Source organism: Lycorma delicatula, chromosome 6, assembly GCF_047948215.1.
Source record: "Lycorma delicatula isolate Av1 chromosome 6, ASM4794821v1, whole genome shotgun sequence".
In the NCBI taxonomy this organism is placed as follows: Eukaryota; Metazoa; Arthropoda; class Insecta; order Hemiptera; family Fulgoridae; genus Lycorma; species Lycorma delicatula.
The window spans coordinates 151,539,024-151,611,112 of NC_134460.1; the positions used below are offsets into that span (position 1 = coordinate 151,539,024).

Consider the following 72,089-nt stretch of genomic DNA (forward strand, 5'->3'; position numbering starts at 1 on the left):
ATAACTTTGTTTTGTTTATTCTTTTATAGTAGCAATTATTTTTTAACGTTCTTTTTTGATGTCATTAATAATGTTTTTTGTTCTGTATTTGTATTTTTTCATCGTTAACGTATTTGTACCGTATTCAACGATCACTTGCCGATTTTAGCTTAAAGCCTTGGCAAGACCTAAATATGTACATTGAGGAATAAAGTTTTTCCGTTTCATTAAAGCATTGTTTTACTGGATACCCTCGTTTCCATCCTGCTGAAGCTATTTACACTACCGAGGCATTTTCATCGACGGCATTCCAACGAAGCCAGGCTTATTACTATGAGATGTAAAAAGTCAGAGGGCGATAGACGACTCCCGTTAAAGCCCAACAGTGCTACCAAGGGGGGGGGGGGGGGCGACCGGAACGTCACTAGGCGGGTATCTTCCCCTACGGGGTTGGGATGAAGCTATTTACAAATCCACATTGTCATCTAATACCTTCCATTCTTCAAAACGCTCTTTTTGTGAATTTTTATTTATTTCACTGTTTATTAGTTGTCCTACAAATGGCCTTATTTTATGCGCAATCCAAACTCGAGACGCCATAATTTGTACATAATTAAGATGACGCGATCGACATAAAGCAGATGTATTATTTTACTTTTTGAATTACTAAATTATTCAATAATTCTTCCTATACGCAGAGGTTGACTCTTTAATAATTTGTGCGTATAGTTTTTTAAATACTGCAGTTCAGGCATCATTGGCTGTTAACTGATCTTTTTTTTTAAGTGTGATCGTTAACATTAAAATAAGAACTGTAAAATAAGATTGGTCTTTTTACATCATTTTACGTTTTCATTTTCCTCGGTAAAATTTGTTATGTTACAAGATGATTAGGTGTAAAAAAAAAAAAAAACATAAAAAATAAAGGCTTAACTAGAAATATTAAAGACGATCTAATTAAAAATTAATTATATAATTTATTTAAAAATATGAATATTGAAATAACATCAATTAATTAATTGTTTCAAATATATTTATTGCTGGTCCTCGTGGCGGAGCGGTAAAATTTCTGGCTTTTATTCGCAGATTCTGGATTCGAGACCCGGTCAGGATCCCTAGTTTTCATACGTTACAAAAATGTAATTTAATTATATAATTAAATTAACCACCGGCAACTGTTACAGGGTACCAGCCAAAAAACACAGAAGTGTCAAATCGCTGCTGTTAATTATGTACTAAATAATATAAAATAAAGATTTTTAACATAAAATCTTAACATATATATATTTATTTATGATTAAATTATTAACGTAAAATAAAAAATAATATTATGGGAATTGTTTTTTTTTTGTCTTGTCATTTGACTGGTTTGATGCAGTTCTCCAAGATTTCCTATCTAGTGCTAGTCATTTCATTTCGGTATACCCTCTACATCCTACATCCCTAACAATTTGTTTTACATATTCCAAACGTGGCCTGCCTACAAAATTTTTATCTTCTACCTGTCCTTCCAATATTAAAGCGACTATTCCAGGATGTCTTAATATGTGGCCTATAAGTCTGTCTCTTCTTTTAGCTATATTTTTCCAAATGCTTCTTTCTTCATTTATTTGCCGCAATACCTCTTCATTTGTCACTTTATCCAGCCATCTGATTTTTAACATTCTCCTACAGCACCGCATTTCAAAAGCTTCTAATCTTTTCTTGTCAGATACTCTGATTGTCCAAGTTTCACATCCATATAAAGCGACACTCCAAACATATACTTTCAAAAATCTTTTCCTGACATTTAAATTAATTTTTGATGTAAAAAAATTATATTTCTTACTGAAGGCTCGTTTCGCTCGTGCTATTCGGCATTTTATATCGCTCCTGCTTCGTCCATCTTTAGTAATTCTACTTCCCAAATAACAAAATTCTTCTACCTGCATAATCTTTTCTCCTCCTATTTTCACATTCAGTGGTCCATCATTGTTATTTCTACTACATTTCATTACTTTTGTTTTCTTCTTGTTTATTTTCATGCGATAGTTCTTGCGTAGGACTTCATCTATGCCGTTCATTGTTTCTTCTAAATCCTTTTTACTCTCGGCTAGAATTACTATATCATCAGCAAATCATAGCATCTTTATCTTTTTACCTTGTACTGTTACTCCGAATTGTTAAATTGTTCTTTAACATCATTGACTGCTAGTTCCATGTAAAGGTTAAAAAGTAATGGAGATAGGGAACATCCTTGTCGGACTCCCTTTCTTATTACGGCTTCTTTCTTATGTTCTTCAATTATTATTGTTGCTGTTTGGTTCCTGTAAATATTAGCAATCGTTCTTCTATCTCTGTATTTGAATCCTAATTTTTTTTAAATGCTGAACATTTTATTCCAGTCTACGTTATCGAATGCCTTTTCTAGGTCTATAAATGCCAAGTATGTTGGTTTGTTTTTCTTTAATCTTCCTTCTACTATTAATCTGAGGCCTAAAATTGCTTCCCTTATCCCTATACTTTTCCTGAAACCAAATTGGTCTTTTCCTAACATTTCTTCCACTCTCCTCTCAATTCTTCTGTATAGAATTCTAGTTAAGATTTTTTATGCATAACTCGTAGTTGAATGTAAACTGATGAAACTATCTACATATTTAACGGACCTTTCCTCCTCAGAAGCTATTCATTTGCTTATTTCAATTTCAATAAAATGAAAACTTTAAAAGAAAAACTAAATGCTTCTAGAAACAGGTAACAAAAATAATGACTTGAAAAAAATCTCATTCAGTAATTTCAAAGAAACGTCATATACAGATCTCTGCGCCCATTTGTCTGCAGGCTATACGTCTTAATGAATTAATTTTTCAGATGTGATATCTATTAAAAATAAATTACAGAGGAAATTTTTTTTATAATAGTTTTTCGGTTTATTACTTTCACTTCGCGATAACAATTTTTGGTTTTGTTAAAATTTGTTTAGTGTAATGAATTTTTTTTAGGGTTGGCCGAGGTGAGGTGAAAGAGTAAAAATAACCCAGTTGATAATTTAAAGGTAATTTAAATAAAATAAAAGAATAATAATAAAAAATAAATAAATAAAAACAAATATAAAAAACACATTATGTTAACTGAAAATAATCTCTAAAATGTTTTTATTAACGTCAAAATTTACAATTTAAACCGAAAAAATTAAACGAATAAAGCGGTCAGATTATTTTAAAACGGGAATGTCAACCTAGAAATCTACCTATACCAGTCTGTCAAGTATTAGACTAGACTAAACCTTCAACTCCTAATCCCGTTTGCGTAAATACAATTTTTTTTTTGTACTGAAGTATTTCTGTTTTAAATGAGTGAACAAGGTTATAAAAGAAATTAAGTAATTAACACGTGTTTAGAATATTTAACAATTTATTCATGCAATAACAACAGACCGAAGCCAAATTACATTTATTTTCTTGCGACGGATTGGAAATGAATTTTGAGAATGTGAAAGATGTCATCCTTGACTGGGATTCAACCTCGGAATCTTCTCAATATTAAATAGATTTCAAAATGTCTAATGATTTAGATTATTATTTACATACGTTTTTTCTGTTTTTTTATAAGTTAATTTTAAGAAAGTTTGAACAGCATTAGTTTAAATAAAGCGAAGTTTAGTTTATTTCGATTTCATGGCATTCAGTCTTTTGTGTTTGTGATGCGATTACGGAATTAGAAGTCGTTTTATAATTTTTATGAAATTTTGCCATACAGTCCCTTGCTTTCGACGGATTGACGTATATAAAATGTAAAGGATTTTTCATTAAATTTTGCCATTTGAAAATGGCAGTTGCTAATTTTCTGACAAGGAGTGATAGAAAGATGGGGAGGAAATGTCAGTTACCAAGACACTAACACTAAGCACTAAGTCTCTCCTCCAATTCTGAAGGGACCTTATAATGACATTATCCACAATTTCCAATTTGTATTTAACAGTTATACGTTATCTTTCACGTTTTACTCCTCATGTAATTCGCGGGTGGAAGTACTAGCGGCGATAACCGGCACGAAATAAACTAATGTAATTTCACAGCTTAAGTAGAACAAATTTCGCTTGTACGGTAGGCAGACTGGTGTAGTCGCGAGGCTTAACGCACCAGGCACCGAATCGACCGGACGATTGAGTTCGACACCCAGCCAGACCGAGTTACTTTTGTACACTTTAAATATTTTTCATTTATTTAATTCTACCGCTCACCTGTGACGTCACAACATAGCAGGCGACTACAACAGCATTTTTTAGAGTGGGAATGCGATTTTGAAAAAGGTTTTTTTGCAAATACTGTAATTTTTTAATTGTTAACAAATATGGTTAAGAAAAAGAGGACCTTAATTACGCAAAATCTCGAGATACTGAGAGTGACCTTGGTCAACAGCCTCACCCCCTTGATCTTTTAAGTTGAAAATTTAACAGCATTAATGCCCCTATATATAGACGTAATCTAACCGAGTTTGGTCAAAATCAGTCCAATAGTTCTGGAGATATAAGGTGATTTAGAGGCCAACACCGAACTCATACGAACCAACATACGAACATTAACATCCGGAAAATTTTCATCCGAATTTTTGAGTTCCTTAGGTGTCAAAACGTCAAGATCCGGTGAAAACCGCATATGCCCAAATTGGACCGATTATAAAACTTTCCCTTGTAAAGCTATAGCCCTACTATAATGCTATCTAGACAGGAAAGCTAAATTACCGAGAAATTTAGAGTACCTCCTTGAAGATATCTGTTACTGTAGTTTGATTTCATATCAACGTAAACTGTACTTACACGTTGTGGCTTTTACTGCAAGATTATATTTGGGAATAACTAAACCTTTTATCACCAGTTAATAGACAAATAATGTTTTTTACTTTATATTAATTTCCACTTTATATAATATAAGTATGCACGCACGTACTGCTTAATATAACGTGAGGGTTATGTTTACAAAATTTTGGGAAAAATTGATCCCTTAAAAGCCCGTTTTGAAGATGTTGACCACAAAATTTTACCAAAAGATTGCCCTATATACACGAGTCTCTGTATTAATTTCATAAAAAACCGTTTGTCCTGTCAAAAATTATTAAATATCCAGTACGCCTACATACGTACCAACGTACATTACCCGCTACTTCGTTTTGGGTTTCCTGAGTCATGAAATACAAACCGTACCCCATTTTTTGACCGATTATCATACTTTCCTTCTTGCAGCATAGCTCTAGGGTCTAGAGCTATATTGCCACGAAAGTAAAAATACTGCCGTAAATTTATGTGATCCTTCCGCATAAAAACTTAGTTGAATTTTTTTTGAATAATTTTTAATTAAATTTACAGTTAAATTTAGCGGATCTGAAAAAAAAGTTGCATGGCAATTGAAAGAGAAACTCGGAAATGACCTTGATTTTCTACAACAAGAATAACTTATTGCATTGGAATGTATAATTTACGTCATTATTATGTAACTAAAACCTAATAGATTTCGTAATGTATCATTTTTTTCTTAAAATAACTGTAACAATTCTATTCATATAAAGATTTTTAATTAAAAAAAAAATTAACATAATTATGTGACTTATATAGGGCATTGGCATTTATAAGCGAGTTTTAATGTTACGTTATACTTTTCCTTTCCTTTTACCATAAAAGCGGATTAAAATTCTTAACCTTGTTACTGGAATGTGCCAATGTATTATCTGTTACTAGTCGAGTGTAAACATCAGACTAGCATACTTAATGTGCAATAACCATTATTTAAAATAAAACTAACATAAATCAAACAAACGGTAGGATATAAAAGTACAAAGATGTCCTTTCTGGTCAATAAGTTAACATATATCTTTCAAGTAATTATAAACAAGTTTATCTAATATTAATTTATTATTTTTATATGGGTTTAATGGAGAAAAAATAGAATCAGGAAATTGATAACTTTAGCCTCAGATCATCACTAATCATAAGATGGCGTTATTGGAGTTTTATACACCGGTTTCGCATCAATCCAAAGAAAACTGTTCATAATGTAACCAGAGGTTACAGATTTTAAAATACAAGTCGCATAATAAAATTTTATACAAATATCTTTCTTTACAGAACTTCTGTCCTGTTTTTAATATACACATAAATTATAAATTACTGACTGCACTTAAGTACTGTATCGGGCAGACCGGACGAACGTTAATGTACTAATACAAGCAAAAAAACGAGTAAGCTAACACAGGAAACAAATTTAAATTATGCAGATTACTTCACAGAAATTGGACATATTACAAAATATATAACCAGCAAAATATATTTTACTCATAGCACTAAAACCCATGAACTCAAAACAAGTAAAAACTATAAAATTTATTGTCACACTGGATTAAAGGAATAAAAGAGAGCAGTAAAAACTGAAAAAAATATAAAACAGATACATCAAATACACTATTTGACCATTTCAAAATCAGTGCCATTAAAATCAAGTCGTTATAATCACAAATAATGAAGGAACTACACAATAATTCTGGAAACATATTTTCAAATATTTAAATAATTGGATGTGTTAAAAATAAACTTTTATATTTACAATGAGCCATAACCAAACAAGTTGTAAGCGATCTATCATAATACACAAGTATTTTCTGAAGTTTGATTTCCTATTTTTAAAATAATAAAAAGCATCTCATGCCGGAATTACTAAAGAAAAAAAAGAGGAGTGAAGTAGTATTCCTTGACCTTCTTCACCGAAACAAAGGTGTTGTTGCATATCGAGATGTCACGCCCAATTTGATCTAATTTACACGGCGACTCCCCTTTCTTGTGTTCATCATCAATCTCATCACCGTAGAACATGCTACACACCTCCCTTTCCTTTTGCCGTTTAGCCTCCAGTAACTACCGTTTAGATAATACTTCAGAGGATGAATGAGGATGATATGTATGAGTGTAAATGAAGTGTAGTCTTGTACATTCTCAGTTCGACCATTCTTGAGATGTACGGTTAATTGAAACCCAACCACCAAAGAACACCGGTATCCACGATCTAGTATTCAAATCTCTGTAAAAATAATAATTGGCTTTACTAGGACTTGAACGCTGTAACTCTCGATTTCCAAATCAGCTAATTTGGGAAGACGCGTTAACCACTAGACCAACCCGGTGGGTTATATTAAATTATTAATTAAACTACATCTAACGCATCAAAATTTAATGCGAGGGTTGTTTATTGGTACAAAGATTCTCAAATCTTGGGGGCATTATGGAGAGTGCCACTAGTAACTCTTTTTCGACTATTAACCTGGTTCGATCTTTGGTTTTCGTTGCAACCAGTACCAAAAAGCCCGTTTCACATAAATAAGACATTACAAACGGTAAAAGAACTTACATCGCATTTGTATATGCTTACATTGCAATACAAAGATTCATACTCTCCACTATGATTCATCCAAAACTGAATTACGGTTTCATTTTGAAACTTTTGTTTCAGTGAGCTATCGTATGATAATTCGATCGATTTTTTTTTCGATGGCTTTCGACAAAAATTCGTTTTCTTCATTGTCGATAAATGGATTCTGTATCCACAAAACCTTTGAGAAATTAAGATCTTTGAAACAATTTGAGAAATGCAGCACTAAACCGTCCAAGTGTTCGATAAAAAGATTTTTATTTGCTTCAATATTGGCTGTAGACCAAAAATTTTTTGAAAGTGAAAACATATCCAACTCGTTCTTTTGTAAATTTGATTTTCATAACTTCAGCTTTTCAATAAAAGTTTTTACTTTGTCTTTTTGGACAGGGAGTTGCATTTGTGGTCCCTGCATTGATTTCTTTAAACCGCTGAATTTTCAAAAAATTTCAACCAAATAGGCAAGTTCAATAATAAAATTATCGTTCGTCCACAAATGTGCCTCTTCTTGGTGGTTTTCTTCAAGAAAGGTTGCTATTTCTTCTTTGATCTCAAACGAAATAGCCAGCAAAATTTCACAATAATACAGAAGTGAGGTATGACTTCCATGTTAACACACAGCTTTGCAAACAGCCTAGCTCTCAAAGGAATTTTCTTAATGTAGTTTATAATTTTTATAACTTTCGTAAAAATGTTGTTCAGTTCCTCGCTTATATTTTTTGACACTAAAGCTGCTTTGAGAAGTATACAGTGCGTCCAGATGCTTTCTTTTTGACCGATCCTTGAAAACCTGCTTTATGTCCGGATATTGAGTGAACTCTGTCGGTGCACAGTCCGATGCAATTATTCTACGACGTTATGTCTGTTCCTTAAAAAAAAAATTGTTTATTATATTAAATATCTCGATGAATGTAGTTTTTCCAGGAATGGGTTTGCAAAATAATATATCTTCTAATATATTATTTTCCACAACATATCGAAAGCATGCAATTAAATGGACATCTTTAACTATATCAGCTGCCTCATCTACTTGAATTGAGAATTTCGAAGTACGCAGTCCAGAAACTAATTGATCGTAAATATATCTTCAGATATATCATCGATTATCTTTCCGACTGTACTATCTGCAAGCGGAATTTGTCGCAATTGTTTTGTATACGATTCGCCGTACATTATACGAATCATATTAATAGCTCTGGTAAAATTAGGGTTTCTCCTACTGTATATGGTTTCTTACATTTCGCGATTCGGTAAGAGACATGGTATGAAGCAAATAATGCATTTGGTATAACTGAAAGTATTTTTTTAAACGTTTGTTTCTGAATTTTTATCTCGTCCATTTTCTTTGAAAAAATTCTATGGGCTTTCCAACGTATTCAGAATGTACAGTTTCACGATGCTGTTTTAATTTCACTGGTTTCATACTATCTGAATCTAAAACTTTCGAACATAAAAAACAATTTTTTTTTTCCAAGCTATCTATAATAATACTTATGAATCCTAGCGATAAATACGATGAACTGTATTGTCTTTTCTTGGAAGTTTTACCTCCGTTTTTGCTTTTATTCCCATTTTTATCAGCATCAGTATCTTCGTTATTGTCGACGTTTCTCTTGTAACAACTAAGAAATTTATCCATTCGTCTAAAAAATATTTTATTAATATAATTTAAAATAAATAATAATTCATTATAATTATAAAAATTAACTAACGATTATTTTTAGAAAGAAATCACGATAAAAACTATACACTCTCCGCCAATAAGCTTCAGTTCACACTTTAGTGACATTTAAATTTGAGATTATTGTTTCATGCAACTAGCGGTCTTTTTTTGCATTACAGAAACAGAGCGTTTGCAAAGGCGCCATTTTTTTAATTTTCCGCTCCGGATATTTTTTTAATAAGAATTAAATTAATGCATAAAAATGTAAGAAAATTAAAATAAACATTACGTCACTGAATTTGTATTTTTACGTTACAATATGAAGTTTATTTATACATATTACGGTATGAAAATTAATTTTTATTAAACATTATGGCTCCTCCCCTGACAACAGTCCCCTGGCAGCCGCGTCACCCACGTTGGAAACCGCTGCCGTAGAGTGTATGTATGGCATAGTTGTTTATTCAAAGCGTTCGGGAAGTTTCTGTGCACTGGAATTATGGAAATAATAATAAAACTTTGTTAATTATTACTTTTGATTTATTTACTATGTAGAAACGGATATTATAATAACTGGAATAGTTTATAAAAGTTGTTGAAAATGACTTCTTCCAACATCAATATAACACTGCACACGTTTCAATTTGTTTTCAAAAACATTAACTAACTGATACTCTGGAACATTGCGTACGTATGCTGTTATTGTGGTGTTTATTTCCTCAGTCGTGCTTGGTTTGTTACGATATACTGCTTGTTTCGCTGTTCCCCGTAGAAAGTAATACTATTAAGTAGAAAGTAGAAAGGAATACTAATTCTGGAAAGTGCTAACTTACGCATCGACTTTGATGGACTTTCGGCCATAGCAACCGAAATATCAGGTCTGTTCGTTTAGTTTAGGTGGTCTTCCGCTTGATCAGTGTCTTTGAATCTGTTGCCCGAAATTGTTCGATAAGAGAGTTTGAATTGCATTGCGGGGAAAAACAGGAGTATTTGGAAACTACATAAAATTTGTGCTTCTCTAAACCCGTATATTTGTCACCTTTACGAAAGAAGTATTCAAGGAGAAATGCGTTCCTCTACCGAAAGAACCATTTCGTTTCTCGCAACCGTTGATTCCAATAAACGAAACAAAGCACGTTCAATCACAACTCAACAACTGAGGTCTTGATTTATTACTGAGCAACGCCCAACGAACACACAGTGCAACCAACCGAAAGAACAAAATGCACCTTTTTTTTTTTTTTTTTTTTCTCTCTCAGCTCCCCTGGGCCGGACCGACTTGTTGGTATTACGCCGCCCAGGGGAGTGTCTTTAAACTCAAATAGGCCTCCCCACCTACCGGCAAGGCAGGTCAGCCTACCGGTTAGCTCTTTTTGAGAGTTCTTTATTAATATTGCCTTATTGGACACCACGCCAGACCCAGTTCGCCGCGACGCGGCGCCGGGTCCCTTCAGTATTCAGTGTGCTGTTGCCTGACTGTTACCCGTGGAGTCCTTGGTGGCTCATCAGTGCCAACACACCGCAGCATGCTGGACCTCACCAGCAAGGCTGTCCTGATAAATCTCATAAATCTAATGCATTTTATACACTGTTTCCACTTCATAGTCGAGATTTCGGAGTTATTATCCCAAATAGAAAAATACGAGACAGACAGAGAGAGCGCACGCACGCACATATATATATATATATATATATATATATATATATATATATATATATATAAAATGGAATTATTCATTCCGACAAGAAGGTTAACAAGAAGACTAGAGAGGCAGACATGAAAACAAATATCCAAATCATCCCAAATCCATACTCCTACCGACTGAGATAACTCTGGGGCGCAACGCCTCAGAGCAATCCTTCCAATCACATTTTCATTAATTCAAACCAAATTAAATTGAATTGAATCAAAATAAATGATAAAGTGTAACCCCAAAAATCGCCTCCGACGTGCTTTCATTAAGAGAGGACGCCCCCTTAAATGAATGATTTCAGCCCCCTCTAGGCTGAAATGAGCGCGTCGTTCCATTTCGTCGTTCCAAGCTTATTAGCACATCGTTCCGTCGGGCCCCTACGGACAAACCCTCCATCGGATCGGAACGCAATCCAAACTTCACAAAACAAATAAACGTCAGCCACTATTAATAACCGTGAGTCCATTAGAATCACCCGGCAGCAAAGGACACGAGTCCGTATACTGCGAAACGTAGGAGGGTATTGCACCCTCCGACATCCTTGCGTTCCGTTCCGTTCATTCCGACCCCTGCATTTAATTTCTCGATGATTCCAGCGACCAAAAGAGTAAAATAGCGATTTTTGATGGCACAATATCTTCTCGTTTATTATATTACTCGTGTATACTATGCTAATGACTGACGGTAAAGTAAAAAAAAAAATTGAAATAAAAGTACACAGATTAAATATCTAATAATCAATCATTTCTCAATAGCCATCTTCCAATTCGGGCGTTTTCGTACGAACGGTTTACCAGTTATCCACCATTTTTTGGTAATATCTCTTTTCAGACTGAAATAATTATTTTTACTTATTTTACTTTAAACGATGTTCTTACAGATTGCTTCGCTACAGAATCCCTTCTCACCACGTTTTTCTGGGTCTACCCTCTTCCTTCTTGTCCAGAAAAATAATCTAACACCCTTTTCGGCCAACTCTCCTCATTAATCCGTTGAACACATCCATAAAAAATAATGTTTTTCTTTAATTCTTTTAATTGTGGAAGTTGTCCTTTTTACCCAGTTTTTAATTATCTCATATTTTATTCGGTCCAATTTTGAAAGTCAGCACGCTCTACGGAATACTTCCATTTCCAAAAGCTCCCTATTCCTTTTGCTCAGCTGCCAGCACTGAGCCATAAGTAACAGTAAGTTCAACTACCATATTAAACATCTGTTTAGTTCCAACTTTTATTTTTAATGACCAGAGTAAGTTATTAAATTTCCAAATTGCCCTTCTCCCTCGACCAATCCTAGCTTTATAAATAAGAAAAAAGCATCGCTAGATTCCTCTTGATAAGCTTTAATAAGAATATTTCCAATCTAAAATAATTAAAAATAACCATTACTTTTATATAAAGATGTAACGAAATATCTCGAACCTGTTTCGTAAATATATATTTAATTTACAAACCGTTCAGTTTATACTGCTTTTTCCGAAGGTGATACTGTTCTCTATAAAGTCAGTCCTTGTTGTTAACAGAAAGGCGATATCACAGTGTTGAATATAATCTCTTAATTCAATGGACTTGGAACAGTATTCGTATGCAAGATTAGATTCGGCTCGATGAAAAAAAGCAAACTGAAACAGATTCAATCTTCTTTTTTTAATGAGACATTTTTAATAGGATCGTTATCATTTTTTAACTTCCTTGTACGAAGTAAAAAAAGTATTGTGATCGCGAAAAATTTCTGTTTTTAGATTTCAACCGAAATATCCATTTTGATCAGTTTCGGGGTGACGTCTGTACATACGTATATGCCTCGCAAACTCAAAAACGATTAGTCGTAAGATGTTGATATTTTGGATGCAGCACTGGTGTTACGTCTAGTTGTGCACCTTCCCTTTTCATTGCAATCGACTGGAACAAAAGTGTTGTAAAAAGCCCAAAATCAATAACAAAATTGGATTTTGGACTTTTTCTAACTGCAGTAATAAGCGCTCATTAAGATCTTTTCAACAATATATCATAAGCGGTACTTATTTTCATTGGTTCCGGAGTTACAGCCAAATAACATTTCAATTAACGAAATATTTGGGATCTTACAAGGGGAAGGCACGTCGGAAAGATTTCATCTTTTAATTTTTTTTATAATTTAAATATATTGATTCATTAATAATTATTAACCTCTGATTGTAAAATAATTTTTACGATAAATAGTAATGCAATACTAAAAAAAAAAATAAAAATATGAAAAATATCAGAAGTTATTAATCAAATAAAATTTTATGTACTTTCATTTTTTTTTTTAAATGTGTATATGTAATTTAATAGACGTACAAGGAAGTCATGTGGTGACCACATCAGATATTTTTAAATGAATGCCATTTTTTTCGGGAGTAACAGGATCTTAACAGTAATGTTGTTATGGCTCCTGATCTAATCAGTAGGCGGCCTTAGACTTGAAAAATCTAAAAAAAAGTTGTTAAAAACGTAATTATTAATAAATAGATTATGTTATTACAATGATTTTATTTTTTAATTTATTTATGTATTTGTTTTTTTTTTACAGGAAAGATCCAAATCTTGATTCTGATTTTAAGGACGTAACAGAAAATTTCGAAAATGATTTAAATTTTAATTTACCTTTAGTCATTATTTTACACGGATTTATGGGATCACCTCACGCACAATCTACTCAATTAATAATTCAAGGTAAAATAACAAATTAATTAATTTTGTAATTTTTTCTATTTAAAGATGAATTAAAAATCAAGTTGACTTTAAAAGCGAGAATTTTCTACCAGAAATTTTTAGACAAATTTAATTTAACAGACAATCGAAAATTTCGACCAAATTTTTTTTCCTTGATATCGCCACATAAGCCTGAAGCTTGTGAGTGGTGATATGGAAATTGAATTTTGTAGCGTATGAAAAATGCCATGCCTGACCGGGATCAAACCCGGGACCTCCGGATGAAATGCCGAGAGGCTGCCACTCGCGCCACGGAGGTCTGTTAGTTTATTAATCTACCAAGCAGATTGTATTAAACTACTTATTTATTATCTCTTTGCAAAAAAAAATCAAAGTTAATGTTTCACTTCAATATCATTGTATTAAATTTTCCTTAGTCGTTAATTTTTTTTATAATAATACAATTATTATTAGAAATTGCGTAAAACAAAATTTCTATCTCACCCACCGGGTTAGTCTAGAGGTAAATTCGTCGTCGTAAATCAGCTGAGAATCATACGAGAAACAAACTAGTTTTCCAATAACGAAATTAAAATCTAAACAAAGAATATTTCAGAAGAAATTCAAAAGAGTCCAAACATTTTAACATTTAGGTGAAATAATTATCACAAATATTTTAGAAAAAGAAGGAATAAAAACCAGAACACAACAAATGGAAGTCGCTTATCATCCTACTAGAAACTTCAATAAAAAATCTTCTCCGAAAAAGCAAAATTAAGATATTATAAAATCGTAATTTTATCGGACGACCTCCAGAATTTCTCAGGAAAATCTAGTAAAATATTATGATGATAATATTATGATTTTTCTTATTATTTTAATTCTCATGGAAATGAGACAAGTAGTAGTAAATATTATATTTACTATAAAGCGGTATTATCCTATACTATCCCGCCTTATATATTTACTATAAATTCAAAGTTTTAAATTGACGAAAAATATTGAAATAACATTCATCGATTTAAATTTTAATTATTATCATTAAAATTTGTTTTTAACTTTTTTCTAATATTTTTCTATACGCGTACATATTTAAATATTTTAACGAATACAAGAACGGTAGATAAGATCAGCATCTAATAGATTACACCAAGTTGATTTTAAATGTTGCGAATTAACGACAGAATTATAAATATACAGACAGAAATATAATTATATGCGGACAGAATTATAAATATTTTTTAAATAGCTTACGAGTAAACTTGTTGAAAAAACTAAAGATTAGCTTTGAAAAAAAGGAATAAATTAATAAATACAAATATTTAAAGATTTATTGCTTAAAATGCAAAAAATATATAAAATAGTGTGTGTATGTGCGCGCGCGCGTGAAAATAAAAACGATGAAAAAATTTAAAATAAAATAGCTACATAAATAAAAAAAGCAAAGCCTAGCTAGAGTAATAAAATTATAGAAATGTATATACATATGTACATATTACATTAGTATAAAGAAATAATATCTTTGTATTATTGACAGTTTCAGTTTTATAAAAGCGAATAATAATTACTATATACCTTTTAAAGAATTTTAATGTTGCAGTAATAGATATATGACTTGTCAAAAACACTCGGTCTTTTCAATAAAATTCTCTCACAGATTATATAATAAAATATTATTTCCCAATAACTTAATTTCCGTTCTATTAAAAAGATCTTTTTTATTTATTTATTATTATTATTTTGTTCAGATCTTATTTTTAGAAAAATATTAAAACACAAGCTGTCCTAAATTGTTTATGATATCATTTGTTTATAATCTATTTTTTATGTATATAAAAGAACATGACCTGACTGATTCATCAACGCCCAGCAACAAAGCTGACAAATGTGGGTTGTTTCTGATGCACGGCTTATACACACTAAATTTAATTAAAAATATTTATCATTTTATTTAAATATAATATTTTTTCGTTTATTTAATTCAACGATTCTAAATAAAGCGCGTGCACATACCGTATTTAATTCGCACGAGTGTGGCGGTACTAGCGGCGATAGTCGGTACTAACTAAACTAATGTAATTTCAAAACTTGCATAGAACAAATTTCGCATGTACGGTCGGCAGACCCGTTTAGCCGCGAGGCTTAACGCACCAGGTACCGACTCAACCGGGCGATCGAGTTCGAGACCCGGCCAGACCGAGTTACTTTTTTAAACTTTAAATATTCATTTATTTAATTCCACCGCTCACCTGTGACGTCACAACATAGCCGTGGTCTACAGCATTTTTTTGGTGGGGGTGCGATTTTACAAAAAAGATTTTTTTGCAGATATTTTTATTTTTTAATCGTTAACGAATGTGTCTAAGAAAAATACTACTTTAATTTGGCAAAATCTCGAGATACTGAGGAAGAACTTGGAGCAAGTTCTTCAAGAGAGTTTCTTCAACTTCAAGTTTCTTCAAGAGAGTGTGGAGCACACTCTCTTGTCACCTTCTTGACCTTTTACGTTGAAAATTTAATGGGATCCATGCCCATTAAATCTGACCGAAGTAATTAGAAGTAATCTGATCGACTTTCGTCAAAATCGGTCCAGTAATTCTGAATATATAAGTGATTTATTAAATGACACCGAACATACATACGTACGTACGAACATTAAACATTCGGACAATTTCCATGATTTTTTGGGTTCCTTAGGTGTCAAAACGTCAAGATCCCATAAAAACAGCATTTACCCAAATTGTACCGATTACAATACTTTCCTTTTTAGAGTTATAGCTCTGCTATAACGCTATCTGGACGGGAAAGTGAAATACTGAAGATAAATTTTTGATATACGTGTTCTTCTTACGGTGTAAGAGCACACTGAGAAAGAATTTTTTGAAATGTTGAGTTAAAATTGATATTAAATTTTTTTTTTGAAACCCAGCTATTTTTATAATCTTTCGGTAGCAAAATATCGATTTGGTTTTTGGTTGTGTTATTTTCATGTGAATATCTACAAACTAATTTCTAGACTTTTCGAAATTCAACCTTGAAATGGGTGAAGAAACGTAAAAAAATTTGAAAAATGCTGGCAAATTTTCCGCATTTCCGATTATACTCGTACTAAGAGATATTGACTAGATCGGGGCTTTGGTTTTAGTTTACTAATTTGGTTTCTTGACATTTTTCCCGCCACCAACCCATTCAGTCGTCCTAAAGCATTGTGGCACAGAGCGAATGTCTGTGCCACAAACGGATACTGAGCCACGAAACAGTTCAGCGATCAGTGTCCTAAATAACTCCTAGAGCTTACCTAACAGCGTGAGCGGACTAAACGCGGTGCCATACACCACCGCCTTACGTGTCCCAACCGCTCACTTGTCATACATTTACTGAAATGGGTAGGTGCACCCCATCAACTACTAAAAATATATATGACATCCATAAATTAAAATTTACTTCGTCCAGACAGCAATTCGCTGCCAGATAGGGGCTTGAAAATACTCTTCAGATATATATATATATATAAAAACTATTTTCGATTTTTTTTTTTTACTTTACGTTAATTAACGAATTCGACGGTGTACGGCGCAGTGTATAAGTTAACAAACGACTGCGACTGTTATTGTATGTACAACCCGACTGGCTGCTTCCAATTACATAACTAAAATATATAAAATAAAAAAAAATTGACGATGATGGGAAACGCGAGTAACCATATAGCGCGGAGATGCCGCGATGAGGATGCGACTATATATAAATATAAGACATGTCAAGGGGATACGTCTGGGAATAGCACAAGATACCAAAACAACCATCAAATGCCTAGCATTTACAGATGATCTGGCAATACTCAGCAACAATAGACAAGAAGCACGAGAAACACTGGAACTCTTACACGAAATCACTTCCAAAACGGGGTTACAAATATCGTAAGAGAAAACACAATACATGAAAAGGCGAAACGACGACACAAAACATAAACATACGCACAAAATAGGGAAACATAAGGAGAATCGAAAAATTCAAATATCTAGAGGAATATATACAAATGGCAGGATCAAAAAAGGCATCCGACAGGGAAAGAACAGAAAAACTTCAGAAAGGATACAGACTCACATGGTCGCACTATACCAAGCGAAGTATATAGAACAAGGTGAAATTCAGACACTACAAGAAAATCGTGCTACCGGAGACACTGTACGCATCAAATAATCACACGATTACAGTATTAGGCGTAACATAAACAGAAAAAATATAAATAATTAGAAACATTTTTGGAGCAGTACATAGAGATTGCATATGGATGAAGAGACTGACCTGGGAATTATATGAAGGAACGGATACACTCACAAACATGATCGGAAATCGCAGACTTACATTCTACGGGTGCATACAGCGAATGAACAACAGACTCACGAGAGGATGTTTGATGTAATAAACAGCTCGATCAGGAAAACCAATCGGTATCACAAAATATCGACCTAAGACAAACAGGGATCAACTGGGAAATGATAAGAGAAAGAAGAAAAGTTAGAAAGAAAATTATGAACACGAAATTTGAAGTGAAAGAAAAGAGGAAAACGGGAGCAAATTGGACAGAACAAAGGAAACAGGAACGCAATCAAAGAATGAAGAGATTCTGGGAAGAAAAAAGTAAGGAGAAAACAACATAGGATCGCATAATCATGAAACATTCATGTTCAAACACTGCCCTTAAGAGCGAAAATGAATAATAAATAATAATACATAAAAAAATGCACGAAATATAATTTAGTAATTGCCAACACCCAATTTAAAAATCATAATAGAAGAATATACACTTGGAAAAAGCCAGGCGATACTGCAAGGTATCAGATAATATCATGGTTAAGCAAAGATTTAGAAATCAACTCGTTGACTGCAAAACATACCCTGGAGCAGACATTGATAGCGACCATAATTTGGTGATAATGAAATGTAGATTGGGGTTTAAAAACTTGAAGAAAAGATGTCAGATGAATTGGTGGAATTTAGAGAAGCTTGAGGAAGAGGAGGTAAAGAAGATTTTTGAGGAGGACATCGCAAGAGGTCTGAGTAAAAAAGATAAGGTAGAAAATGTAGAAGTAAAATGGGAGAATTTTACTTAATTTAATTTTAAAATGGGAGAAAAAGGAAATTCCTAAATCAGCAGAAGCGAACTTAGGTGGAATAAAGAGAACTGGTAGAAAACCTTGGGTTTCAGACGATATATTGCAGATGATGGATGAACGTAGTAAATATAAGAATGCTAGTGATGAAGAAAGTAAAAGGAACTATCGGCAATTAAGAAATGCTATAAACAGGAAGTGAAAACTGGCGAAAGAAGAGTGGATTAAAGAAAAGTGTTCAGAAGTGGAAAGAGAAAAGAACATTGGTAAAATAGACGGAGCATACAGGAAAGTTAAGGAAAATTTTGGGGTACATAAATTAAAATCTAATTATATGTGAAACAAAGATGGTACACCGATATATAATACGAAAGGTAAATTCCATAGATGGGTGGAATATATTGAAGAGTTATACCGTGGAAGTGAATTACAAAATGATGTTATAGAGGAAGAAGAGGAAGTTGAGGAGGATGAAATGGGAGAAACAATACTGAGATCTGAATTTAAGAGAGCATTAAAAGATTTAAATGGCAGAAAGGCTCCTGGAATAGATGGAATACCTGTAGAATTACTGCGCAGTGCAGGTGAGGAAGCGATTGATAGATTATACAAACTGGTGTGTAATATTTATGAGAAAAGGGAATTTTCATCAGATTTAAAAAAAAAGTGTTATAGTCATGATACCAAAGAAAGCAGGGGCCGATAAATGTGAAGAATACAGAACAATTAGTTTAACTAGTCACGCATCAAAATTCTTAACTAGAATTCTACACAGAAGAATTGAGAGGAGAGAGGAAGAAGTGTTAGGAGAAGACCAATTTGGTTTCAGGAAAAGTATAGGGACAAGGGAATTTGGTTAACTGGCATTTCTCCCACCACCACCCCATTCGGTCGCCCTAGAGCACAGACCAAATGTTCCGTGCCAAAAACGGCTACTGTGCCTCTAAATCGGTTTAGCGACCCAAATCCTATAAGCTCCTAGTGAGCTACCTAACGTGCGTGAGCGAATTAAGCAAGGTGCCGTACAGCACACGCTTAAGTGTCATAGGGACAAGGGAAGCAATTTTAGGCCTCAGATTAATAGTAGAAGGAAGATTAAAGAAAATCAAACCAACATACATGGCGTTTATAGACCTAGAAAAGGCATTCGATAACGTAGACTGGGATAAAATGTTCAGCATTTTAAAAAAATTAGGGTTCAAATATAGAGATAGAAGAACAATTGCTAACATTTACCGGAACCAAACAGCAACAGTAATAATTGAAGAACATAAGAAAAAAGCCGTATAAGAAAGGGAGTCCGACAAGGATCTTCCCTATCCCCGTTACTTTTTAATCTTTACATGGATCTAGCAGTTAATGATGTTAAAGAACAATTTAGATTCGGAGTAACAGTACAAGGTGAAAAGACAAAGATGCTACGATTTGCTGATGATATAGTAATTCTAGCCGAGAGTAAAAAGGATTTAGAAGAAACAATGAACGGCATAGATGAAGTCCTACGCAAGAACTATCGCATGAAAATAAACAAGAACAAAACAAAAGTAATGTGTGTGTGAAAATAGGAGGAGAAAAGATTATGGAGATAGAAGAATTTTGTTATTTGGGAAGTAGAATTACTAAAGATGGACGAAGCAGGAGCGATATAAAATGCCGAATAACACAAGCTAAACGAGCCTTCAGTAAGAAATATAAGTTGTTTACATCAAAAATTAATTTAAATGTCAGGAAAAGATTTTTGAAAGTGTATGTTTGGAGCGTCGCTTTATATGGAAGTAAAACTTGGACGATCAGAGTACCTGAGAAGAAAAGATTAGAAGCTTTTGAAATGCGGTGTTATAGTAGAATATTAAAAATCAGACGGCTGGATAAAGTGATAAATGAAGAGCAGTTGTAGCACAAATCGATGAAGAAAGAAGCATTTGGAAAAATATAGTTAAAAGAAGAGACAGACTTATAGGCCACATACTAAGGCATCCTGGAATAGTAGCTTTAATATTGGAAGGACAGGTAGAAGGAAAAAATTGTGTAGGCAGGCCACGTTTGGTATATGTAAAACAAATTGATAGGGATGTAGGATGTAGAGGGTATACTGAAATGAAACGACTAGCACTAGATAGGGAATCTTGGAGAGCTGCATCAAACCAGTCAAATGACTGAAGACAAAAAAAAATGAATTTAAACAGTTTATATAATAATACTTGTACTATTAAATATTTTTTTTATAAGCATTTAGTTTTTTGTTATATTTTTTAGTGCAAACACCTAAAAAGATTTGTTAATTCTTTCTCGTGAGAATAATGCAAGTTCATATTCATTTACAAATAAAATGACTAATAAAATAAAATAAAACATGATAAACTAATAAAATATGTTTTATCTTTGGTTAAAACTTATAATGGAATGTTATAAATCAGTTATTTGCTCTCGATATATTTAAAAACTTAATCAGCGTAATTGTACTGTTGACTTATTTTATAAGTATTTCTGACTAGAGAATTAATAAGTATCTTATAAACGTTATCTATCCTAGAAGTATGAAAATTTTTAACAAGTGTCCATATATTATAATTTGAAAAATAATCTTTTAATTATTTTCAATTTTGGATGGGAAACTTTAAATATACACATAAATAAAAAAGAAAGAAAGAAATATATCTTTTTTTTAGTAGTTTTTTCTTTATTATAACATCGTTAAACTAAATATATTTTATATTCAGAACAGAACATAATTATACATTATATAGATCACGTCAATATATTTGACGTTTAACAAAGAGAAATTGCTTCAGCATTCTCCTGGATTGAGTAGACAACTGTGAGAAGATTATAATAGTAGCGGCATTTGAATACAATACGTTAATATTTTCAAAAACAGAATCGGATATAGTTCATATTTCTATAGTAAAAATATATTAGACATTATATACAATGTATATGTGTATATGTAATGACAATGAATTAGACATAAGCGATAAAACTATGTTAATATAAAAAATAAATAAAACTGATAAAAAATGAAAAATAATTAAAGGTGTTAATTTTTTTTTTTTAAACCACTTGAGAAGCAACCGGTAACCGCCTAGAAGACGTTACTTCGGTCGGTTCCAACCGGCATGGCTGAAGACTAACCCCCCCCTCCCTAAATGCACCTTGAATCTGATCTCCCGACGGGATTTTTCTTGGATCATTGAGAAACAACATCCCTCCTGGTTGCCGTAGTGACTCTCCCCAAGAGTATTACGCTTCCCTTCCCTTTCACATAGTCATGGTCCGGTTATACAGCCCACGTATTCCCTCCCTGAATCGCGCGCTCGAGGGTCCTCAATGCGTCATCTTCCAGTCATCAAGATCCAGTCATCTTCCGGACTCGAATACCCTCAGCAAAGAGGCTGCCTCCCTGGCCCAGCACGTGTCCATGATTCGATCCCTGGCGACAGAATCTTTTTCGCCAGTCCCCCCGATATGTTTTTTTTTCAAATTCTCATTAGCGGAGTTTGACATCCACACAGTATAGTTTTTATAGCTTCAGTCAGTCGAAGATAAAGGTGTTAATTTAAAATTATTTAAATACCGGGTGATCATTTAAATAGTTACCCCATTCATTATTCAACAGCTGTCGGTCCCGTCGTATTTCTGTTTGCAGGTATGCATACCGTTCTCCAGGGAAACTTTTGTAAAGTTACTTTTAAAGGGGTGCAACCCACCCGCTCCTCTACACCATCACCAACTCAAAAATCTTAAATGGCAACGGTACCATTTAATTTCATTAATTGACAACCCGAAAAAAATAATGAATTTTGGTGAAAAGAAAATTAAAATCCGATCACCCCTTGGGCTCGATAGTGCAGAAAACCATTTGGATTAGTAATTTTTTAAATTTCAGTCCAAAAAAAAAATAACTATAAAATTACACGATATAACTTCTTAAACCGTCTGAAATAATTATAATCCTGGATTAAAACTGGAAAATTATTTTTAAAATTACCGACCCAAAATTTCTCCCTTGAAGTTTTTCAAAATATTCCAGTGCTGAATATTTTTTCAAAATATTTTCTTTTAAATCAAACGATATAGCTTGTGACCAAGGTTGCCAGTTTTACGAAATGACATATGGGGATTTCAGAAAAATAATCAAATTATTATTTTTTTATTTATTAAAATAATCAGTAATTCAATTCAAATTCTTTTTTTAATAATATAAAAAAACAACAAAAACAAAAACATAAATGAAAAAAAGAGCTTAAGATCTACTGAATTGAAGGCACATGGCACACGTACTGCGACATTTATCGTTAAACCTAACCTAACTATTATCGTAATGGTAGTTTAAGCGTTCCTAAGCTTCAATTCACAAATTTTTAATTTTTTTCTCGAAAAAACTACTTGGTGTGCGATTTGTAGACAATCGGAAACTTGTGATTACATATCGGGAATCGGGAATAGAGTTCAATATCGGGAAAACCCCGCCGAAATCGGGGCACCCGGTAACCGTGCTTGTGACACTTCATTGGAAGGCCCTTTGAATCGCAAGTAATTCGGTACAAATAAAATAAAAATTGGTTCATTAGTACCGAAGTTACGATTAAAAATTTAGTTTATTTTAGATTATGTTAGGATTTATTTTAGGTTATATCGGGTTACAGAGTTACCGACCCAAAGCATTATGTCCGAAATTGACCGTTCTTCTTAAAAAAATATGGGTTTTAGATTCTCCAGCATTGAAAAAATGTAACTAATAAACACAGCATTATAACATAGGTTAAACAAACGAAAAACCAATAATAAGGTACATATTTCTTTGCCGGTAACGTGTTGAAAATTGATTACCAGATAAACTTGATTAACTCTATATACAAATAAAAATGTAAATGTTCGTTTGTTCAAAGTCTCCGAAAGTTCTTCACCGATTGCTTTGAAAATTTGACACAATGTTGCATTCGAATACGCGCGTGTTTTTTATATACCTACTATTTATATACCTAAGATATCACACTTGTAACAAGTGAAAACATGCTTTTTTTTAAAAACAGCGTAATCTGTTGGACGTAAAAGCAACACACGCTACACTAAATTTTTTACGATTCCATTCCAATGTTTCCGAAATATGTGTCCGCTATAGACTAAAAAGCTACTGGACGGTTTACGCGCGGGGAAAAAGGGAGAAGGGAAAAATCTAAAAAGTTAAAAGGGCAAGAAGGGGGGGGGGAAACGGGGAAAAGGAAAAACAGAAATGGAAAGGGGAAATTTTCATATTTTCTTTTTATTATTATTGAATTATTGTTTATCGTAAAATATATATTATTTTACGATATTATATATATAATATCGTAAACAAATATTGTATTACGAATATATTATATATATATATATATATATATATATATATATATATATATATATATATCATTTTTGTTTTGCTAAGACTAGCTCCATTTTATTTGCTTTCATTTTTGAGTTTCATCTTTTTTTGGCGTTAGATAGTATACTATCTCCGAGATATTTAATTTTACCGTATTTAGTTTTTTAGAGATTAATAATGATAAAACTTATTTTATTACTACTATTTGTATTAAATATACATCAACGGTATTATAATAAAGATTTTTTTGTTCTGAAAACTCGTTCTTCGTTTTTTTAATATAGTTTTAATTTTACTTACATTAAAGAAAATAATTAGCAAAAGCCTGAAGCATTATATGTAAAATAGTTGACAAACTTCTGTTTGTTACGCAGTTATATTTCATTGTATTTTTATAAAGACATTTTCCCAAACAAAGTTAATTATAAAGGTCTTATTGAAGTAAATGAAATTAAAATTAGAACTTTAACTAGAATTTTTTATTTAAAATTTATATAATAATTTACTTTATTACTGGAATTATATGAAAATATTTAACAGAATCTAAATTTCCCTTCTTTTTTACTGGTTAGATATTGTTTTTGAAAGCGTGTTATTATAATAGGGATTCCCACCTTCACATCGAAACGGCACCGTCTCCGACTTTCATATAGAAGTTCGGGTTCAAAATTCTGGTCATTCTGGCCAGGAATGGAATTTTTTAAACTCCAAAAATTTCTACACCTTTATACTCATCAGTTTTTGTCATGTATACTCATCATATATGTCATGTACCTTTATACTCATCAATCATGTTATCAGGATTACAAGCAGGGTTACAAGCGAATATAAAAGTATTTGGAATAAATTTTAATACTTTTACTACCGATGTCTAGAATTGAAGGTCTTAGAATTTACTGGAAACATTATGAATCGTGAAAAAAATTTATTAAATTTTATAGAATATGAAAAGAAAAATTAAATTAATTATGAATACAAATTAAAAATTGATATTATAAAAAAACAAAAAAAATTGAAGAAAATTAAAAAATTACAATTGAAAACTTTTATACCAAGAAGAGAGAAAAAAACCAGATAAACAATCGGGAAAAATTACGAAATGATAATCAAGAGAATACAAGGAACAAAATAAAAAAATCCGTTAGGCGATACTAAATAACAAAACATTTGGCACAGAACGATTTTATAAGATTTGCCACTGAAAAAAATAATCAAGTATACCAACATTATTTTACAGTTCCTAATTTAAATTTTAATGTTAACAAAAATCTGTAAATTAATCAGTTAACCGCTACTGATGTCAGAATTATATCTTTTAAAATATTACATGCGCAAATCATAAAACAATCAGTCTGCGCGTACAGTAAGAATTACTGTGTGAATCTGTTTAATAATTCAAAACGTAAAATAACAAGTGCTTTACGTGATTTTTTTTTTTTACACGACTGCCCAAAAAAGAGCGTATTTAGGGTATACATATATGTTTATCCCGCCGTAACAGCTCAACGACTGAACCGATTTAGATGTATGACTACGCACTGGAATCCTTATGTTACTAGGAGTGTCATAGGCTGTATGAATATGTATATATATATATATATATATACAGGTGTCCCATATAAAACGCAACCCATCAATCGCTCATCCATGAAATTTCAAAGGTCAAGCTTACTCCCATACTCGTTACTGAAATGGACTCGTCCAACATCTGAACATCGCGGCGACGCAGTAGAACACTACCGATAGTAACAAAAATGCAATCATAACGTTCAGTGTATTGCTAGAGACAAGATGGTGTTTTCGCTAGATGAACGTGTTTACATTGTCGAGTCGTACTCCAGTACGAAATCAGCGGTTGCAGTGCAAGATTTGTTTGGCCATAAGTACCCAGATAAACCAGCTCCTAACAAATCATCAGTATTAAGGTTAGTCGCAAAATTTAGAGACTGGTTCTGTTAATAACAAGGAACACAAAAGATCTGCGTCAGTGTTGAATACAGATACAGTCGCTGAAATCAAAGACCGATTACTCGCTTCGCCAAATAAATCTATCAGACGATTGTCTGCTGAAATTAATTTGTCTAAATCAACCGTTCATCGGGCGACCAAACGATTACAAGTACGACCTTATCGCATCCAAACGGTTCATCGACTTCTTGAGTCCGACAAAGAAAAACGGCTACAATATTGTCAACGGTTCCGTCGATTTCTGCGCGAGGGAGTTAATGTTATGGATTCGTTATTTTTCACAGATGAAGCACGGTTTAATTTGGACGGCTACGTAAACAGCCAAAACAGTAGAATTTGGAGCGCTGAAATTTCCCACGTTTATTACGAAAAACAATTACATCCGCAGAAGTCAGGCGTGTGGTGCGCGATATCGCGGAAGAAAATAATCGGTCCTATGTTTTTCTAGTACACCATTAATGCAGAACGATATCAGGATATTTTATTTCAGTTCATCGCACTCTTGGAAGAGGAAGACAGACACTGCCGGCTACAACATTACGGTGCGACATCGCACTACGCAGGTTCAACTTCTGATTTCGTCGAGGAATTCTTCGGTAATCGTGTTATCGGTCGAGGCTTGTGGCCACCAAGATCTCCAGATTTGACTGCGGCGAATTTTTTTCTACGGGGTTACCTCAAAGAAAAAGCCTACAGCGACAAACCACGAACACTTGAACAACTGAAAGTCAATATTGAACAAGCTGTATTAAATATCCAGCCACAAATTTTGAAAAAAGTTGCAAGAAACGCTGTAAAAAGTATTGAAGCTTGTATTCAAGAAGATGGCGGCCACTTCCAACATTTACTCTAAATGTAAGGTAATGGATGGTAATAATAAAAATTACATTTACATTTACACATGCCTTTTTATTATTTCAATACCTATCAATGTAAGGTTGGGTTGCGTTTTATATGGGACACGCTGTATATGTACAGGCAATTTGGGAAATAATCTGGAAATTGATTCTGGAGCTTGAAATAAGAAAAAAATCATACAAACATACGTCCGAAAACACTTTGTTATCGAGCTATGGCTAGCGAAAGATTTTGCGCAGATTTCAGTTCTTCCCCCGGTTAAAATTCAGTTTATGAACGATAAATAATTTGATGGTTTGGAATGTTTTTTAATCTGAAAAAATCGAATAAAAAACAGTTCCCAGAACTGTATTTCCCGTATTTTTCATGTTATTCAACGCAAAACAAAGATTCGGTGATGAAAAACATTTTTTTTAGGTTTGAAGTAGAATAACTTTGTTAAATGATTAATAAATGCGTAAATTTTATTATAAAAACGTGTAGAAAATTTTATTCTGAGAAAACTGATTTAATAAAGCGTATGAAAAAGAAAAACATTAAACTTTTATTAACAAAAAAATCGTACGATTATGTAAAAATGAAAAAACAGCTAGCTGTTTTTAGTACAATAAATTAAGACCTTTGAAAAATTCAAAATTTTTAATTTACTTTTATGAAGTACTCACTGTGATTTATACTCTAATATAATTTATCAGACGACTGTCTAAAAAAGGAGTGTAATATATTTAGCGTGTATGTAAGTTTGCTCCACCGTAGCAGCTCAACACGATTTCGATGTATGACTCCACGTTGGAATCCTTACATTACCAGGAGTGTCATAGGCTACATAAATATGTGTATAATATATATATATATATATATATATATATATATATATATATGTTTAAATAAATTTTAAAACTGCTGAAAACAAAATGTTACTGCATTCAAATACTATATACAAAATTGTCACCCGCAAACTCTTAAATTATGCTATATTACGGAGCAACATTTTTTTGGCAGTTGTGTTTTGTAATTTTTAATATTTATTAACTTTTAACAGCGTGGGATGATTTCTTACTAAGTCTGTGTTGGTTATTTAATTCTCGCTACTTACATATAGTAACAGACCATGAATAATGAAAAGAAACAGTAAGATTACGGGAAATAAAGAACATTTAACTATACAGGTTATTTAAAACATAAGTATTAATAAATAAGAAATTCGCCTACAGTTATGCTTACTTCTGTAATTGTAGACTGAAGGTAGAAACACTTAAATATTACTTAAAGGTGAAAAAAATTAACATTTGATAATTAAAGAAATAAAAGAACGAAATAACAGACTTTACTCAAGGAAATGATGCGGTTATCTCACACTCAAATATCCATATTAGTTTAAACGAAGAGAGCTAATCTAGGATTAAAAAATAAAATTAATTATTTTATACGTCTAAACGAATCCTACGAAATAATTAAAATTATCTGGATTTAAAAAATCTTCAATACTTCTAGTTATTTAATCTTAATCGTCGTAAGGTGAAGCAAGTAAATGAGGTTTTGAGAAAAAACGAATTTCTTAGCTACTATACTTATCTCTAGGCCATAGGGAAAGCACTGTCCACCGACTGTCTCTATTGTCACGGTGTGCGGAACGACGCCGAGCACACCTTTTTCAAATGTGCTCGGTGGGAGGCAGATCCAGTGACACTAAGAGCGGCATCTCGGAGCACTGAGATGCTCCAACCTCCCCAAAACGTGGTTGCGATGATGCTCCGTGACCGGAGCATCTGGAAGAATGTAGCCCGATTCGTCGGGGGTTTTTTCAGAACCAAAAAGGGCGCGACCTGAATAGTCCTGAGCCAGATGAAAATTAGGTAGCGGCCTTCTCAGACTAGGATTGAAGAACTCGGCCTGAAGTATTGTGTAAAACGGTACCGGGTCGAGTCCTGGTAGGAAAAGGGGGTGGTTTTAATCGGTAGTCTTCTGATGGTGGTTGGATTAGACTACCAGTGGGAGCTCAACTCTCCGTGTGAAAATGCATTTCCACCTCCCACCCCCCAAAAAAAATTTAAGAAGGTGGGTTGTTCTCAAGAATAAAAAAGTATGTTTTTTTACACTCATAATTTCGTTCTCATAATGATAGAGACGGAGCAAATTTTTCATTCCATTTTTCATAATCTACTGACGTTGGATAGTTTAAGAAAGATAATTTTTCAGTAAATTACATTTAATAAATACCTCTTGTTCATCATAATAATGTAATTACAGGAATTAAAGAACAATACGTGATTCTTTTACGCAATAGTACAATGAGAAGTACTATTCGTGGCCATTATATTCATTATTTTTTTGTTTTTTTACAAAAAATAATTTTTTTTTCTATTATTAATTTTTTCACTATAGTAATAATCAAATAAATAATTATAATTGAACACACACATATATATATATATATTCGAAGAAGTTAATCTCAATTTCAAAGTGATTATTTTAACTTCACCTTTGTTATCGACAGGCTGCTACAACATTTATATCAAATTTATACAAATGAAGGCATAATTTTTTTAGTCACTTTCTAAGAACAAGTAATCAACATCGTAAAATATATAAAAATCTACTTTATAACATACGACTGTAAAATTTAATTAAATTTAATTTTTCAACTGAAACGCAATACATATTCCTTTAAACATAAAACCATTAGATACGTACAAAATAATAAGAGAAAAATTGAAATTTTTCTTAAATGAGCGCTCTGCCCGTATATTCAACTGGATTCCTGAAGGATTATGATATAATTATAAAATTACTGGGTAAACTATGATATTAACAGAAATATTATATAAATGATAAAGAGTACAGGTTTAAATAGTTTTTTAAAATATACAAACATTTTAAATTCAACTATTTTTGAAAATGTGGAGAATTTACAAAAGATCATAAAAATACTTTGGCAAGTGTATTCTGACAATAACTCGTGGTTTTAAAATTTAATTATTATCAAAAAAAGGTAAGTAATAAAATGAGTCCGGAAAGTCGCTGTACTACTGTACAGCGACTTTGCACCACGTAATGCAAATTCACGACTAATGCACCACGTAATTCTAAAGCATACTTGCTTTAGAATTACGTGGTGCATTCGGTTCTTTCAGCGTTCGGTTGATAGCCCTATGGGTATGTTGAATATCGCTCAGTAAATAAACCAAGTCCTCAGTTGTTAAGCTGTGATTCGTTTACCAGAATCAATGGTTGCGAAAAACGAACGGTTCTTCTGGTAAAGGAACGCATTTTTCTCGTCGAACACGTCTTTCGTGAAGGCGATAAGTATTCTGTTTTAGTAAAGCGCAAGATTTCTGAAAAGTTTCCAAATACATCTGTCCCTCACCGTAATGCAGTTCGAACTGCTATCGAAAAATGTCGGGCAACGGGCTCTGTTGAAGACGTTGTTCGGAGTGGTAGACCACCATAAAAACGAATAGAAGTAGGATTGTTATTTCGAATGCTATGGCCGAAATTCCACCAAAGGGGCAACGGGTAAGTTAGCACAGCAGCAAGGTATCGGACTTGCTGCCGCACGTAAAGCTATAAGATAAGAACTGAAACTTTCCCACTACAAAGTAATGTGTGTTCAAGAACTGAAACCTACAGATCATGCCAGAAGATTAAATTACTGTCAATAATTTTAACGTTTTATCGACAAAAATTCCGTTAGTATCCTCGATATTAGGTTTTTTTTACGGTTGAAGCGTGGTTTAGTCTGGGAGGGTATATTAATCCACAAAATACACGACTGTGTATTACTCGGCAACTAACCCTAATGAATTACACGAAGCGAAAATCGGAATCTGGGTTGGTGCGAGTAGAACGCGCAGTGTGGGTTCAAATTATTTGAAAATACTGTTAATAGTGATCGTTATTGTGCTGTTTTTGAGAAGCTTCATTACTCAGTTAACAGAATCGGAAATCAATCACGGTCGGTTACAAAAAGATGGTGCCACAGCGCACACAGCTAACAGGTCGATGGGTTTTGGCCTGCACGATCTCCCGATCCGACTCTCCCAGATTTATTTCTATGGGGGGCAGTAAACAATCAGTCTATCGCAAAAGACCGTGTACGATTGAAGAACTAAAAACTGCAATAACGGTGACGTCCGAGACATTCCAGTAGATCAGCCGGTTGAAATGTTTGAAAACAAATTGAAACGTGTGCAGTGTTGTAATGGTCATTTTCAACGCCTTTTATAAACTGTTCCAGTTATCTTAATATCTGTTTATATAAAAGAATGAAATAGAAATACAGAATAATAATTATGTCATTTCACTTCCATAATTCCAGTGTACAGCAACTTTCTGAACGCACTGAAGAAATTAAAAAAGTAAATGTGTAATTTTTTTAATTTTTCCTAATGTGTACGTTACAATCTGTTCAACTAGTGGATCAATAAGCAACCTTCTCTATAAGCCGATTAGTTGAGGATGATACGTATGACATAAATTAGGTAAAGTCTTGTATATACTCAGGCCAACCGTTCCTGAAAAGTGTGGTTAATTGAACCCTTATCATCAAACAACATCGGTATCCACTGTTAGTTTTCAAATCCGTACAAAAGCAACTATCTTTTACTAGGATTTGAATCTCAGAACTTCGACCTGTATAAAAGCTGTTAAACAACCTATTTGACGACGAGTTAACCATTAGACCAGCCTGATGGATTCTATATATCCTTGTTTAACTGTTTATTGCTGTTCAAATGCAACCCAAAATACTTAATTCTTAGAATCAGATAGATGTTTTTATTGCCAACTTATGAAATAAATTATTTCAAACAAACTCAGATAAAATTAATTTTAATTAATGGTTTTACTGATCTGTAAATTTATTTGATATTTCGTTTCTTTTTTTTAATTTCCGTAGCTTATTTTTCTAAAATATGTAATATTTTTTTTGTAATAATGAAACTTTTGTTTTGTTTAATACGTAATTCTGCCACACTCTAGTAAGTTTTGTTTTTAATAAACATTGAAATTCTTACGTTTGTATTTAATTTCTGTGGAATTTATTCATATAATTTTACTCAGAATCAAATTTTTTACAAATATTGTTTAAAACTTTTGCGTTTGTTACCTATTATTTTACGCCAAACATAAAATAGTGTTTTTATCGACCACCAATCTTTTGATTTTTATCTTGGATTTCTCGAAAGCAACTAAAATTACAGTTCTGCGAGCTATTTTTTTTCAATTTTTCTGGTAAAGTTACATATAAAATCACTAAATTTACCCCTTAATTTGGGTCCCAAGAATTAGAATCTGGCTTAATATTACCGAAATACGTAGAAATGAGGGCGAAATCATCGCCAGCCGACATTCGCTAACGAAGCGTTCCCGAACGTATGTATGTTTATATGTACTTTCTTTTTATATTCACCAGTACAGTATGTCCTGAAAATTTGTTACATTACTCATGAATCAATTTGTGCATGCGTGCGCGCGCGTGTGTGGGGCAAGACTATTTATGAAAAATAGTTATAACAGTTAAAGAATTATGTATATGCATTATTCAAAATAATCAAGAAAATAGTTATTAAAAAATAAATTTGAAGATTATTAAAAATCCAAATTAAAATGAAGGAAAAGTTAGAAATAAATTTAATCGCTAGATACTGGTTTAAAGAAGTAGCTTGATACTAGTATATCTTAAAATTAATAAGCGAGTGTAGACTTCTTATAAATAATGAAAGAAAAAATTGAATAAGAGACCGAAATATCTTTATCTATATTCTCTGTTTCTTTAATTGTTTCATTTTAATAAATAATATTAATTGAAAAAAAAACTTTTTTATAATGGAGCAAAAAATTAGATTTGCAGGGTTGGGGAGTTTGTATTTAAGTTGGCACTAACTGCATAAAATCGAAATATAAAGAGGAATTTTATAGAGAAATATTATATCGTTTAGCGTGTTTTTGTAAATTGATTTGATTTATTTAAAAGTTTTGACTTTTATTTTCGTTTAAATGTAGAAAAAAGACACGCCTATGAAAAATTCTTTTCACAAGAAGCGTTAAAGGTGAAAAACGTACGCCCTGACATAAATAAAACGAAAGAGGAAAAATGACTTTATTGAACTTGAGGTAAAGCTATCTACAATTCGGAAATATGTTTCGTTTATTTCTTCGATACAGAGAGACCCAAAAGTCGCGAACATCAAAGTAATAAAAAAAATAAGACATTAAGTAATAATTTTTAAAGATTTATTTATTTTTATAATATATGCTCATAACAGTTGCCCCGTTCAGTAATGCATGTACGAACTCTTTTTACCGTGTTTTTCTTTACGCCCTTTTCTCTATCCGGCTTCTTCGATTCCTGAACACTGAGAACACGATATACAAGAAAGTGTAACCGCTTCATCGCTCTTTCAGCAGTTCCATATGAGATCTGAGAGTGTGCTATTAACACACTCTCAGATCTCCTCAAGCTTTTTGAAGACGAACACCGCACCGCATCTTTACCTCAGCCTTTTTCCATCAGTCAAAACGGCCGGTCTCCCGGTTCTCTTCTTGTCTGCAACTGATGCGCATTCTCTAAAACGGCTGATTGATCTCGTTACGGTCGATTCGTTAGGCGCTGCCGCATCCGGATGTTTCCCACGAAATTCGTCTATAACACACGCATAAGAACGACTGGAAAAATAATATCAACAATGAAAACTCATTGCTTTTGAGTAAACGACTACTTACCGACCGATAAACAAAACTGCAAGCGTCATATGATCGATACGCTTCACAATGGCGTCTAGGTTTGTTGCTGTTAATACCGGCGGTGCTATCTTGCGGCAGCCGATAGAACTTTTTCATCCATGCAACTACTTTACAGATAATTTAATTTTGATGCGCGTGACTTTTGGATCTCTCTGCATTTTATAACGGACGGTAAACTGAAAAAAACCTAAGGTATATTAATATCAAGATGTAATAATTAATCGTTTCTCGCTTTTTTCTTTCAATTTGGTTGATTCTGGACGAATGGTTTGCCAGCTATCGGCCTTTTCTTAAGTAATATCTGAATTGATCTAATCTTATTTAAAAAAAGAAAAAACACTATAATATTCTTCTTTTTGGGGGGGGGGGGGCGAAAAACGCCTGGGCGTTACCATCGCCCGGAATTTTATTAATAAAAGGGTAAAATAACTCCAAAATAATAAAGTTTATAAGATCTAAAAGTAATATTAATCATATAATAAAAATTTATTATAATATATATTATTTATATATTATATTATTATTTTATATATTATTTACCTCCAGTCAGATTAATTTGCCGACCTACGAAGCGAATAGTATCATCTCTGCATTTTATCCGCAAGCCTCTGAATTCGAATTCCGAACAGACTTGTCATTTTTTTAAACGTTAAAAATTAATTTCTTAGCATCCATAAAAAGAATATGTAACTGTATTATGACGTATCCTTGTTATTACCGAAAAGAAAAGAGCTAACTTTTGTGTATTTATCAATACAGAAGCTACTATAGTTGCTAAGTAGTCTATTTGGGAGCTATCACATTTGTTTGAAAATTAAAAAAAAAATACTGGTAGACGTCGCGCTCGGCCGACAGCTGGGGTAAGATAAAGGAAAGTCCTTTCAAAAATCATTTAATAAAAAAATCACAGGATGTTTTTCAATTTTTTTCAAAAATTCTTAGATTAAAACTGAATATTAATATCTTATACACATTCGAGAAAAAGCTATCAAAAACCTGCAGTTGACATCGTGTAAAACGGTCGATTTGATAACTAATATGTAATTACAAAACGTATCGTAATATTTTTAATTACTTTTTTATTTTTTATTAATTTTTAGGAAAACAAAAAAATTAATAACGTTCAAGTATATGCGAATAAAGAAACAGCAAAAATATAATAAATAGGCAAGATACTGTTGGCGGTCGGTTCCGACCGGACAAAAAAATATTACGTAAAATATTAGTAAAATCTTCAACGTAAAAAAATATTTCATTAATTATTATTATTATTGAATCTTTTTATAAATTAAAATTAAACTGTAAATTAACCTAAAAGATATCTTTCGTATGTTTTATCTTTTATTATTCTTAATATATACGTTGCAATCTAATCAAACTAGTGAACAAATAAGCACACCCCTTCCACGGTTCGATGAGATGAGGATGATATGTGTGATTACATGTTAATGAGTTATATTCTTGTACAGACTGAGGCCGACCATTCCTGAAATGTGGGATTGATTGAACCCTAACCACCAAAGTCCACCGGTATCTACTGCCTAGTATTCAAACACGTATAAAAACCTTTACTAGGAATTGAAATTCAAACTTTTGTCTTTGAAAATCAGCAATTAATCAAGCGATTTGCGTCGACGATTTGAGTTTAAGTTTAATATCGTCGATATGATTTGAATAAAAAAATTATAAAGAAATAATAAAAATATCTAATAGTATTCTACTATCTGTATTGACGTTTAACCCTTAGATTATAAAAAGTTCTTTTGATATTAAATTTTAAAAAGATTCTCCTGGTTTTTTGTTTGATTTTTGTTTTTTAACTAAAAACTAATAACCCGCCGGTTTAGTCTAGCGGTTAAACTTGTCACAGTAACATCAGCAGATTTTCAAAGTCGTAAGTTCTGAGGTTCGAATTTTTGTAAAGACGTTGCTTTTATATGGATTTCATACTACACTGTGAATACCGGCGTTCTTTGTTTGGCGGTTGGCTTTCAATCAACCAAACGTCTCATGAGTAGTCGAACTGAGTCTGTTAAAGATGTACATGTATACTAGTACCTTTACAGTTACACTATACTACGTCTGCATCTATGTCAAGCCTGATAAGCCGGTAACGATGACTGCAGTTGCTAATCTCTGCAAACACAAACACACACACACACACACACACACACACCGGCAGTAACTGGAGAACTGGTTGGAGAAAAAACTAAGTATTTGTGTCACCACAAGAAGCTTGGTGCGTCGGTTTGTTTGCTGTATGCGCTCACATTTTTATTTTGAATGAAGCGCTTCTTGGCAAAATGCGATGTAATAGCAGACCGCTAGCTTGCTTGCTTTATTTTTGTTTCATTTTTTTTTAATTATTGAAACTGTACGCTTCATGCTTATCGTCATCATAAATTTGAATCAAATTTAAGATTGTCATTATTTTTATTAGTTTTGGAGTTTTTTTTTTTATTTGGTATTGTAACGTTTTTATTATTTAATTTTTATTTATAAATATAAATCTAAAATAATAGTTTTTTGGGGATAAAAAAACATAGGGGTTACAACTGTGTTAAAAAATCACAACTCAGAAAACAGCTAAAAATGTTCAGGATTTTAAAACTTTTCGTTGTAAAATTTTTGTTGTTGTTAGTACGCTAAATTCATGAGCGTTATTTAGTAACAATTGGTAAAAACATTTAACAAAATCACGTGTAATGGAATGTAAGCAATGTAAAACTTTTACAGCGGGGCTTAGGCCCGCCATTTTTCTACTGTATCATCATAAACGGTTTGAATAAACATACACACGTGAGAAAAACTACATGTAAAACTTTTCAGTTTTAAATATTTCTAACAGTCCAGGGTTCGAATCCCGGTCAGTCAAGACATTTTTCATACGCTACAAATATTACATTTCATATTCCTACGCACAAGCTTCGAGTTTCTGCAGTGAATCTGATCATATAAAAAAAAAGAAGTAAATGCAATAAAAAAACCCATATTAAAATGTTCCAGAAGTTTTTATTAAATGATCAGTGATATCAACTTAATATGATGAGATTGGTACTGTTTCCTGTTGAATATACTAATATACAAAAAATTTAAATGTAAAATTTAAAAACAGAAAAAAAGGTGGTTTAGCATCGATTAACTTGTACTTTATTCAACCAATAATATCGGCTTTCATGCACGATAGGAAAAAAAGAGAAAGGGATATGTTTTGTACATTATTGTCGATCGGTAGATGGTTTTCATCTTGAATTGGGATTGCCTCCCAATTATTATTATACGCTATTTATAACAAAGTATTTAGTTTAATATTAAGTTATAAATATTTTAACAAACATAGATTGTGTTGTTCGGTTGCAGGATATGTGGAAAGAGGGGGAAGCAATGTTTTGGGAGTAGATTGGAAAACTCTAGCTAGAGGACCGTGGTATGGGAACGCTGCCGATGAAGCGCAGACAGCAGCGAAACTGCTAGCGGAATGGATGAACAAAGTCGTTTCAAATAATTATACAAGTTGGGATAAAATCCACGTAGTGGGATTCAGTCTTGGTGCACAAGTGGCCGGTTTAACTTCAAAATATTTGCCTCAAGGTTCACGCGTGGGAAGATTAACCGGTAAGTTTTAATTTTCTTATATAAAAAACTTATTATTATTTCAATAAAGTATTCGATAATCTGTTTTAAAAAATAGGTGTTAATAGTTGTTTTAAATTAAAATTTGACACTAAATAGAGATACATATGAATCCTGTAATTATCTACATTTAAATCGTCCCGACTTTATCATAACAACAAAATATGTTAATTTAAAACTGATCTTCACATTAATTTTTGATATGTCTCTTTACAGGGTTACATTGTCATATCTAATTTGTAAAGTAAACTTCATTCATTGTTTGTATAACATAATTTCATCTTTACCTATATCCCTTAATGTCAACTCTGAGTGGTTTATTAAGTTTTTTCTACACCTGCTTCTCCCTTTATACCAGGTGTGCAAATATGAAACCAGAATTTGAATGTAGATGGTCTCAGCTGTCAATATAGTCATCACCAAACCGCATTATTGATGCCATTTTCTTTCTTTGACAGCTGACAAAGATTTTAAACTCACAACAATACAAGTTCCATACAACAGCACAGTTTTAATTAGCGTTGAACATGTTGAGTTTTGTACCTACAAACTACGATTTGTGAACTGCATTGATTTTCTGTTACCGTTTAAAGAAAACCTGCAGAATCGCATTGAATGCTTGTCAAAGTTTATGGTGAGCACACTCTTAGTAAATCACAGTGCTTTGAGTGGTTTAAAAAAAAAATTCAAATGTGGCGATTTTGACGTGGGAAATAAAAAACGTGGAAGACCACTGAAAAAGTTTGAAGACAATGAATTGCAAACATTGTTGGAGGATGATGCTCAAATGCAACAACTCACGGATCAATTAAATACAACACACGAAGCCGTCTCCATAAGTTTGAAAGCCATGGGAAGATCCCATGGCTTCCCCATGGGAAGCCATTGGCTTCTCCATGGAAAGCCAGAAGATGGGAAAATGAGTTCCCATGAACCGAGTGAAAGACAGCTAGAAAACCGAAAAACCTTGCGAAATGCTGCTCACCAAGTACAAAATAGTCATCAAACTGTGACAGAGGTGATGAAAAGTGGATTTTGAGAATCCTAAGTGTAAAAAATCATGGGTAACTCCAGGCGAAACACCGACGTCGATTTCAAGGCCAAATTGCTATGGAAAGAAGACAATGCTCGGTGTTTGGTGGGATCAGAAGGGTGTGATCTATTATGAGCTGCTAAAACCTGGCAAAACCATTAATAATGAACTCTACAGACAACAAATGATCGATTTAAATCAATCATTGCATGAAAAATGACCAGAATATCAAAAAAGGCAACACAAAGTGATGTTGCTTCATGATAATTAACCATCACACACAGCAAAACCGGTGAAGGAAACAATTACGGTGTTCAGTTAAGAAATACTTTCGCCTGCGACTTATTCAACAGATTTGACTCCATCTGACTACTATTTATTTGCATCAATAGGACATGCACTTGCTGAGTAGTGCTTCACTTCTTGACCGGTTTACCTCAAAAGAGCAACAGTTTTTTTGGTGTGGCATTCATAAATTGTCAGAGAGACGGGAAAAATATATAGCTAGCAACGGATAATATTTCGATTAAAATATTTTTTATAATTTTCATATAACAAACATGCATTTTCTATACACAAATTACGGTTACATATTTACACACCTGATACATCCATTAAAGAATATCCAACCGATTAAAAATTCTTTCAAATCTTAACAATTTTGTCATTTCCGTTCCTCCTCCCTTCTTTTGGTATTAATAAAAATGAAACTTTTAAGCCGTATAATGATACCTAAAGAGCCATAAAACATTTAATAATTAAAAATATTATAACCATCCTTATTCTTTAATAATCATCGTTCTATAGTTCCTAATAAATACTAAAATGTATGTAATTTATTTTCCACAACTTATGTTCTACAGTTTGCAGTTACAATCGAGATATTGAGATTTACTAACATGCCCCAAAATTATATTTCCTAATGCAACCTTTGTTCTCATCAGCTCCTTCCTCAAGATTCTATTATTATTAATAAGAAAGTAATAAATTCATTAGTAATTTTTTATATAATGCCCTTGGAAAAATTATCTTCCAAATCTACTAGAAGAGAAATTTGGTACTGAATAGTAAACAGTGGAAAATCAAGTAACCTTTTGGTTTTTCCCAGTTTTATATTGAGTATGTTTCTTGTATTTTAGGAAAATAATTTAAAATTATTTTCTACCTGAACATCTGTAAATTAGATTAAAACAGTGAAGACGTCAACTTTGTCAAACACCTCTGAAATTTATATTCCTTTATCAGTTATAATGATAATTTTGACTGTACTATCTACACAGAAATTTGGACAATATTTATAAAACGTCTCAGATGTTCCAATTTCATGCATCAAATCAAAGTCATGACTGATTCACTACACAAAACACTTTCTCTAGCTTGAAAAAATTAAGTTGATTAAATTATTACTACTTCTCTGTAATATTCAACATTGGAAATGCAGTCTCTTTTTAGGATTATCTGGCCAAAACTACTCTAACAATACTATTAAATCGCACATAGGTTCTGCTTTTTACTACTACGCTTTCTAAACACGCTTAAATACGATTACATAGCGACCTTCCTTTATTACATAGCATATTTAATATTAATATTATTTAACGAATAGTATATATTATTTGGGTAGATACCATCGTAGTTGTGTCAACCGGTACCCTGGTTCTATCTACAGCACTTGCTGTTTGGAACCTTTTAAAAGCTGGCAAGAAAGCCGCTTCTTTATTAGAGCTCTGCAAGGTAGTGTGACTATGGCTATGAAACTACACAAGGGTTTACTGTTTGAAGATTTTACAAAAGTCAAACCTTACCGTCTATGCCATTGCATAGGTGGCTTCAGGGGAAGCAGGCTTCCTATCATTTCAATCAAATTTAATCTCTAAAGGTCAGTTGAAAGAGCCGAACTCTGGTCACTGCCAAACTTACTTAATCGTTGAATTTAATTCCTACTGTAGCTGATTTTTTTTAATTGGATTTTTGTTTAATAAGCTATCTTAAATATTATGAAATTTTTTTAAATGTTGAGAAATTATTAAACCAATTTAAATTTTAAAAATAATTGACTAGAAGAATGAAATTTTGTATCTGAAAATTTTATAAAATTATGTATAAATCCTAATAAATGTAAAGACAATTCATATGACTACTTGTCATAGTTACATCTTTATTGTATCATAAACATTATATTAGAAAAAAGAGCAAAAGTGCAATAAATTAAGTTTTAATAAAATGTTTTTAATCCATTCATAGGGCTGGATCCTGCCAGACCAATGTTTGATGATAAATTGCCTGAAGATCGTCTTGATGCTGAAGATTCAGATTTTACAACAGTACTTCATACATGTGGAGGATTTTTAGCATTTACAGATCCGATTGGCCATGTTGATTTCTTTCCGAACGGTGGAGAAAATCCTCAACCACCATGCAAAGATAAAATTTTGAATGGTAAGTATTAAAATTGATGAAATGTTTATAAATTCTGATAAATTATATTATTAAAAGTAATTTGCTTATCACGATCAATTAAAGTACAATTAAGCATACATTTACATACATCTACATACTTTTAAATGAACTACTCTCAGTGATCTTAAAATCAAAGTAATGATCATTAATATTAATCAGTTGATGTTTCCATTCAAGTAAAAGTTTAAATAATGAAATAAAAAAAAAAAAAATTTAACAGGAGAATGAATAGAAAAAATATATAAAAAATCTGACATTAATGAATAAAAAAAATCTTGTTTATTGCAAATAAAATAAAATATTTGTGTTACTTAATCAGCTTGTGTTACTGATGAGTGACAGTGAATTTTATAGCATGTCAAAAACGCCATATCTAACCACCATGGAACACCAATAAAACTGGAATAATTACTACTAAAAAATTCAAAAAGACTACACCAGTATTATAAAACTTCAAAGAATTTGTACTTCCAGATTGTTTAATAGAAAGGAAACTCATTTATATTAAAAATTTTAATGAAAATATAACAGAAACTGAATATAGCAAATTAAAATACAAGAAACGAACCAGGATTCTATTTACATACAAATAAAACTTAATGACAAATTAAATTTATTTGGTAGCATATCCTTCATCAGTTCTTTTACCAGATTTCTAAGTTGATAGATTGAATGACCTGTGTTGCACGAGTTATGCAAAAATCAGATGAGCTGTCACCTTAAAATTACTCAACTTTAATTCTGTATTAATTTAATAAAACTTACGCAGTGAAAATTTATTTAGATTTATAGATACTAACAAAGTTTTATTATGGTCTTTGAATAGTATAAAATGATATTTTCTTTGAAAAATGATTTACTGAAAATTCACTTTTTTTTGGGAGTGGATGCTTTCTGGATAAATCCATCCAATTCTGCACCAGAATTTTAGAGACAGCAACAAAGAATTCTTTTGATTTAAAAATATATTGTAAAAAGCTAATTACATGTTGAGAATAAAGCATTGCATTAAAGTTTAACACATTTATTACTTTGTCAAGAAAATAAACACATAAGCTCAGTTTTTATTTCTGTTTATCTAATTTATATAAAAGATGACTTGTTTATTACGGTAAAGCTTTTTAATTTTTACTTGAATTCTTAAAAACCCATTCTAATATATTAAAAAAGGTTTATCTTACTAATTGCATTTTAATTTAATAATCGAGTAATTATTTAAGTTAAAAGAATAATTCAATTTTATTTTTTACGTTTCAGGGATTTTACATAAACCAAAAAATGGTTCTGCTCGATCCTTTTTATTAAGAACAGACCATGGACCAACCAAAGTTTTTGCAGGATTGGTATGTAGTCATTACATTGCATTAGCATTATGGGTTGAATCTCTTCGACCAAATACAACAATGATTGCAAGGCATTGTTCAACATGGAAAAATTACCTCAATAACGACTGTGATAAAAGTGTATCTGGCGATTACGAAGTTATAATGGGAGAAAATACACCTCGAAGGTACAATAATTTATTTTATTAATGTAACGTACTGCAAAACAGAAATTTCATTATATTGAAACGTACTACATTTTGCTTTGTCTTTCAGATTTGTAGTCAATGTGTTGTGTAACTGAATATACATATGCATATATGCTCAACACAATCATCGATTAAATATTATTTTACATGACTAAGTTAACACCATTCTTATTTAATAATGAACTACCCAGGAGTACAATGCAAGATAAAAGAAATAAAATCTACTAATAACTTTAAATCATGAAGTAATTTGCAACAGCTAAGACAAAAAGAATTGCCATTGACTGATAAATATTATATATATATATATATATTGATGAATCCAAGCTTGCACTTGGTTTTTAAATATAATATTTTTATTTTAAAGAATATTATTTATTACCGATTTTAACTTACTGCAATCATTAAAACCACATAAATAAAACCATAACTTTTCTATATTCAACAAAAGTTATTTGGTATAAACATATTTTGTAGTAAGCCTATAAATCTAACTTTTTATATAAAATATGAAAAATTTTGTCATATTTATGTAGGAATGATATTTCTGCTACTTTCCAGAAAAGAAAAGAGCGCATTAATTTGTAGATTTCCACTACCTTTCTCATGCTTTCTTATGGATTTCATGCACTGTTATGCAAATATGTATATATTTTTATCATTCGATTATACGTTCACACATTACATTTTATACAAGGACATTTATTCAGTATGAATATTTTGCATATATAGAATTGGTTACACTGAAATAGAGCACACAGGGTTATGGCTACTTATGATTACCTTATTACAATAATCATGTTATCGTTAATGATACTGTTTATAAATGTTGTGTGAAAGTAATTTGAGAGACCTACATCCATTATATTATATTATCACAAGATCTCATAACGCAACATGCACATAAAGAACTTGATGTATGAGAGACACCGATCAGAGTTGCTTCTTACTCGGTCAGCAATGATCTTATTATCATCCAGTGGTGAACAAATGAAAGTATCGCTTGTAGTACTATCATTTGAATTTCACCTGACTTGAAATGTTAATATGCAGCAATCAATATATTTGGTTCGATGAAAAAGGCAACAGAAAACAATTGCACTTCCCACTTTTCTTAGTAGGACTGGCACAAAATGTGCCAGTCCTACTAATGAATGTGCCTATTCTTGAATAAAATTTGCCATTTTTAGGAAAGACTTGTGACTTATCAGGTTGCTTATAGCCATTATGGTTGTACAACTATATATATATATATATATATATGAAAATAAATGTTTGCTAATAACTTATTAGAATATTAAAAATAAAAGAATGAAAAAATTTTAAATAAAATTATAAAATCTTATTTTTGTTTAAAAATACAGCTTTTTTTTTATTAAATTAATACTTTATCCAGATCATAACATAATTAAACATTGTTCAAATCACATCAGAAATTATATATTTGTGGATATCACAAAGGTGCTCCGATTGCTCACAGAAAAATCTTGATCATAGTAACATCATGGAGTATATAAAAGAGATATACGGTTGTAGTATACAATATTACATAAACAAATTATAGGAAATAATTATGCAAATGTATAAAGATAGTTTATTAATAAAATCATTACAAAATTAACAATTTTGAAGTGTTAATTGCTATACATTTGAGTGTTTATATTTAAGTAAATGAGTTCGTAAAAAATTCAGGCTTTGTTAATTAATATTATTTTAAAAATTCATTGACCAAGTAATACTGCATCTTTATAGAAAATGTTTAAATTAATTTATCTATGCTATTATATAAAGAGGAAAAGGGTTTTTGTTTGTTCAGTATAAACAAAAAACTACTTGATCAATTGTAACAAAGTTTTTACCAATGTTTCTTGGCATAACAGAGAAGTTTTTTAGATACATTTTACTCGGAAAAAAGTTTTTTATATATATACATATAGTAGTGGAGATTTGCCGGTTGAAGCACAAATTTAACGAACTGTGATCTGTGAGTCTTTATCACTGTGTGAGCTGGGTTTGAATTGAATGATTCAAATTAATCACATGAATAATAATACAAAGAGAGTAGAATCAAATTTACATTAAATAAAATAATATTATATATATATATATATTTAAAAAAATTCTGTTTATAATGATAATGGACCTCACTGCGATGCGGCTAGAGTAGTAAGGTATGTGAGCACCTTGTGGGAGGCTAGACCAATCATCACCATCAACCGTTAACAAAAAGGGTGCCTCTGAGGCACTGTTTTGGAAGGTACAATGGACTGCTCTTATAATATATCTGCAAAAAATCATCCAATTTTTAAAATTGAAATGGGGTATTTTTTAGTAGGTTGAAGACTAACTTTTGCATGCATCATGTATACTCTCGATATAAGAGATCATAATTATTCGGAAATATATATATATATATATCACATCACATGAAAACCAACTGACCAATTACTTTCAAATTTGCAGGATACATTTGTGTTTTAAGCCATCGACCAAGGCCCCCCAGCTCCCTTGAAAGTTAAGATATTAAAAATATTCAAATCTTCATTATTTCTTCACCCCCAAGCAGGGTGAAGTTGTGAAGATTCAATAAGGAAAAATAGATTAATCCTTTTACTTCATTATTATATTTTGCCACCGAGGCAAAGAAATAAGATATGAATATTTCATCGTCAAAGGTGTGGGTACTTTAGTAACCATAGTTATTATTATTCTAACCCACCGGGTTGGTCTAGTGGTGAACGCGTCTTCCCAAATCAGCTGATTTGGAAGCCGAGAGTTCCAGCGTTCAAGTCCTAGTAAAGCCAGTTATTTTTACATGGATTTGAATGCTAGATCGTGGATACCGGTCTTCTTTGGTGGTTGGGTTTCAATTAACCACACATCTCAGGATTGGTCGAACTGAGAATGTACAAGACTACACTTCATTTACAATCATACATATCATCCTCATTCATCCTCTGAACTATTATCTAAACGGTAGTTACCGGAGGCTAAACAGGAAAAAGAAAAAAAAGGAGAGAGTTACTATTATTCTATCGTTTGTAATTTAGTTTCTTTTTCAGGTTTCTATAAAGCCTGAATAAAATAATTATTATTATTGTTTAGTATTATTCTCACAACCATGAGAATAATGTACAGTGCAGGGATCCAGATCATGGGAATAGCAACTGAAGCAACATTTGAGGGTGTTCAGGGTGCTGGTTCCCAAGGCAAATTGAGAATAATGAGCGAAGTGAGCTCTGTGGCCATGAAGTAGACCCCTTGGCTCCAAGGAACACCTGAGTTGGCTCTGGGATTCGCCTGGGCTGACCCGAGTCCTGAGGGTCCTGGCTAGATGGGCCGGCTAGTCTTAAATAAATTGACTGGAAAACTTTTTTAGATTGTTAATAAATTTACTGAAAGTAGAAATTAAAGTATTAATAAGATCATATCTCACAAGCCACAATTTTATGTCGCACAATAATTGATAACAGTGAATATTTTAAAATTTTTTTATTTTTAATCTAGAAAAGTTAGTATATTTATAAATACAAATGAGGAAATGTTAAAATTTTTAATTAACTTAATATTTGTTTACATGATTTAAATCATGCAAACTTTTCATCTAACTTTTTGAAATAGCCTCAAATGACAACAAGCTAAGCAATAGAATAAAATTTTGTAAAGTGAAGTAGGTATGACTTGATATTTTAACAAACTAATAGTAGTTGTAGTTAGTGGTTTTCTTCTGCTAATAATAATTATTATTATTAATAAGAATGATTATTAATTGATTCTTGTCATGTTCTGGAAATTTCTATGTAATTAATGCAACTATTTTGATACCGGTCCTGTTAGCTCATGTTCGGGTGAGCTGTTAATTAGAATTCAATAACAGAATGTAGCCACAGATAGCATCAACAAAGAACATTACTGATGAACATTAAAATTAAAATATAAGCTCATATCACCAACCTTCACATGACAAGTATGTTTTAACAATCCATATTGCTTCGATACACATTGTTAGGAATACTATTTATGTGATTAACAGCAATATATCTTCTAGAGAAGGATAATGCAATGTCTTTATCAATAAAGTTATGTAGTAATAGTCATTCGATGAATAACTTCTTCAACCACTAACATAGATATTCTTTAAGTATCAAATTAATTTTGATAACTAATAAAAAATTAGTGTTGTTTTATTATTAAAACTTTGTTTTTCAATTTATTTTTCCAGCACCCGAGGTACATTTTTTATTGAAACACCAGAAGAAGTATCATATGCACCACAATTAAAGGAATTAATAGAAACAGGCATACATGAATACTCAAAATTATTTACAGCAGATACATCGGATGATGATCATGGACATGGAGAAGTGCAAGAAATAATACCGACCACAATGCCCGATATTACACATAGCTCTACAATAAAACAAACTCATGAAGAAAAAGACAATTTTGAAATTAATAACAAATTATCAGAAAACTCAGCATTAAGAAGTTCATGTAGTTACACATTAATTTTACTAATTATGGTGGTTTTTTTACCTAGACTGAAATAATTAATGATAAGATTAATGGATTGTAGTGCAGATTGCAACTGACAAAAAAAAATCATGGCTGAACTGTTTACAAAAGTTTAGCATCGTATTAAAAGTTCCTTTTTCTATTTTTAATAATCAAAGCATTACAAAGTATTAAAAACTAATAATTTATTTATTATTTTATATTTATGTCCTGGATTACCAATTAACTGTGCTGACAGAATAAATCTGGAGTACATAATATTCCAGAGGATATAGTTCTCCCTATTTGCCATACCAGCTAAACTATATGAATGACTGATATTTGGTTAATGGTGTTTTTTTTTTTTTATTTGAAATATGTAAGAAGTATAAAATTAATTATGAGAGTAATATTGTTTATTACTTCTAAAAGACTAATTAAATAAAGACAAAAAAACTGGTGATTTTTTTTTTTATAATGCAATATGTTTTTTTTTAATTTTATTAAAAAAATTATAAATTATTAATATATGTAAATCTTGCTAAGAAGTATTTTTTTTTACAAAAATATAGAATGAAATTTCTGTACAAAAACAATACATGATATTTAATATAAGCAGAAACTATCTGTACAATATTAATAATTTTTAACAATAATCTACTTCCAATATGTTTGAAAAGAAAAAAAAAACATTAGAAATGTTTTTTAAAGCAATCTTTCAGTTTGTTTATAAAAGTACAATTTATTTTAAAGATCAATAGTAATTCAACATGTTACAAATGGTATATCTTTTGTAAGATTAATTAGAGCAAATTGAATACAATAATGAACTGATGGAAGAAAAACGAAAACTTTTTAGGAAGACAAAATGAAACCCATATCTGTATTCTAATGAAAAATGTCTAAGATTTACACTTCTCAAGTTCAGATTTTCTATTTTCAAAACATAAATTCTGACAAAAAAGAATTCTTTTCATGAACACTTTTTTCAAAAGATCTCGTACAGATAAGAGCAAAGAGATTTCTTTAATATGAAAAAATTTTTTAAATAAATTATAATTAGTTGTACGATGTAAACTGCTTTACACACATTAAAAATACACAATATTCTGTTTATTTATAACAGTACTCATATTATTTAGTTTTTGTTTCTTTATGTTTATAATTTAAAGGCAAATATGGACGGCCTCAAATTAACATATAGAGCTCATGAAAATTTTTTCTCTAAAACACAGGACTCTTAGCTACAGTAAAACTGCTGTAGCACTAATACTCTCTCCACCCACTGAAACATTTTAATGTTATCAAGGCTTAATGGAAGTATTATATTAATGTAAAAAAAAATATCAGCAATGCTTTAAAACTACTTTCTACTTCAGTGAAAAGGAAAAATAGATTTACTATAAAGTAGTCAGATATGTTTTATTTAGTTAGATTTGCTTCAGATAAATATTTTAAATGCCTAGTATTTAATACTATTACCAATAGCTCCTCATCCTTTACCGTTTGCGTGAGACTGGGTCTGGTCAAATTTTTAATTTGGTTTAACCAAACTTTTCTTTAGATAACTGTAAACCAGCACGGTATGGGATATAGAAACTGATTTTTGGTTAAATAATGTAAGATAACATTAGTTAATTGAGACAGTTTGAAATTTTGTCGCACTGTAATGGAAATTATGATAAGACTTATTTCTGGCAAATTTTTTGGTGAAACATCAAATGAGATCTTCTTTTTAAATTTATGTGAATGTTTCTGGATGGTACATTATTTTGAGGCGTACTAATTTTATTTACAGATGAAATTGTTTGATGTTTAGAAACACAAGCGGTTGACTTGGATGAAATTCAGTTAAATCCTGTTCTGATTCTAGTTACATTTTAAGATTAATCTGTAGGTTCTTCAAAGGAGTATTTTGCTAATAGTGAAAGACTGAAAAACGTAATCCTTCTTAATTGAACTTAATTTTTTTTTATTCTGGCACATTTATTTCTAATTTTGAACACAAATCAATGTATCTGCAATATAGGTTCACACGGTTCAGTTGTTATCCGGCTTTTATTGATTAAGATAATTGCAAGCATGGCTAGGTTCTTACTTAGGAACTGAATATTCAATTTTTTTATTTATAAGTAAATTAAACAGGTTTTATTTATTCTGTAACAAAGTAAAATGCCATGCTTTTTTTAAGTATAACGGACAAAATTTACATTTGTGCTTGTCTGTCTAGTAATTTACAGAGATGAGCCCTATAGTAATTGGTAAATACCGGCGTTTTATATCCTCTTTTCCAGAAATTATAATAGTCATGGATGGAGGGTATAAAGAACAGCAATTGATGGCTGTCAGTCTGTCATCATATTGTTTATTAAAAGCTTTTTTTTTAGAGCTTGTACTCACTAAAATTTGGCTGGGATAATAATTATATTCTGTTCGTATGTTTAACGTTTCCATCTCAGATGAAAATATATCTGTTAAAGTTGTTTTTAATTTATACTGACCAAGAAATATTTTTTTTCAATTCTGATGGAATGCAGCCATGAATTAAAAGATAGTCTAAAGTGTATTGTAATATTAGTTAGATTTTTATTTAAAAAAAAAAAATATTTCAAAATTAGTAATTATTCTCAATTGTAATCTAGTAGGGGATGAATTGTAATAGTTTGATTTAAAACATAAAACAATTTGGTTAATAGTATAAAATATTTTTACAAATAATTATGATAAGATTATTCCCTAAAAAAAAGTTAATTAACACAGAAAGATACATATATGCAAAAAAAAATTGGAAAAAGGGAAAAAATATTTAATTAAAACGATTCTCAATTGGTAATTAATCATATAACTTCAAGAGGGATCTTCGGAAAAAGTTAGAAAAATTGAAATTGGAAAATTTAGAAAAACACTATTTATATTAAATGAGACATTAATTAATTATGTAAGTAGAATCAATTAATAGATATAAAAATACAGACAGGACAATCAAATTAGATTTTTTTTTTAAACTAATAGAAATTTGTATGAGATTCTTAAAATTATTATTTTTAAATTCTATTACAATAATTATGTTTAATAGTAAACACAGCACACCATCTGTTTCTTCACAAGAGAAACCAATATACAAGTGCCCCGAATGTGAAACCATCCTCATTTTTCCAAAGTTTTGACATATGTTACCGGAAGAAAAATTATTAAAATATAATTTTTAGTAAGAAGTGAATACATTGATGTGATCAATAAATGCTTGACCTGATGCCACCAACTATGATAAAAAAATAAACATAAAGTAAATATGAAGTCAGACTGTCTTAAGATATGAGAAAACCTAATGACTGAGAAATCGATAAGAATAATTTATATATGTTGTTATTTAAAAATGAGATTGGTATAAGCAATAGTAGCAAGACTGTTTCTTTTAGAAATTAATCAATAGATATCAATGTGTGATAGTATGTGTGTTTTAGATGTATTTAAACACATGTATAACAGGGCATTACATTAGTATTAACGTCTATGGAATTCTTTTACTGACTTACTATCTTAGTGCATTATTTTCACAAAGAATTCACAGACCTACTTACTTACCTGTTACAAACCTACTAGTAATTAATTCACTAATAATAAATATTGTATGATGTGTATAATGACAAACATATTTTGTGATATATGTTATTTCTATTATAAATTATTTTTCTGTACACTGGATTATTACTTTTTGTAAAAAATTCTTCATATTTATATGCGTATGCAAGATGATTTTTAAAAATGGATTGTTTTCATAAGACCGATTTATTGTTAGTATATAAAGTTATTTAGATTTTTAGATTATAATAATATTTAGATGATACATACCCACTGAAATATATTAATAGTATGTTTAATAACTTTTTTCTCATTTTGTGTTTTAGTATATATAATGTATAAGTTTTTTTTTTATTTATAGACTTGTATCAATGCTTAAGGTATAAATATATAAATTATAACTTTATGTTTACAATAGTAGCCAAAGTATTAATTAATTATTAAAGATAAAAACAAGTCTGATGTACTTTAACTCATTAATTACAAGAAAATATTTTATTAATTTGTTTTTTCTTTTTTACAAAATTGTAGTAACTAATATTGTTTTTCATTTAATATTTTACACTTATTAGTTTAAAGAATTTCATTTGATAGAATGATCTAGTTATTTTACAAATAATATAAAATTTTAAACTAGTTTTTTACTATTTTTTTTTTAAGTAATAAAAATATGAACAATTCAGGTATATATTAATTGTATACTCTTTGTTGTATTATAAATGAATTCATCTAACTGTATAATTGTTTGTTTCTTTTTTATCAAATTACTTGTTTGACATAATGTATATATTACAAAATAAAATTTTATTAAAATACATCAAAGTATTAATACTTAATTAAAAGTTGTTTTTTTTTAACTTAATTTTATAAAACTGTTTATTCCTTTTTCTAGTATTATAAAAATAACAGATGGTGAAAATATACAAATTAGAAGTAGCATAAAAAAATCCAGATCAAGGGAATACACATGTACGTATAATGAAACAAATGAAATTTAAAAATACACTGAATTTTTCTTTATTAAAAGTACATCTACATCCTAGTATGATCGGTAAAACCCCTGCTTAAATTTGTCTCATGATTTATTCAGTTTTAAAATTATAAAAAAAAGAAATGGTTTATTAAGTTTAAATAAATATTTTCCTTAGTTTTTTGCCGGGATTAAACAAGTGGGGTTTAGCTGAGATTTTGCAGTTGATACATTTCCTGATGCAAATCAATAACAAGAGATAAATGTTGAAAATTAAAATGAAATACTGCTGAAAAAAAACATTGCTGATAAACATTGTCTGCTTTGGTTCCATCATGATTTTGTATTATACTAGCAAATACTCCATTTGAATTTTGAAAATCAGAAAATTGGTTGCGAAGATATAACAACATTTCCAAACAACTAGTCCATTAGGTCAAGAGTGTACCTGATGTGTGCAAAAGTTAGCCTTAAACTTTCTAACAAATATCCTGTTTGAATTTTGAAAATCAGACAATTGTTTGTAGAGATATTATAAGAGAACCCAATTGTACCTCCCAAAACAACAACCCAGGGGCACCCTGTTTGTTACCAGTTGATGGTGATGATTGGTCTAGCCTCGCATCATCTTACTGCTGTAGCCTCACATACAGTCCCCACCTAAAGCCCATTATTATTAAACAGAAATTTTTTTAATTTATTTAATATTATCCTATTTTATTTAATGTAAATTTAATTCTATTATTTTTGTAATATTATTCATTCGATTGTTTTGAATCATACTGTTCAAACCCAGCTCACATAGTGATAGAGACTCGCAGTTCATTAATCCAATTCTTTAAGTTTGTTCTTCAAATGGCAAATCTCCACTACTACATATATATTTTTATATAGCCTATAACACTCCCGGTATAAGGATTCCAACGCAGAGTCATACATCTAAATCGGTTCAGCCACTGAGCTACTATGGAACGAAAACACAAAAAACATACATACATCCTAAATACATTACTTTTTTTTGGGCACTCGTGTTAAAGGGAATAAAGTAAAGGAATAAACCAGAAAGTGATGGTTACAGTATTCTGGAAATTCAAGGGAATTTTACTGACAGCCTTCTTGAAACTTAGGACCATAATAATATTAGAAATTTATTACAAAATATTAAAGAAGCTTCAGAGATCAATCTAAAACTAACATCACGGGGTGTTTACAAAGCACAAGTATTATTATGCTCGTGTTGTCCTGCATAATTATGCATGGTTGCATACCACAGCTAGCACAAAGGATTTAACTGAAATTTAAATGTTAAATATTTTGTTATCTACCCTGTAACTCCTACAGCTCACTAGTTGTTTGATGCCAAGTGACTATAACCTCCTCACCAAGATGTAGGACTGGCTGGCTACAACATTTTGAAACCAATGAGAATATCATGACTGGGGTGTATTACTGGTTGGATACTCTAGTTGTGGATTCTTTAGTGGAGTCTGCAAAAGCTGGTGTTATAATGCAGTAAGTACTTGAATGTGAGGAGGCAACTACGTGAAGAACTTATATACATTAACTTATATATAAAATAGTCTTTTTCTCTAGCTTTAAAAAAAAAAAATTAACTATTGAAAGTAATTTTAGGAATATACTTCATACAAAAATTTTGAAAATCTAAAATGGGGAATGAATTATTATCTTTTATAATATATAATAATTTTTAAAATATTGCATCCTCAAAATAATTATTTAATTTTTTTTTTTTTTTTTTGAGTAAACAATTACAATTTTAAAATTAAAAAAAAAAAACACAGGGAAACCCTACAAGGGAGTCAATATTTGATTAATTTTTTTATCAATTCTATTAAAACAATAAATGAAATAATTATTATGGAAATAAAAGAAAACAAAAACCATATGATTATTATGTCATAACTATTTGGACCTAAATGAGGTCCAAGCAGGGGCTTCAAAATTTTAATCATTTTCTTTTAGATCCTGTAAATTGATACTTAACTAATGTCAATCACATATAAAAAAAATTTTAAATCTTAATCATGCAATTGAACAATTTTTAATTTCATAAAATCAATATCCAAATTGTGTTTATTAATTTGTTTGTTTACCATTGCGACTTCACTCGCGATAATTTTTTAATATTAAACATATTTATTTCTCTTAATAAAAAAAATTATTTAATTAAGAATACTGTTTTTAGATTTCCATTAAATACTGATAAAATGGTAAATAGACATTTTTATTAAAAAAATATTAGGAATATCAATAAACAATAAATTGTTGCCCAAAGCTTAAGTAAAGAAAAACTAAAAAAGGAATATAAAGAAAACTGATGAACAATCTTTGTCAGACCAATTCATCTTATTAATGGTTGAAAATATAATCCATTATAAACTGATAAGCAAAAGCCTAATAAAGTTAAAGAAAAAATGTATTACAATCCCCAATCTATCATCCCCCATCACGGTCAGGGGTTATTCTTATCCGCTCATGACTCATTTCGCTAGCCCTTCCCATCTAGCCAGAGGGCTCTACTCCTTGGACGCCAATGTGCTCATTAAACTCATACTTGTGAGAATAATAATGTTAAATAAAAATTTAAACCTGTTCAATTTACAAAAAATATCTGTACTCCCTCATTTATTATTCCTTCAGAGCAACAGTTTGATTCAGTACAGGACCTAAAACTGAGCGATCAAAAGTGTGGTTTCAAAACAAGTCAGCCTCCATCTTAAAAATATTAATTATAATTGGTTATTCGTACGATGGGACGCAGTACTTATTATTTCAGAACCGGAAACTATACTGTTGTAAATTTTTGTTTGTTTTGCAAAAATCAAGTTTTTGGAGTTTAAAATAGTTTTTGAAAGGAATTCAAAACTAGGTAAAGTTAGGTCATTTAGAGGTTAAAGATGCCACTTTATGGAAAAATGTTTAGGACAAGACTTACAAATCTTTCTCCTTAGAATCCAAATTTGCTGTGAAAATATGTATGTCCCATTTAACAAAAAATGAACTTCCAGTTGAAACCGGAAGTTGGCAATATGACCAAAAGTTAGCAATAGTCAAAATATGACTTATTCATCAAATTTTTTTTGCATTTTCCAGAAAAATCACTATCTTCAATTTTAGAAGGGGTGGTTGGGTGGTCTAGGACACCTGGTATATGTATATAGATAGAAATTAATAACATCCTAATTTTATCACAGAATGTTCAACATATTAGGAATAAAAGAAAAAAAAAATGTTTTATAAAAAATATACTATTCTTTTTAAAATTACTAACTGATTTTTAAAAAAAATTAAAAACATATATTTACTGATATTAAACATAAGTAAAACATATTTTAATGATATTATGTGTCACAAAACAAATAGAAAATACATGAGGGAATATGTCATTACTGAAATATGTAATATTTGGTATAGATACATTAACTAAATTAGTATACAAAATATTCTGTGTATTTTAATAGTAAACAAAAATGATAAAGACAGTATGGAAATTAAATTAGATGCATAATTATGTCTAAATTAAATTAACAGTAATGGCTGATATTTGTATAAACATTTAATAGTGTAATTCGCACAATTTGATCAATAGAAAATGTTCATGGATAATTATTATGGGATAAATGGAGTTGATCTGTATGAAGACAGTGTATACTTTACTATAATAAATGAAAATGATTAAATACAGTTACACAATAAGTATTTTTTCAAAAAGCTGATGAACAGTTATTTATTTCAACCTCTGTTAACTACAATATTACGCCTTAACACCTATCGGTTTTTTTATTTATTTAAGAAATGAAGTTTGTTACGTGTGAAAAGTAAAGACTGACAAAGATTCAAACCCATTTTTATCGCTTAATTATGGTAGAGATAATAATATATTTCCAATAAATTTATTTAGTTTAAACAAGAACAGTTATGGTCGATTGTTCTCATATAATGTTTGTTCAAAAAATATATATATTTCTGTAAATATTATTTAAAGTATTTTACATATATACATATATATATATATATACACCCATTTCACCAAAAGAAACAAATATAAGTAAAACATATAAATGTACACATCTCACCAAGAGAATATTCTTTATTTAAGGCTTTTGTGTATAGTATCCTTGTTAATCATTATCTACTTGCAAACACAGCCAATGAAAATAAAATGACAAACTGATAAATTTTCTTCAACTATAAATATATACTGCGTACCGTATATGTATATATATTGTATAATTTACATTTAATATTCATATATATATATATATATATATATATATTAACTTAAATGTAAATTATTTAAGATTATTGTCCATTTTCCTCTTTTCCTCTTGATTTGATAGAATTAAATATAATAACAAGAGATACTTTACTTAAAAATATTATCTTTATTAATCTATTGAGTTAACCAATCCAACTAAACAAACTTATAAATTAAATTCACTACGTTTCACTTTTAATTCTCTAAGCTTCCTCAAGTGACAATACATATACATACACACATCACTCACTCAGAATTCTCTTGCATACTAAGAAATTAACTGATCTACTCATCCGAGGTAACAATATTTTGTCCCCACCTTTATTGTAATCCCCTACTCACACATGAGTCAACTTATCTTAAGATAATTATATGTATTTCTTTATATCACCTAATTGCTATTTGCTGTACACTGAAACCTTTACGATGCAATATTTTTCTCAAAAATTACAAACATTAAATATTATTTTCCTTGAAACTAAATTTATAATATAAATATGTTATTTTTTTAAAAGTTAAATTAACATTACATGTTGCTTAATCCGGCTATGTTCATTCTATTGTTGACAGCTATTGTGCTTTTCTTGATGTATCATTTCTAGAGTGCTCTTTTTTGTGTATTTTATTATTTGTCTAATATTTTGGTGCTGCTGAAGTCAAACAAGTGTTTATGTTCTATTGCATGTTTTGTGAGCGTTGTCACATCCTTTTTTCTATATTTTTGGGTTTTTATTCTTTCTTTAAGGAATTGAGATGTTTGTCCAATGTACACAGTGTTACAATCATTACATGGAATGCTGTATACTACATTGACTTGTTGATTTTTTTCTATCGGCGATTTTAATTTAGAAAACTTTAACTAAATTTTGTATCCATTTTTCATTGTATTCAACGAAGTTAAGTTTGCTGTACTTATTTCTTAAGCAGTTGAATTTTTTAATATTCTTTTCTTTGATAATTTTGAAATTACTTTCGCATTTGTGTTCTTCCCAAATTATAAAACTCTTAAATAATTGTGTAGATAAACTACTCTTTAAGGTACTTATTTCTTTAGAAATATCATTGTTAATATTCTTTTCAATTTGCACTATATCTTTTATTAAGAAACTTAGAACTTTTTTCTTAAAATTATATACAATATTATCTTTGCTTTGGAATTCAATATGCTTGAAATTGAATTCCATAAATTTTAGAAATATATTATTTGATCTAGCTTCAAGTAAAAATATTTTTTGACTTTTGCATTTTATCTGTTTGTTTTTTATTTTATTATATGTCTTCATAACTTTTGTTGTATTGTATCCATAATTCATCCATCTTCATAAAAACTCATTTTAACCGATAATTTTTTTCATGCATTCACATTAAAATACTTAAATTATGACACCGTTAATCCACGTACTAATATGAATATTAACTTAAATGTAATTTATTTAAGTTTACTTTCCTCTTGATTGGATAGAATTAAATATAACAAGACATATTTTACTTAAAAATATTATCTTTATTTATCTCTTGGGTTATTGAAATAAGTTATTGTTAAATCCAAAACCAATACATTATAAGCTTGTAAGTTAATTCAAGAGATTAATAAAGATAATATTTTGAAGTAAAATATGCCTTTTTATTACACATATATATATATATATATTATTTACTGAAATTAATTTTTTAAGATTCACATTATTCATCTGTAATGTTAAATTATATTTTAAATTCAATTAATACAAACCACTTAGTACAGAATATTGAGATGAGACATAATCTTACCTAAGTTTATTATGAAAATACTTTCACAAGATCCTGCACCCAATCATTGGGTGTTGATCTGAATGTTGATGAATCTGAATTCATTTCAGATATTAAAAATCTTTTTAATATGCAGTTTAATTACATGAATTCAGTCATGACTGAGTATGCAGGATCCCGTGAAAGTACTTTCATGATAAATTATGATAAAATATGTCTTATCTCAATATTCTGAACTAGATGGTTTATGTTAATAGAATTTGAAATATACATGTTATATACATTTTGGTGGTTTATGTTTTGTATAATATTAAATTTTATTAACTCAGTGGTTAATATGTTAATGAATATATATACACAAATACTATTTTACTAAAATTAATCTTTTTAAGACTCATTATTATTCCTTTGTACTGTTAAATTATATTTTAAATTCTATTAATATAAACCACCTAGTACAGAATATTGATATAAGATAACTCTTACCTTTATTTTGTCATAAGAGTACTTTCATGGAATCTCGCATCCTCGGTCATATTTAAATTATTTAATTAAAGGAGCATATCATATGGTATATATTAACAGAATTTAATATATATATATAAAAATTAACAATTAAGAACTTATGGTACGTTATGATACTAACATTTAGATGGAAAGCAAAATTAATTTCACCAAATTGGATGACTTGATTACTTAAACTTGTTCATATAATTCTGACGATATTAACACAAAAACTTCTTATTAATAAATAAATTATTAACCTTTTTTCTTTATGTTATATCTTTCTCATCTAGTTATTAAATATAAGGAAACACTGTGTATAATTATTTTATCAAACATGGCCCATTGGTATAATTAAATAATTAATATTATAATATTAATATTTAGTATCTAATTAATTAATATTTATATAATTAATAATTTAAAAAGTCCACTTACCAACAATTTTCAACAATATATGAAAATTGTTGGTAAGTGGGTTTTTTAATTATTAATAATTATTTTAATTTGATTATTGATTTTTACTTTACTGTCTAGATAGCTCTATAACAGAGCTACAGCTCTATAAGGGATAATATTGTAATTGGTTTGATCTGGGCATATGCAATTTTCATCAGATCTTGACATTTTTACACCTAAGGAATCCAAAAAAAAAAAACATAAAACTTAATTAAATGTGGTATGCATGCACGCTTTAGTTAGAATCATTGAATTAAATAAACTAAAAAATATTGTATTTAAAGGAAATGATAAATATTTAAAATTAAGTTGGGTGTGTATGAATGTGTAAGCTGTGCATCAAAACAACTCACAGTAGTCAGCTTTTTTATGTTTACAATGTGTAAACGCTGAAAAATAAAAAAGTAATTTTATGCATTCCATTCCAGGAACAAGAAATTTTTGTTTGGTGAAATGTATAAATTTAAGTTAAAAAAGGTAAGATAAATATTTATCTATTCTCCTTTTCCTTTCTGCCCCTACAGTCCACGCTTCACTACCATATAGGAAAAAACTCAATACAAATGTCTTACCGATTGTTTTATCGACTTTTTGTTTATTTTGTTTGAGTCAAATATCTTATTGAATGCTAATTTTGCCTGTTTTATTCTCCTAATAATGTCCTTCACGCTTCAGCCATCTAACATAATTCTACTTCCAAGATAGGTGAATTCCTTCACACACTATAATTTACAACGATGATATTAATCATCATATAAAAGCTGTCTATGGCGATGAAACTGTTGATTGAAATACTTTGAATAGGTGGGGAATTTAATTTCATGCATCAAAATCTGGTAACACAAATATTAAGGATAAAACTCACAACGGTCGACCGGTTTCTGTGACTGGTGAGAAGCGCCAAAAGGTGATGAACTGAATTAAAATAACCTTGCATTACTCAACAATGCATCGCCACCCAGACGAGGGATATCAAAACAACAAGGAGGATACATTGCAGTTCAACTGAACTACAGTAAAATCTGTTCGCAGTGAGTGCCATGCTAATTCACAGAAAAAACAAACAATGAAAAGAATTTTATCAAGACGAGGGAGATGAACTCCTTATCAATACTTTGATGGGAGAAGAAAATTGAGCACATCATTACTACCCAGAAGAAAATGGTAGAGCATGGAATAACGGTACTATGATTTGCTGCAATAAAAAAAATCAAAACAACCCTCTGGAAAAAAATTATGGAATCCAAGGACACTGTCCTAGTGTCCCAGTACGTGTATGTGCAGATTACCTGGTGTTTTAACATTTATATATATAAATTTAACATTTATATATATAAATGTTAAAACACCTTATGTGTGTTGTGTTTGACAATCCACAGATTTTCTCTGTCATGCAAATCAATGAAAACTTCTGAGGGTCTTTGTAAGTTAATATGTTAACCTATTCCACACCCTCCATACACAACAGATTTGGTGCCCAGAAATTTTTACTTCTGCAAATAGAGAGGAATAATAATGGTATTTATCTCACTGTGGATGATGAACTTAAGGACATAGAGAGGCCAAGGATCAAGGAATGAGAAAACTGGTTCACCATCAGGAGAAACAGGTAGATGTGTAAATGGTAACTAGATGGAAAATAAGTATGAAATTTTATACCAATATACTTTTAAAATGTACTTTTATGCCACATTTATTTCATTTGACTCTTTTCATTTGCGAATAAAAAACATTGCATAATTTCGGATACCCATCGCATTTATTAACTGAATAAATGCCTACTGCTCTAAATATTTTCTAAACATTTTTTTTTTCTCTAAACATTTGGACATGTTCGGGAACTTTGTATTTTCTGGATTGAAAATCATGGAGGACCTAATTTTAGAAGTTATGAGAACTGTGCTCAACAACAGGTTCCCAGAAAGCCAGGTTGAAAGAGAAGCTCCCGACACTTGGCCACTTGAAGTACCAGTTTGACACTGATTGATTCCTTCTTTACACTTACATAAATGAAATCGTATACCAAGAAAAAAGCTAATCATTCGACTATGCCAAAGAATAACAGTAGCCGGAGAAATGATTCCTGCAGACATGCTCGCCAGAGTGTGGAATGAGGTGTATTATTGATAAGATATCTGTAAACGGTGCTCATATTGAGTTACATTAAGAGGTTAAAAAAATTGTTCAACTTTGTAATAAAACACATATATTTGTAATTCTAAGTGTATTAAGTAAATATGATTTAAAACTGCAAAGTTCTTTTTTGGACACCCAGTATAATAGTCAGCTAACTGATGCTCTCTATATCTTAATGAACATATTCATTCACTCTCAGCGTGCAGTAAATATTTCTTTATGTTTAAAAACTTGTGTGTTTAGCGTTAACATGATATGTCCTGTTATCTTATGGCTTCACCATTGAGTCTTTTACATCATAAAATGGCACAAAAAAAAGTCGAGTGGTAGGAAACTAATTAATAAAGTGTTCCATTAAAAATTTAAGCTTTTTTCAATAAACAATGACAGTAATCAGACAATGACAGTAAACCCTATCTTTGGTTTTCACATTTATTGTGTGTTTGTGTATGTGTGTATGTTGTGTGTGTGTGTGTGTGTGTGTGTGTGTGTGTGTGTGTGTGTGTGTGTGTTGGAGCGCATGAGCTATTTTAAAGTATGTATTTAAATGCAAATTGACACATATATGTATATAGGTGAATAATTCAATCTTATAGCTAAAATGTAATAAATATAAAGTAATAAAAAACTTAAAGAAAGTTAAACAAATAAATAAAATTTACTAACTTGTTCTGAAAGTAAATGCCATTCTAATTATGTTGTCTCAAAATTACCTGCAACAAACAAAACCATTTTTTGTTACTTTAAACATTTCATAATGTATTGTACTTCGTAGAAACAACTCAAAATTTATAAATTTGTATTGTAATAGTTATATCTGATTACAGTTATTTTTAATCAGTCAGCAAATTAAAATAAAGAATTTTTAAATTAACTGAAGCCTTACTAACTGGTTTGGTCATTAATTATCAGCAGCATACAATGAGCCTATTTTTATTATGTATCCAGCAAAGAATGTTAACAAAATAATTAAATATAACTCTGTATAATAAAGTACTTTTTACATAAAACTATAAATCTTTGAAATTATTTTGTAGGTCCTTGTCTCACATTACAAATTACAAATATTTCTTGTATTTAAAAATAATCTAAAGTAATAGATATGTGGTATGAAAGAAACAGTTATGTTGATAACTGTTATCTTTATTTATTTTCTTAATTAATTTTCTTATAATCTTTACACTTATTTTTAACTGTTTATCTTTATTTTTTGAGGCTTGCCTTAAAATATATACATATATACTAAAGCCCTTCCACTGTATTATCTACTGGTATACTACAGTAAAAGCTGACAACTGTGGGTTGTTTCTGATGCACGGCTTACACACACTAACCCATAAAATTAAAAATACTTATCATTTTATTTAAATATAATATTTTATCGTTTGTTTAATTCAATGATTCTAACTAAAACGCGTGCGCATACCGGATTTAAGTCGCGCGGTTGTGGCGGTACTAGCGACGACAATCGGCACTAACTAAAATAATGTAATTTCATAACTTACATAGCACAAATTTTACTTGTACGGTCGGCAGAATGGTGTAACGCACCAGGTACCGAGTTGAGCACGTGATCGAGTTCGAGATCAGCCATCCCGAGTTAGCTTTTTACACTTTAAATATTATTCATTTATTTAATTCAACTGCTTGCATGTGACGTCACAACATAGCAGACGACTACAACAGCATTTTTTGGGGTGCGGTGCGATTTTGAAAAAACTTTTTGTCGCAAATATTGTTTTTTTTTTATTTATTAACAAATGTGCTTAAGAAAAATACGACCTTAATTAGGCGAAATCTTGAGATACTGTGTGGGACTTTGCTCTACAGTCTCATCCCTTGATTTTTTAAGTTGAAAAATTAATAGCATCAATGTCCCGTGTATAGACGTAAGCTGACCAAGTTTGGTCAAAATCGGTCCAGTAGTTCTGCAGATATAAGGTGATTTAGAGACCACAACGAACACCCACACACACACACCCACACCCACACCCACACACACACACACACACACACACACACACACACACACACACACACACACACACACACACACACCCGCGCGCGCGCGCGCGCGCATAAACATTAACATTCGAAAAATTTCATTTTTTGGGGGTTTCTTAGGTGTCAAAACATCAAGATCCAGTGAAAACCGCATACACAGATACTGGACCGAGAATACAATACCTTCCCTTGTAGAACTATACATCTGCTACAGCGATACTTAGACGGGAAAGTAAAATATATATATATATAAAACACTATTTAACAAATCTGAAAGTTTGTTTGTAAAACCTACCGCACACATTTCAATGAATCTTATTTTTATTTTATTTTTTTTCCAGTGATACATATATGCGTAGGCTAAAAAAAAACCGTTATCATAAGTTAGTTTTCCAAAAAATGAAGAAATTACGCAATTTTTGTAAATTTATCAGTCTGTGAAACGTGTAAATTTCTTCAATCAGCGAGTACTACTGTTCCTATTCAAATGAATTTTTTTTCTTTTTTTTTTTTTTGAGAAACATATGGGCAACAAAAAAACCTGCAAGCTGAACTTCAGTATCCACAGTTCCAGAGACTACACAGCTGCAGCTCAAACAAATGGGCGTCAAATAGCTTTCGTCAAGTTTGAAGCCGTTAGTACATGTGTTGGAACCCACCGGGTTGGTCTAGTGGTGAACGTGTCTTCCCGAATCAGCCGATTTTGAAGTGGAGAGTTCCAGCGTTCAAGTCCTAGTAAAGTCAGTTATTTTTACACGGATTTGAATACTAGATCGTGGATACTGGATTCTTTGGTGGTTGGGTTTCAATTAACCACACAGAATGGAATGGTTGGACTGAGACTGTACAAGACTACACTCATACATATCATTCTCATTCATCCTCTGAAGTATTATCTGAAAGGTAATTAACAGAGGCCAAACAGGAAAAAGAATAGAATATGTATTGCGATTGTGGAAAAATGTAATCTTCTGGTAGATGGCTTCAGAATCACAAAACTCTGATAATATTAATTAAATCTGACAACACTTACTTGTTTTTGAAGTTTTCATATCATTAGTTTATTTACTTAAAAATTGTAGCGTTGTGAAAATAAATAAGAAATTCGTACACTTTGAAATTTTAATTCACAAAAAGAAAGAATGTGACTCACTCTGCTAAAAATGATTGATAAATTTATGGAATGTGAAGCAGAAAGCTGGTTCAAGGGTTTTCAACTTGGACATTTTGATGTCCTTGATACACCTCACTACTATTTTGCAAAAAATTATGTCATATCATATAAATAATTATCCTCTCGCTGAAAAAAAAACAAGTCTTTTTGGCAGATAAAGTAAAAAAAAAAATCGATAAATAATCAGTTTTTTGCATAGTCTTAAAAAAAATATAATTTGAATTTATTTTTCAGTTACTTTATGAGACGAGTTTTCTCAATATTTTTTATAGCAAGTACCTTAATGTGAACTACATAAGACGAAGTCATTGACAGATTACAAAAAAATATACTGTAATCTTTTTATTAATTAATCAACACGGCAAAACAAGTTAACACTTTTTTTAATTTTTTAAATTTAGATAAAATTAAACCTCTTACTTTCAAAAGAATTTTTCAAATATAATGAAATGCTAAGTTACTGGTAATAATGTTATTAATGGGTTTAATTCACTTTGATGTGATAGAAAACTTTTGAAAAAATAATACTATTGATTTATGAAATGTTTGTTCAGTAAATGCCAGTATAATTTTTTTTGATAAACTTGTAGGTAGGTAGAACTTAATTTGGTAATATCAAATTATTTCTGCAAAACTCCAGGACCTAAACGAAGATCACAAAATCTTAGATGAAGGTTATTTCATAGTTCTTCTACATTAGCTGAATTTGGACCCCAAGTGATTACTTTCTTTTTCCAAAAGTTAAAAAATAGCTATCCGGACAAAGCTCAATTTAAATAATGAGGTTAGTTGTTTTTAATTTTGTTTTAATATATTGCTTACTTTTTGTCTCTAAATGTGTTTTTCTACTTTATTCCATGTTCTATGCCATATTTTATGCATGTAATATGTTTATCTATATGTTTGCGTGGGTAGCCACCTGTGCTAGATATTTTCTTATGTACAAGATATTATCTTATATACTAAGATAGATACTATATCTTATATAGATACTATATACATATATACTAGATACTTTCTTCAAATATACTTCAATATGTGTATGATAGGAACTGTAATATTTTGTGAAAAATGCACTTTTCAGCTGAATTGAACATCAGATGTATTGTGAATAAGAGTGTCAATTACGGTGAATTTTCTATAAATTTTAAATGTGCTGTAAATTTTTTATATGGAATTCAAGAAATTATGTATGTAGTATAAATATTCAATAGAAAATTGTGTCGAGATACCAGTTTGAGTTAATTATTCCATCGCATCTTAACAAAGTAATTTTAACCGATGTAAACAATTATTAACATTTTATGATAAAATACATCATAAATAAAACTTCTAAATCTGAATATCTATATAAATAAAAATGTAAATGTTCGTTTGTTCAAAATATTAAATTTCCGAAAGCTCTTCACATCCCATTCGAAAAAAAACACATGTACTTAGTACAGCCTAACTGCATGCCTAACAAAATAGCTATAACTTTCAAATCACCATATATGTTCCAGCTATATTTTTTATAATTTATTTTTTCAACAACGTCTTTCATCACATCGTATGTCACTTTCAAATTAATACCATAAGTATTGAAAGATATTTGTTACTGTTGTGTAGTAGAAACACTTTTAAACTGTACTTGGATGAATCTATGAAAAGACGCCAGTCCTCAGGTTTATGAACTTGTTCTAAGTGCAACATAAGTTCATCAATATTTGTACAATAAACCAAATTATTTTCATCAATAAAGTACTGAGTAAGTTCTTTTTGTCGGATTTGAAAGCCTGAAATTTTTGTATTTTTTTGAAGTAAATTCCAACCTTGCAGTCTTGATCCTAACAGTTCAACTAGATTTTTTGATAAATTTAAATCCCTAACCGAGTCATTTAATTCACCTTGTGATATAAAATGTGGATTATTGGAAGATAATTCAAAAGCAAAATCATTTCTGTCTTCTTCAGTACTGCCTCATTCTTCATCGCTGGTTTCGAATCATACATTTACAAGTGGCTCAGGAACTGGAATAATTTCACTGTGAGGTACAGGCCTGATTGTAGATTGCAATAAAGGATATTTTACAGTACGTTTAGATTTTTTAGAAATTCCAGAGACACTTCTTAAACAAAAGTAACAATCGGTTACATGATCCTTTGGTTTATGCAAAACCATAGGTACACCAAATGGGAAAGCCTTCCGTGTAGCTTTCAGTCATCCTGTTAAATACACAGAACAATTAGTGCGTACTATATGAGTAGCCCACGTCTTAACCTGATCACCAATTTTACACTGAAAGTACAAATGATATGTTTTTCTATTTAATTTTACGGTAAACTCACCACATACATAACAAAAGGCATCCACATCATTTACACAATTTCGAGGCATGAATTGAGCTTAAAAAAAAAAGAAAAATGAAAATGAAAAATGAAAAAAAAATTATTTTATTAAAATTTAAAAATCTTTCAAAAATGGTAGGTGATTCTGAGTTCATATTCATTTTCAGCATCAAAAAACAGATTAAAATCATGTATGGGATGTTAGAAAACAAAAATTATGTTTATCAGTGTAATTTACATAGACAAAACTTTGGTATGAGTTGTAATTTAAAATGAAATCATTTTGTAAACTGAATTATTCAATTATTTTCATAATAGTTTGCACAAAATCTATTATATGACAGATCTCTAATTAGCATGGTCCCAAATAGTTGTTGTTTTGAGATACTGCAGGCTTTCAATTCAACTCCAATTAAATGTATTTGTGAACTTAATTTTACCCGAAGACTGGTTGCTAATAGCTTCTAGGTTGCCCAATTTAATTGGGTATCCATGATTAAATAAATGATGCTGTTGTTAATCGATCTATTAAGAATGGATAAAAGAAAGATAACAGAAATAGACATATAAACTGTTCTTAGATATTAAATTTTTTTAAACTAAGGGAGTTTAAACTGCAGATAAAATTCAAATCTCCTGTTTTAAAATGTTAGTTTTTTAAGATTAAAAGCAATTTGTGTATTATGGATTTGTATATACTATATCATTTAATAATATCATACTAAAATTCTTTGTTCAAGTAATGAATTTGGTAAAAGATTGACTTTTGATGGAAAATAAATGAGACGACTGTAGTTTAATATTGTAGCAAAAAGAGTTACAGAATAGAGTTTAAGACAGTGGGATGGATTTTGTGTGCTAGTGTGAATGTGTATGTTCGCGTGGGAGGGTGTTTATGAGAATGGGTAAAGAGGATGGGTAGGAAGCCACATCAGCCGACTTGGTGGAATTTAATCAATTCTAATGGGGTTCAATTATTCATGAGCTTTTAGCCCAAGGTTTTTCAGTCGGCTAAGTGATTCTTACTGAAAAATCAACAAGAAGACTTAAGGTGCTTGACTTCAATTTCCATAAGTCAAATTTTTCATAGTCACACAACTTAACGTCAGTAATTTATATTTTAACTACTCGTTGATTAATTTTTTTAATGGTAAATTAAAAATAATGAGAAAATTATACTAAATTATTATCTTACACACCAGCAAAGTGTAATGCTTCACAACAGTTAAACATTAAAGAATTAAGAACTACATCCAAATTTTGATTTTAAATGGTTATGAACATTACACATAGTTTTTATTAATAAAAATAAATTAAAAAAAAAAAACTAAAAATATATATATATATATATATATATATATATATATATATATATATATATATAAATAAAATAAATAGAAATTCTACACATATAAAACACATGAAAAAATGAATTACTACTTTTATAAAATAATTTTTGTATTATAAAAATAACAAAAAAGAATAAAAAAAAAATAACAAAAATAACACAACACAATCTCTCTTACTAGTAAAATCAAAACATACGAGGTGTGTGAGAAAAGTAATGAGATTGGTAACACTGCGAGCGATCTGGCAACACTATGTCTACTGGTCTGTGCTAGACTGGTTTGTTCATCCCTTTCACATGCTCAGTATGAGTTTCAACTCTGTTCAGCCAACACATTATTTTTGACAGCTCCATCAATGAAGTTGTGGTTTTGGTGTGTTGTGAAAATGGAACATTGGAATTTGATTTGCTTTTTTGACAGTAGGGATATTGTGCATAAAGAATTTGTACCTCCAGGACAAATTGTCAACCAACTGTTTTTTCAAAGGTGTCCTTGAAAGGCTCAGGAAAAGAGTGATTTGTGTGAGACCAGACACTGCAGACAAGTGGATGCTTCATCATGACAATGCCCCGTGTCACACGACCATTTCCATCACAGAATTTTTGACGCCAAAACGCATTCCTACGGTTTCTCAACCCCCCTATTCACCTGATTTGAGTCCTTGTGACTTTTTCCTTTTCCTTGTTTCCTTGAAACATGTCTTAAAAGGACGTCATTTTGGAACTCTGGAGAACATTCAAAAGACTGTGATCGAACAGTTAAAAGTCCTACCGGTTGAAGCCTTCCATCGCTGCTACCAGGAGTAGGAACAACGACTCCGCCAGTATGTAGCAGCCCAAGGGAACTACTTTGAGGGGATAATATTGTTGTTTGAAAAAAATAAAAACTTTGGAAAGTAAAAAGTCAGTTTCATTACTTTTCTCACACACCTTGTATTACTAATAATAATAATTCAATAAAGTAAATTTAATTGCCTATTTTATAGTCAATTAAATGTGTATTGGAAAGTGTGCTGCATGAATATCAATTTAATTTTAAAATGAGAATAGATACAAAGAAGGCCACAATGGGCCTTGCCTCAGAGTAGTTTTGGAAACCATATTTAAAAAGAATAGTCACATAAAATGGCATTTATATTTCTGAAGAATACATTTAATGTAAATTGGAATGTTTAAAATTGTAAAAAAAATTGGACTTAAATGTAGGTTTATATACAATCTATAGAAAAGAAAAGTTGGCCAAGAATACAAAAACTATGATTTTGGAAAGTAGTGAGATACAGATGTAACAGTTCCTATTGCTTTTCAGTTTATACACAGAGAAGCAATACAGGAATTAAAGGTCAAATTTACAGGACTTGAAGGTGGAATAGCTTCCAAGGATAAAGGATAAAAATTTTATAAGTAAAAACAGAAAAACTTAAAAAAAAAAATTGATTCATCTGCTGAGGAATCATTGCTAAGAGAGAAATTCAATTTGAAAATAACATTTAAATACAGTTAATTAAGTATGATAGAAAGAAGAATAATGGGGGATTAGATATTAAAATATGTGAATAAAATATACTAGAAAAATATAGAATTTTGCTATTAAAGAAATAAAATTACTAATTATTGATGAATTACTGCAGGTTAAAAGTAGACTGACATAAGCCAAGAACGTTTTTATGAGAAAGAATAAAGTCTGCTATATTTAATATCTATATAATAATTACAGAGATATTCTTGAAAATATTTCTGTGGAGAGTAGCTCATTATGGTTGCATAATTTGGACAATAGTATATCAGAAAGAAAAAAAAGTAGAGGATTTTAAATTGATAATACACAAGATTTTAAAAAATTCATTTGACTGATAAAGTAAGAAATGTGGAGGTCTCAACACAGATAGCGGAGGAAAGAAATTTTTTGAAGAATCTTGTAGAGACAAATTGATTTAATAGCCACATTTTGGTTTAATTAACCAGTAATTGTCCACTTCCTACCATTGGTTAACTTTTTCTTTCCTGAAAACCTTTCTGAATTACCTATCTAAAAAAATGTTCTGTCATTTATTGTGTCTCTCTTGATTCTAATCCTAATTGACTCTAATTGAGGCTTTATATTTATATTGTATAGTTTCACAAAAAAGGAGTCACATATTTGTTGCATCGCACTGTCAGTGACAGTCTTTGCAATGTTTGTCTTATGTTGGTCATTAATGTAGAGCAGCTGAGGTATAAGAGGCACTATTCAGAGTTGCTTTCTCTGCGAGTAATGATTTTCACTTTAAAGTACTTTCATTCTTTTAAAAAACCTATGTTTGTAACGAGATGATACATTTTTACTTTGTTGAGACGAGATGATAGGTAAGTTAAATGGATCAACTGATGAAGAAATCATAGATGTAGTCAACAACTATAACTGCTACAATTTAAACATTAACTGTGATAAATGTATGTTGATTAAATTCTCTGATAATAAAATGAAAATAAACGCTGCATTTGAAATACATAATTGTTGAAAAGAATACATTCCAATTTCTAAGATGATGGGCATTTTGTTGAAAATTTTAAATATAACATACATAAGTTTTATAAGTCAGTTTAGTCTACTTGATATAAAATATGTAGAAATTTCAAGCAGTTCCAATCACAAAAATGTATTTCAAAGAATAAGCTTTACTGTTAGTTAACTGCAACATTAACATTATCCAACAGAAATGTCTGTTCACCAAGAATAACAATGTATGTTGGAAAACAATTCACATACATTAAAAAAATGAAGATTTTTCACAAATACTGGGCAATGCTAATCATAAATTTGGAGTCAACGATTCTAACAAAAATTTGGTAAAGCCAAAGTTTAAAAAATTCCTTAGTTCAGATTATAATATCTTTTATTGTTTATATATTTATCTGTATTTGTCCGATGTTTTTATTATGAGTATGGTGAATTCAAAGAATCTGAGATAGCAGACAGTAAAGCTGCTTTCTCTGAGAGTAACGATGCAGTCAATTTTTGTGATGAATAAAGTGGACATGTAGGAATGGATGTCATCAGCATTTAAGTGAGCTTGGAGCACACGTTGTGGAGTAGTGTATTTGGTTTAATGAAAAAAAGTAGACAGAAAACACTCTTTATTTTTATCCAATCTACTTATTCCAGATATTTTTTAAGATTGGCTTTGCTAATTGCAACAATGACTTATGTCTCAAGTCAGGTCATTTATACTTTTTTCAGTATGCATATAGAGAAAGCAAAGCTTTTTAATAATATTCTAGGCAAGACAGAAAAATATATTTACCTACAACCTGATTGTACCTCTTAACTTGGAAATTCTTATGGAATAACAGCTTTTAGCCTCTGATGCTGTAAAGTAATATAAAAAGGCTGGTAATTGAGTTTTGGTGAAAGTTCAATCAAGTGCAAAGAAATACTCTTTACAACTAGGAAAAAAATATCTCTATTTGGAGAAGAGTGAAAAGCAAGAACTTGATATTCTGTGATTTCAAGTTGATAGTAGAAGAAATAATCATGATATAGAGATAAATGTTGTAAAGATTATTTTTATTTTATTTTTTACTTTTCTTTCTTTTTATGAATGTCAGATAAAATTTATTAATATTTATAAGTTTAAGTAAATTTACTTTCCAGTCTAGCGCTAAAATAGAGTTATAGAGTTATTAGGGAAAGTATTGTAATTGGTCCAATTTGAGCATATGCGGTTTTCACCGGATCTTTACATTTTGACACCCAAGGAACCCGAAAACCAGATGGAAATTTTCCAGATGTATATGAAAATGTATGTGTGCATGTTCGGTGTTACCCTTTAAATCGCCTTATGTCTCCAGAACTACTAGGCTGATGACCAAACTTGTTCAGATTACGTCTATATATGGGGCATTGATTCCATTAAATTTCTATCTTAAACGGTCAAGAGGGTGAGGCTGTAGAGCAAGGTCACTCTCAGTATCTTAAGATTTCACTTAATTATGGGCTTATTTTTCTTTGGCACATTTGTTAACAATTAAAAAATAATATTTTCGAAAAAGGTTTTACAAAATCACACTCTCATTGCAAAAAACGTTCTAACTAAACACGTGGCTAAATAGATATATCATGGGTATGTCATTAGTAACCCTTCTCACCACAAGGAGCGGTAGTATAACACTGACGTACAACTACGGTAATCATCTGCTTTGTTTTTCTGTTTAGCCTCTGGAACTACCGTAAGGTATTACTTCACAGAATGAATGAGGATGATATGTAAATGAAGTGTAGTTTTGTACAGTCTCAGATCGACCATTCCTGAGATGTGTGGTTAATTGAAACCCAACCACCAAAGAACACCGGAATCTACAATCTAGTATTCACATCCGTATAAAAGTAACTGTCTTTACTAGGATTTGAATCTTAGAACTCTTAGAACTCAAATCGGTTGATTTGCATTGATGAGTTCACCACTGGACCAATCCAGTGGGTTTGCCATTGTCATCTGCTGTGTTTTAACATCACAGGTGAATGGTAGAATTAAATAAATGAATAATATTTAAAGTGTAAAAAATTATTTGAAGTGGCTGCTAATACCGCCACACTTGCTCAAATGAAATACGGTGTGTGCTTTAGTTAGAATCATTGAATTAAATAAACAAAAAATATTATATTTAAATAAAATGATAAAATATTTTTAATTAAGTTGGGTGTGTAAGCCGTGCTTCAAAAAGAAGCCATGTGATAGGAAAGTGCTGCAAGTGTCAACTTTTTTTTTAATATTATCACACAATTTATAATTTTTGTGGATTGTTACTTGTAAAAATTATTTTGTAGCAATTGCTACTTTAAATGTAGAGGGATTAAAGGCTCTAAATTTGTATCTTGTAATTTCTTGTAGGCTTGCAATTTTTATAGCATGTGCTTTGGAAAATAAACACACTGTTGATATTATTACTTAATATCTTAAAATATCAAATCATCC

At 30.6% G+C, this 72,089-nt stretch overlaps 1 protein-coding gene across 1 annotated transcript; it reads left to right on the top strand.

Annotated features, from left to right (window-relative positions):
* The first annotated feature begins 13,280 nt into the window (after window positions 1-13,280).
* Window positions 13,281-47,447, top strand: LOC142326380 (lipase member H-like). The gene is made up of 5 exons (XM_075368843.1): window positions 13,281-13,426; window positions 36,812-37,066; window positions 40,362-40,556; window positions 41,835-42,087; window positions 46,331-47,447. The coding sequence occupies exons 1-5, from the start codon at window positions 13,384-13,386 to the stop codon at window positions 46,656-46,658; spliced, it is 1,074 nt and encodes a 357-aa protein (XP_075224958.1). The 5' UTR covers window positions 13,281-13,383; the 3' UTR covers window positions 46,659-47,447.
* Window positions 47,448-72,089: the final 24,642 nt, after the last annotated feature.

What these genes read in the sequence shown, in the direction of transcription:
- LOC142326380 (XM_075368843.1), top strand. Translation starts at nt 13,384, where the DNA reads ATGGGATCACCTCACGCACAATCTACTCAATTAATAATTCAAG. An exon ending in ACGCGTGGGAAGATTAACCG is followed by an intron (nt 37,067 to 40,361) that starts GTAAGTTTTAAT and finishes ATCCATTCATAG; the next exon opens with GGCTGGATCCTGCCAGACCA. An exon ending in CAAAGATAAAATTTTGAATG is followed by an intron (nt 40,557 to 41,834) that starts GTAAGTATTAAA and finishes TTTACGTTTCAG; the next exon opens with GGATTTTACATAAACCAAAA.